At 56.6% G+C, this 70581-nt stretch overlaps 1 protein-coding gene across 1 annotated transcript; it reads right to left on the reverse strand.

The window, feature by feature from the left end:
- Positions 1 to 1968: 1968 nt before the first annotated feature.
- Positions 1969 to 53128, reverse strand: EFNB1 (ephrin B1). The gene is made up of 5 exons (XM_071569201.1): positions 52901 to 53128; positions 22261 to 22538; positions 8495 to 8587; positions 7434 to 7562; positions 1969 to 6433 (listed from the first exon to the last, which is right to left on the reverse strand). The coding sequence occupies exons 1-5, from the start codon at positions 53014 to 53016 to the stop codon at positions 6045 to 6047; spliced, it is 1005 nt and encodes a 334-aa protein (XP_071425302.1). The 5' UTR covers positions 53017 to 53128; the 3' UTR covers positions 1969 to 6044.
- Positions 53129 to 70581: the final 17453 nt, after the last annotated feature.

Here is a 70581-nt window from a genome sequence, read left to right on the forward strand (position 1 = left end):
AAGCTCCAGGGATGGCAACATCCCAGCAGTGCTGGGAATAGGAGAGCGAGGATGGGTGGAACTGGGAGAGCACCCTGCCAGCATCAGTGCCACTGGCACAGCCCTGGCACACGGAGCTGATGATCTGTGAATCCTGGGGGTGCCCCTGCCCTGTGCTCCCCATGCCAGGGCTCATTCCGAGCCCCACAGCAGCCCTGGAAGGCCCCATGTCCCAGCTGAGCCTCATCTCAAACTGGAGCTGGAAATACTGAGGATCATCATTCCCTGCCACATCCAAGTGCTTTCAGTTTCCTGTCACTTACCCAGCCCATACAGCTGCTTCCCATACGAGCTCCCCTTCCATGTGGGTGCCACCCTGGCCATGGCATGTGGCAGTAGCACCACTCCCAACATCCCACCCCCCAAAACACTCTGGCTCTGCTGACCTGGCAGCCGCCCCACTCCCAAGTGGGATCCAGCCAAGAGCAAGTTAATAAACTTGACAGAAAGTTCCTTTATGTGAAGTAATTAAAATAACTCCTCCATTCCTGATGGACATCCAAAACCATCAGCAGCTCTGCAGCTTTAATGAACTTTCCAGATCTGGAGGTTCCTGGGTAAGATCCTGCCAATGCCCTCCCTTGGGAGCAGAGTGGGGCCACCACTCCTCGGCTCCTGCGTCCCCAGGGCCACTGGCACCACAGGGGATGTCCCCCCCCACCACAGCCAGAGGTGAGGGTGCTCCCAAACAAACCCCTTCCACTCCAAGGGCTTCCAAAGGACTTGGCACCAGGGTGGGATTAGGGGGAGCGTGGAAGATCCCAAAACTGTGTAATAGGGATGGTGCAGTTCTGGTGCACCCTCGTCCTATGGAACCCTCCCTGCAGCAGCCTCGGGACACACATGGAATACCAGGAGTGATCCTGTGGGTTTGGCAGAGCCTACACCCCTGAGGCCATGCTGATCCCATGCTGATCCCACCTGGGGCAGGGCCCAAACCCCGAGGCCATGCTGATCCCACCTGGGGCAGGGCCCACAGCCCCAATGCCATGCTGATCCCACCTGGGGCAGGGCCCACACCCCAAGGCCATGCTGATCCCACCTGGGGCAGGGCCCACTCCCCAAGGCCATGCTGATCCCACCTGGGGCAGGGCCCACAGCCCCAATGCCATGCTGATCCCACCTGGGGCAGGGCCCACACCCCAAGGCCATGCTGATCCCACCTGGGGCAGGGCCCACACCCCAAGGCCATGCTGATCCCACCCGGAGCAGCCCTGGATCTGGGGGACCTGCTGCATTACTCTTCAGCCAGGTGTGGGCTCCAGGAACCTGCTAAAGCACTTTTACCTCCCCTGGCAGGTCCCAACACGTTTGGCACTTACAGTTCTCCCTTCGGGCATCAGGGACCAGCAAAGCCGTTTAAAATTAAAAGTGTTAGTTCATTCCCACTGGGATCAAAGCACTCAGAGAGGAGGATTTTCAAACCAGCAAACCACATTTGAGCATGGCTGGTGCACCCCAGGGCCCCCCCGACCCCCATCCCAGCACCCCCCACTTGCTCCAGCAGACTCCTGGCATGGTCCTGGTGGCTCTGGCTGTGTTCAAGCACCAGCCCCTGGAGCCTGGGAGCTGTGTCCAAGGGAGGCTGGTGGCCTCAGCCAAGAGGAGCCTCCAGCTGCAGGGACAGAGCCATGAAATCACAGTCATTTGGGCTGGAAAAGACCTTTATGATCACCGAGTCCAACCATATCCACTGAGTACCCAAATATATCCATCCGTATCCAGTCCATCCAACCCCAAGTCCATACTGCAAATATTTGGACAAGAAACTCCAAACTTTGCTGCTGACCCAACCAAACCCAACAGATCCCTCCAGGACAAGCCAGTGAGGATCTGTGCCAGTCAGCTCTTCCCAGATCTCTTCAGCCCAGGCTGAGGTTTCAAAGCACAACCTGAGGCAGGAAAAAAGCACACAGAAGGCAGCCGGGATTCCATAGGAAAAAAACCCTTTTATTTAACAATATATCAGGTTCCATCACGGCTCCATGGAGTTCAGCTGCCACAGAGCTGGTTACCGATGCCGATGATATGCTACTGGGCGGGAGAGCTGGGAGAAGGCGAAAGGAATCAAAACGAGGAACATGACACGAAGAAAGAAAATCTGCGGTGCCCGGAGCACGGCCGAGGGGATCCTGGTGCCCAGCCCCACCGGAGCCCCTCCGGGATCAACCAGTGCGGGGATGCTGAGGCCTGATCCGGGACGTGCCCCTGCCTGGGAGCAGCCGCTCCCTGAGGAGGTGCTGGCACAGAGGGGCCTCGTTCCCTCCATGCCCGGCATCCCCAACCGTTCCCGCGTGACCAAAGCCCCATCCTGCAGGCTCCACACTGGGACATCCAGGCTCCCAGACCACCTCCACCTCTCGGCTCATGGCAGTGGAGGATGAACAGTGAAATGTGGCAGCCTGGATGCTCCAGCAGGGCTGGGGCACAGCAGCCCCACGGCTGGTTGATCACAGGGACAGCCCCCCCTCGGGACACGGGACGGATGTGACGCTGTGGGATGTGGACGTGGTCACAGCTCTGAAATGTGGGAGTGTGGTGTGAACGTGCTGGTGTCAGGCACTGCCGGGAGGGAGGGAGGGAGGGACGTCCATTCCTGCTCCACCACCTCCAGATCCTCCATAGATCCCTGTGTCGATATAATGCAGATTCACGGTTCGGCTCCCATGAGCAACTGGGAGGACTGGGAGCTGCCATGAGCAACTGGGAGAACTGGGAGCTCCCAGCCGCCTTCTGGCTGCCCACAGGGAAGTGCCAGGCATGCCAGTGACATTGGAGATGGCTCTGGTGGGCACGGCCCCCTCCCTGTGGGCAGGGCCCAGGGTGGGCATGGCTGAGGAGGAACAACGTGGCCCAGGCCACAGCAGAAATGGGGCCATGGCGTGCTGGCAGTTGGCAGCTGGAAAATTGGAACAGCTGGAAAAGGGATCTGCACCAGGAGCAGCTCCACAGGCCTGGAAAAGCAGAGCAGGACCTCAGGATGTTGCATTGAGCTCTGCATCCCCCAGGTTGGGATTTTTGGTTAGAGATAAATAAGGAGATAAAATTGATGCTCCTTTAGGTCACTGCATGGCACTGAATCACTGTCTGTGCCCAGGCCAGGAGTCAAAGCTCTGCCTGGACTCAGGACAGCCAGAAAGTCACTGGGAATGAGGCAGATCTGACCTGGAATCAATGGGATACAGCATCCCAGACTCCCAGACTCGCTCTCTGCCTGGGGCCCATGTGGCTCTGCATTACACCGAGGGCAGGGCCCACCCCGGCAGCCCCACACCAGCACAGCCCGCGGGCCCCGGCGCTGAGCACTATGACAATGTTTTACACCCGTTCTTGTGGTTAAAGTTTCTTTTTTTTTCTCTTTTTTTATGTTCTCATTTGTTTTTCTAAGAAAAAGCAACCAGAAAATAATTCGGAGTTTATACAAAACATCTTTACATTATTTCTTCAAAAAAGACTAGTATTTACACAAACAAAATGGGGGGGGGTTAAAAGAAAATCAACCAAACTTCAATGCTTTCCACAAAAAGAACCCGAGGGACACACTCTGATCCAGGACCCAGCAGCCTGAGGTGCTCAGCAAAAACCAGGAGTTCTGATTTCACCCTTTCTTCACGTATTTACAAGGTTTTCCAGCTGTTCCCAGCAGGAGCTGGGCTGATGGGGATGTCAGCTGGGGATGGCCACTTTGGGAAGCCACCAGCACTGTCAGATCACTTTTGGTACAACCAGTGGTCAGATTCCATCCCTTTGTCTCCAAACCCAAACCAAAACTACATTGTCCCTCTCCTGCCCCTCCACTCTGGCTGCTGCTCCCGAGGGATTCCACTGTCACCACTGTCACCATTGCCACCACTGCCACCACCGCCCCACCAGGGCTCTGCCACTTTGGGAACCACAGCCCAAGGTTTGGCAGATGGAAGAATGAAAGGGGGATTTTTTAAGACACAATTTTCTGGGATTTCTGAGAGCAGATCCCATCCCCCTGAGGGAATGGGGCGTCCCAGTGGGGGTGGCTCCCAGGCCAGGGTGTGCAGCACTGGCATGGATGCCATAGAGGGGAGAGGGATGGAAAGTGCTACACCAGGGAAAGCAGTGGTGGGATGGGGAGAGCAGGGAGAGGGGCAGGGCAGGGCAGGGAGGAGCACTCACTGCAGCTCATCCCTCCCTAGGGAAGCAGCTGGTTTGGGCCCTAGAAGCCAAACCACCTCAGGATGCTGAGGGCAAGAGGAGAGCTGGGACATCCTGCTCCACTCCAGCCCAAATTCCTGCCTGAAAACACCACAAACCCAACAACGCGACACCACGGGATGCTCCCATCCCACTCAGGGCCAAACCCCAGAACCCTCGAGCCACCAGAGCCTCCATCCCTGCTCTGCCCCCGCCCCTGCCCACTCCTCATCAAGGCACTTTAGCAGAGCAGCTCCCTCGCTCTTTGGGCACTTCCTAACGCGGGACTCGGGGCCCTGGGGACAGGCGGGAACAGCCCGGGCAGAGCAGCCCTGCCGGCCCCACTCCTGCTCCCTGAGCAAAAGCAGCTACTGCTGGAAGGAAAAGGAAGTGAGGAAGATGGGACAGCCCGGGGACAGGTGGGTAACAGGGCACTGCAAGCCCCACAGTGCCCACTGCCATCAGCCAGGATGCTGGCAGGTCCTCCTGGGAAGAGGAAGCTGGGAATGATCCCACCAGAAAAGCCCAAGGCTCAACCCTGTCCAGTTTTGAGACCGAGATGGGCAAGGCAAGGGCAAGGGACCCCAGGCTGTGGGACCCCCAGGAGACGGCAGGACAAGGATGCTCCTGTGCCCGGAGCAGGGTCAGGGGACAGGCATGGCAGGGACTGGTCCCCAAAGCAGGTCCCACCAAGGGATAGGGAAAAGCCTCTGGCTCAGCTCCCAGCCAAGCCCAGCCTGGTGCTCCAACCCCAGTGCTGGCCTCCTCCTGATATCCCCAGCACGAACTGCTGGTTGGGAACATTTCTTTTCCAGTTTTCCTTTCCAAGGACAATCTCCCACAGCACTCCCAGATTAGGAGGGCTGCAGCTACCCCCTGCCACCCCCTGCTTTGCTTCCAGCAGGCTCAGCTCCAGCCTGATGGAAACCCAAAGGCTTTTCTCCAGTGGGATGCTCCGGAGGGGTCAGGAAGAGCTGCCAGGCCACGGCTGCTCCGTGCGGGGCAGGAGGAGCCGCCGGCCCCTCACGTACTGAATGCTTGAGACAGGGTGTAGATAGAAACATTTTTTCTTTCTTTCTTTTTATAAAGAGACTAAAACAAGAGTCAACAGCTACGAACACAAAGGTTTCCAGGGGCAGTGGAGGGAGTGGGCTGTGCCCCATGGCTGGGGGGACGGCGTGCTGGAAGGAGGTGATGGCATTTGCCCGAAGGCGGCGGGCCGGAGTCCCGCCTGGAATTCACAAAAATAAAAATGTTACAAAAAATTAAAATAATTATAATAATAATAATAGTAGTAGTAGTAAATCGGGTTTGCCAGCTTCCTCCCTGCACAGTTGTCTGCATCTTGGCACCTTGGCAAAGCTTCCTCCTCCTCCTCCTCCTCATCCCCCCGGGCTGCTCGCTGCTCCTTGGACGCGGCCGCGGTGTCGCTCCAGGCTGCGGGACGCCCGCGGCGCCGGCACACGGGCACTTCAGCAGGGGCGGAGGGAGAATCCCAACACGGAGAGGGGAGGTGGAGTCTCCCGGTTTGCCAGCGGTGTCCCGAGCACAAAAAGGCACGGCGCCCGCCCCCACGGCCGGCCACAGTCTGGAGGAGAAGAGGAGGAGGCTGAAGGCTCACCCTCGAGTCTCGGGATTACAAAAGCTGAGAACTACAAAACTAAATACAAAGGGGAGAATCAGCACGTGAGCGTGAGCCATCCGCTGCCCGGCGCAGCCCCGGCGCTGCCCGCGCCGTGCCGGGGGTCGCTTCGCTTCCTCCCTGCGGCGCCAGCCCGGGGCGGGCGGCCCCCGCCCGGCGCTCCCGCGCTCCTGCATCGGCCGTTCCAGGCTGCTCCTCACACCTTGTAGTAAATGTTGGCTGGGCTCTGCGGGGGCATCTCCTGCACGATGTAGACGGGGTGCCCGTAGTCCCCGCTCACCTTCTCGTAGTGCGGGCAGTAGTTGTTCTCTGTAGTCCGTAAGGGGATGATGATGTCGCTGGGCTCCGAGCCCGCGTTCCCGCTGCATTTGGGGCTGGCCAAGGTGCTGAGGGACAAGGCTGCGGCTCGCTGCTGCGTGTGCTTCCGGTGCCGCTTGCGGATCTTGATCAGGAGCACGACGAGGAAGATGATGATGAGGATGAAGATGACGCAGCCGGCGCCGATGGCCGCAAACACGGCCACCTTGGAGCTCAGGAAGCCGTCGCTGGGGCCTTGGGTCTCCTGGCCGTCCTGGTTCACAGAGCCTGCAAGGCAAAGGGAGAGGGGGTGTCAGATCCTGGCAGGCAGTCAGTTCCATGCTCCATCTGTGCATGGATCATGTATGTGGAGCAGGTGGATGAGCTGCCCACCAGAGCCCCTCTCTGCCCCCAAAACTCAGCACAACATCCATGCTCCAAAGGAGGGGAGCAGCTCCCTCACCTTCCATGGGACTGCAGCCTCTCCCCACCTTCCCACCCCAGTCAGACCCACACATCCCTGGGAAGGACCAGGCAGGGCAGGCAGGAGTTCTGAGCATCCACAGAGAGGGGAACCATGTGTCCTCACACTGCATCACTGCTCCCCCTTTCCATCTTCTAGCCTATGGAGCAAAGCCTTGCTCATGTCCAGGTGCACACCAGCCTGGAACCTGTGAGCCCCACAACTGACCTGGATGTCCTGGTGAAAGTGGGCTCTGACACCCAGAGACTCCTGATATCCAATTACTGACCCCCATGCTGAGACAGCCACAGCCCCCGAAGTGGGAGTGCTTGGCCGATCAGGGTGGGGAGAAAAGAGCGACTCTGCTCTGCTCTGTCTGATCTCATTTTGCTCTCAGAGGGGTCAGGAGCTCAGAAAACCACCTTCATAGGAATCTCACAGGCTTGGCTCACAAACCCAAGGACCTCACCTCCTCCAAGCCCTCCCAGATGTACTGTGAGGAACAGATGGGCAGAGAGGAGGAGGAGGAGGAAGAGTGCTGAAACAGCACTTCCCTGCAAAGCTCCTGCCAGGAGCTGGGAAAGCAAACCCAAGCTGCTCCACACCACAGGCAGACTGTGCCTGGCCCAAGTGTCCCTGGGCTGGGGCAGGAGCTTCTGTGAGCAGCAGGGGTGGCAGAGATGGGCACAACACTCAGGGGAAACCCATCCAGACCCTTGATCCAGAGAGTCCGGTACCCCTGGGATCCATGCAGCAAGGCTGGCAGCCTCCAGCCCTGTGGCAGACAGAGCCCTATCCCTCTCCAGAGGTTCCTGGGAAGCCCACCTGGCTTGCCAGGCTCCTCCACCGCCGGGATCTTGCTGCGTGGGCTCTGCGTGACGATCTTCACGGTGTCGTCAGACTCCTTGCTTGGACGACTCGTCGTCAGCTGCTCTGGGATCACTGCGTTCGGATCTGGGACAGGGGAAGGGAAGGATGGATGAGAAACCTCAATTCAACCTGAATGGCAGCAAGCTATTCTCCCTCTACAGAGCTACGGCCCCTAAATCCAGCCACTCCTGTGGGGGATAGGAGTGATGGAAGACACTGAGAGCCACCAAGCAAGGCTGAGCTGCTCCACAGCTTGTGGGAAGCAGGTCCCCACCCTAATTCCCTGGTTTTCTGTTTTCAGAACTCCTGTGCGTGGGCTGGGACAGGTTTCTTCCTTGGACAGGGGGAGGAAGGGAAGGGCAGGCAGGAGGCCAAGGCTGCAGCACAGCTTTGCCTGTTTATTATAAATATTGGCCCCAACCTGCAAACACAATAATAAGAAGCAGAATTGGGAGCTGCGCATCTGAGTGGGGCTGAAACGAGCCCGGGGCACGGCTGGAGCTGGGAGGCAGCTCGGGATGGGAGGTGGTGGGCAGTGGGAGCTCCAGGAGCAGAGCCCATTGGTGATATCCCTGTGTCCCATTGGAGATATCCCTGGTGTCCCAACACCACAGTGACAGCTGAGAGCTGCCGAGCCCAATCCCTGACCCCTGCCCAGCTCCAACCCTGCCTCGGATGCCCAGGAAGTCACGGGGTACTGCCCGTGCCAGTCCCCCCTGAGGCACTTGCACAGCTCATGGGTCCCATGCTGAGCTCCCTTCCCAACAGGACATGGACCACGAGGTAACTGGGAACAATCACTCCCTTTTAATCCCAGTGCTCTGCACATGCACAATGTTGGCAAGAGAAAAAAGGGAGGAGAAAAGATCCTAAAATAAAATTCTGCTGAACTACTCCAGGCTCCTGAAAGCAGCTGGTGTGGCCTCAGCTTCCCTGGAATACTGAACCACCCCTGAGTGGAGCAGGGACCCCAGCTCGGGGAGCAGCAGGAGGCCCCAGGGCACGGGAGGACTCACCCTGCCCCACTTTCATGACAATCTTCATGGAGCGTGTTTGGCAGACCCCTCCTTCCCGGTTCTCCAGGCCATCCAGTGTCCCATTGGAAGTGGCTACAAGAAAAGAGAGGGATCGTCACACAGGGTTCCTGGGAGAACAGGCAGACAGGTACTCACTGTCCCCTGAAACTACTGGGCAGGTCCCAGCATTCCATGGCAACACTTGGCAGGTCCCTGCTGTCCCCAGCAATGCCAGACAGGGCTCCACTGTCCCCAGGCAGGTCCCTGCTGTCCCTGGGCACCAGCAGGCAAGTCCCTGCTGTTTCCTGGCACTGCCAGGCAGGTCCCAGCTCTCCCTCAGCAGCTCCCACCATGGGGGTTCACTCCTGACCCCCCATTACAGCCACATTTTCACAGCCCAGTCTGGAGCCGACTGAGTTCCCAGCTCCTGCCCCTTCCAAAGCTGCCTGCAGCGGTGAGGACGTGATCCCTCCAGCTTCCCTCACTGCTACATCCACACAAGTGAGCCATTCTCCCTGTCTGCACCCTCCTCCCCCTTTAATTCCTGGATAATTTCCTTTGCTCCTGGTGCAGAATGGGAACACTTGCATATGCACAGTTTAAATTATACATCTCTAATTACACCCTGTGCCTCGGTGAAGAATGTAAACTCAGAGCCCCAGTGGGCTCCAGGGGCTCTAATTGCAGGGCAGAAGTCACTTAAATTCACATTAACTTTTCACTGTAGCCGGCACAGATTTTGAAGCCTTTGGATCCTGCAGGAGCACAGGGAACCACACAGCTCCCACTGCCATCCTGCAGGGAATAACCCCACCCTCCAGCCCTCTGCCATGACAGGGACAGCTCAGGGCACGGGGGACACGAGAGATCAAAAACCCAAACCAGGGAATTGCAGGATTAAGCACCTAAATGGCAGATTCTGTTGAACATATTCAAAAATCTGGGGTTTGACCCCAAAAGGGCACTGAAAGTAGATGCTGTGCCAGGTGTGGAGTGGCACTGGAACACAGCCAGGCCTGCCCAGGGATCATGATGGTTCCCAAACTGGCGTCTCCATCCATTATGGCATTCCAGCGCTCCACCAAATCCAACCACAGGGTTTTTATTCACCCAGAGAAGTAATGAAACCCAGAAGGAGCTCGGCAGCAGTGCTGGGAATGCGATGGGATGGAGAATCACGGAGCTACAGGGATAGTTTTCCAGACACAAGGCAGGACTTGGCCAGCACAGTGCAGCCAACACCTCCTCGAGCCTCAGCGCCAAAGCTCAGCCCGGGGGTTTCAGGTTCCCCACACAGCCCAACTCCTGCCTCCATCCTGCAAAAACGGGGGGTGTGGGAGGGCGGGTGTCTAGTGGAAATTTGGGATGAATCCATTGGACTCTGCTGGGTGTCAGTGAGTGGACAGGAAGAGGCTGGAGTAGGGAGCAAGGTCTCCTTCCACACTCCCCTTCCCACAATGGGACACTCGGGTGCCTTCCTGAGCCTCCACACCGGGTCACTCTGGAAAGCACACCCAGATCCCGCTGGGAAGCAGCTCCAAGTCCACCAGCTCTTTCCAAACACCTCTGTGCAATCACAGCTCCGCCTGAAACACCAGAAAATGTTTTACTAATCTCACAGTCCTTGGGCTGTTTGCTGAGTTATCACCTCTCCCCCAGCTCACGGATGGAGCTGTGCATCCAGGCAGAGGGATCCAGCTCCCGGACAGAGCTGTGCATCCAGGCAGAGGGATCCAGCTCCCGGATGGAGCTGTGCATCCAGACAGAGGGATCCAGCTCCCGGACGGAGCTGTGCATCCAGGCAGAGGGATCCAGCTCCCGGATGGAGCTCTGCATCCAGACAGAGGGATCCAGCTCCCGGATGGAGCTGTGCATCCAGACAGAGGGATCCAGCTCTCGGATGGAGCTGTGCATCCAGGCAGAGGGATCCAGCTCCCGGATGGAGCTGTGCATCCAGGCAGAGGGATCCAGCTCCCGGATGGAGCTGTGCATCCAGGCAGAGGGATCCAGCTCCTGGGATGGAGCTCTGCATCCAGACAGAGGGATCCAGCTCCCGGATGGAGCTGTGCATCCAGGCAGAGGGATCCAGCTCCCGGATGGAGCTCTGCATCCAGACAGAGGGATCCAGCTCCCGGATGGAGCTGTGCATCCAGGCAGAGGGATCCAGCTCCCGGATGGAGCTCTGCATCCAGACAGAGGGATCCAGCTCCCGGATGGAGCTGTGCATCCAGACAGAGGGATCCAGCTCTCGGATGGAGCTGTGCATCCAGGCAGAGGGATCCAGCTCCCGGATGGAGCTCTGCATCCAGGCAGAGGGATCCTTTGGCAGCCGATCGGACGGGAGCACTGTCAGCACCAATCCCCAGCAAACACCTGGGAATGCAGAGCAATGTCCCCACAGCCTGCACAGGCTCTTCAGAATCCAGTCAGGAGCTCAGACTTCCCATACAGACATCTCAAGGAGGTAACTCCAGCAAAGAGCACAGCAGCCCAGTTCTCCCAGGCCAGAGGCACTGGATTGGGGATGAAATTAGGAGATACATCCCAGCTCAAGGCCTTAAAGCAGGTCCATGAACAGTTTCCCAGCTTCCCAGCTCCATGCCATGTGTTGCTCCATGTCAGAGATTCATCCATTCAGGAAGAACGGGGCAGTCTGTAAAAACCAGCCACTGCCAGGGCCTCATGAGTCTTATTTATAAATAATTACCTAATTACATCAAAACGAGGTACATGGGTCCAGTGGGGAACCAGGAGATCCCACAAAGGCAGCAGTGATGGGAGACAGCAGTTCCTTCAAATAACTATGGAGACATTGTGTCCAGATACAACAAACACATTAAAGGTCCAAAGAGGACAGGGGGAGCAGCTGGAGTCACAGGGAGGGACACAGATGAGCATCCTCCTTTCCGCCCCACACACAGGACTTGGGCATGAAGGTTCTTGTTCTGCTCGTGGTAATGATGAGGGAGAAAGTAGCTTTGAGAGGGAACCATGTGGAAGAATGAAGCAGTTGCTGGTGGGAAAATAAAAAAGGGCAGCTAAAAGGGTAAACCACTTGTAAAACCCACGGTGATGGTCTTGGAACGGCCACTGTAACCAAGGACACAGGCTGCCACAATCTGTACAGATCCACAATGGGCCAGGGCAAAGCTGGATGCTCCACACAGCTGGTTGGGCTTCCAAAAGTCAAAATCCCAAATCCCAGAATCCATCCAAATGCTGAAGAGTCCAATGGCTGGTTTGACATAAACATGTAGGACAGAGGGATGTGCTGAGCGGCAGGTCCAGAGGTGGGTGGAGGCTGTGGCTCCTCCAGTGTGGTTCGCTGGGAAGCTCAGCCATGCAGAGCTGTTCCTCCCATTCTGTGTCCTCCTTTCCCAGAGGAAGAAGACCAAGCAGAAGCTCCAGGATCAGGTCAGCCCAGCTCCAGCAGAGACACAGGATCCAGGAGGCACCTGCCGGACTCCCGAAGCGCCTGTGCCACTCACTCGCTCAGGGTGAGCCGCCGTCACACCACCAGTCCCACTGCCGATGGAATCCAGGAAACCCACGGGAACACAGGAGGAAAAGGTTAAATCCACAGGCACAGCAGCGGCTGCAGGAGAGCCAGGAAAGCCCTGAGCTGGAGAGAGGTGGCTGCAGGGCAGCAGCAGGAGGTAGAGTTGTGACACCATGAAGGAATCAGGCAGGGAGCTGGGAATACCCAGGGAAGAGGAAATGGCAGGCCTCAAACAACACCGTCACCTCCACCCACCACGAGTGAGGCTCAGACCAGCCCCAGCAACACCGAGTGCACAGGAGCGTTTTCCTGCCCTATTCCACTCTGCAAGGACTCACAGGTTGGCTGTAGGACTGAGAGAGCAAAAATAACCTCGGGCCAGGTGACTTCCAGTGAGAGCAAGGGGCTCTCCCGGCCCCAGAGCCATCAGATGCCTTTCCCTAATGGAGCATTAAGCCCCAGCTGGTGAGTGATGAGGATTTACCAGTGATACCATTAACCATGTAATTGCTTGTCAATTTAGAGATGCTCAGCCACCATAGAAGCACAGGCAGGACCTCCACTCCTGGCATCCCTCACACGAAGTCCAGCCTGGTGACACACACCAGGAGCCAGGATAGATGTATGTGAGAGCCCCCACAACCCCTTGGTCCCATCTCCAAGCAGGCGATGCCATGTGCTGTCCCCAGAGCATCCCACTGCCTGCCCACACCAGCACTCAGTGCCACTAGAGCTTTTCTTCCTCCCCTAAAAATATTAAAAAGGAGGACTCGGGTTTTGGCAGATGGGAGATGCTGGAAGTAATACCTGGCAGGAGATGAAGGCAAGGGTCTCTTAAATGGTCAGCCTTGGACAGAGTGAGATGTTTGGTTTCTCTCCTGGATTCCCTCTAGCAGGGCTGTGTTATGATTTGGGCCCCAAAGCACAATTAATGTGCTGAGACTGTAGCGAATCCAAGTCTCTTTCCTTTTATTGCTCTTAATCACTCTTCCATCTGTGCATCACAGCCCTGCTCCAGACCCAGCCAGGCACAGCGTGGCCACAGCCCAGACGCCTTCCCCAAACCCCCTCGCCCCCAGACCTGCTCAAGGTTCGTGTTTCCATCACTTTAGATGAGGTGGCCTCATCCCACCAGCACCCACCGGTGCCCTGCAGCCCGACCCTGATCCTGCTGGAGCTGAGGGACCAATCCTGGCAAGGGGCAGCTGGTGCAGAGCAGCCTCAGCTCAGCCACGACTTCCACGCAAGGCTGAAAGCCCTCCTGGCACAGGTCACCTCCTGTGGGTGCCCCTCCTATGGGTGACCCTGAAGATGTGCCTCACACATCCCCAGTGTGCTCAGACACTGCCACAGATCCTGGCAAGAATCCACAAACAGGCTCTACTTAAAATAAAAATCCCGCTCATGCCACCTGCCCTCTCCTCCAGGCCCTTCAGGCTGTTCTGTGTCCCCTGGGTGCTGACACAGAGGTGCTGCACTGGTGCCCAATCCATCACAGGCACTGAGCTCCTTCCTCCCCCATCCCAGCCGGGGCTGGCACCCCAGGGGACACAGAGACACTTCCAGGTCACCGAGCAGAGGCCCCCGCCTGCTCCACTGCACACAAACTCCCCAGGGCCTCTGCAGAGCTCGGCTTGGTTACAGCCCCTTCTCCTCCTCCTCCCTGGCAGCAGGACACGCAGCCCCTGCTCACAGCATCATGGTATTATTAATATTAATATCACTATCACTGTAACTTCCTCGCTGTCCCGCTGTGGGGACACGAGCCCCCCGTGTCACACACCTCCCACACCCCACACCCCCCTCCCAGCCCTCTCCACGAGCTCCAGCGCTGGCCGTGGTGGCTGCCAGGGCCGGGGCCGTGCGGGGGGAGCCCACCCCACGCTGTCACACTGCCAGCAGGGCCGGCAGCAGCTTTCCAGCCTTCCAGCCTTGCCGAGGCAGCTGCGCCGGGAAGGGGCCCTGCGGCCCCCGAAACGTGTGCTCCAGCCAGCCCGGCCTGTCCCGGCCCCGCTCGGCACAGGAGGGGCACGGCTTGGGTTTCACACACCCTCCTGCCCTGCCAGCTTCAGAGCCGCTCCAGCCGCCTGGGCCGGCACGGACAGAGGAGGAAGAGGAGGCTGCTCCTCCCGCCCCACCGCCCCCTGGAGTGCCCCCCATTGCTCCCCACCCTGCCATGGGGGCACTGCCAGCACCAGGGCCATGGAGCCAGCTGGGATCACTGTCCCTCCCCACACCTGTCCTGGGCAGGTGAGAGAGGGAGCTCATCCCTGCAGTCACTCTGCCCCGGGAATCCAGACATGCCACGCACCTGCTCCAGCAAACACAGCATGAAAATCCCCAGTTCCAATGCACTGCTGGAAACAGGAATGAAAACCATTGCTCAGGGGCTGGCTGGGATGGGGGTCACCTGCCCCAGCCAGGGTCAGCACTCCCAAAATCAAATTAAAGAGCTAAAGCGGGAAACAAGGGAAGAGAACACCCCACAGCACACTCACCCTCACCTGCTACAGCTCCATTCCCTCATGTGCTTTCCTGGGCAAAGAGAGAACAGCAGGCAAACACTGACATATCCCACGGAAAAAGACACTTTAGCACAAGTAACATCGAAGTGAAAACCTATGTTCTCATTAAATCAGCTTTCTCTGGAATAAAGTAACCACTCCCAATTAGTATCATAGTTAAGAGTCACTGCTGGGTTGCAGGGAACCTCACCCAGACTGGAAAGCACATCTTGGCTGTAAGACCACGGACTGGTGACTCACTCGCAATCCCTTTGGCACCAACCCTGCAAGATGTCCAGGGGGATGAGCCATGGAAGCTCCCAGTGCTCCAATCCTGCTCCCTGCCCAGATCAGGGGGCACCACAGCACTAAATAAGCCCTTCAGGTCTATCCACCTTTTCCAAAAAACAGCATGCTGCTGGAAGAGGAAGGTGATCTGTGCAGCCTCTGCAGTCGCCACAAGCAACAGGTTGCAGGTCGGGAAAAAAGTGCCACGTAATTCCCAACCTGATGCTCTGCCAGAGTCATCTGTGGGCCCCGCTGGGAGCAGGAGGGGAGGAAAGCGCTTATTGCCTTTTAACAGGGTGTAAATCTCTCCTGTTAGGTAGGTAAACTCAGAAATCCCTTGGGAAGGGGATGGAGAGGGACAGTGCCATCCTCAATGCCAGCTCCTCCTCACAACCCTTCTCCAACGCTGTGCCCCCCAGTCCCGAGGGCTCCATCCTTGCTCTGGAAGCGCCAGGTGCATGGAGAGAGGAGGTGCCCTGCACCGGGGAGGGACAGGAGCTCCCAGTGCTCCAGCAGGAAACCCCACGGTAATTAAAGGCAAACTTTGCATAAGCACCAGGAACCTGCTGGAAGCAGGGAGGTGACACTGGTGCAACTCCTGGCCCAGAGTTGCAAATAATTCCATGGCTGGAAGGGAGAGGAGTCTCCTAATCAAAGTTTAATCCAAAAGGAACCAAGTTTTATCTCTTCCAGTGTCATGGAGGAAGACCTCACATGTGAGCACGGCTGAGGAGCCAGATCCACCATGGTCTGTGCAGCTGCAGCTCCAGGAGATGCCCTGGGATCTCCATGTCCTCCTGCTGCAGACGTGCCGGGGCAGCAAGGGGAGGATGAGGAGGAAGAGGGGGTGCACCACAAAATCTGAGGGGCTGCCTCTGTGTGCCTCTGTGAGCACTTCTGAGGGGACGGGCAGATTCCCAATGTCCCAGGAGTGGGGGCACAGCAGGATCAGGAAGGTGATGCAGGGGAAGATGTCACCCTTCCCTTGCCATCATCCCTGCATATCCCCTGTGCTCATCACCTCTGTTCTAAGGAGCACTGAGGAGTTAAACACATTTTATCTTCTACTAATGGGTCACGACAGTGCCAAAGAGATGCCCCTGGGAATTGTCTCTCCTGTGGCACAGCATCCCAGGATGCAGCAGCCCCGTCCCTTGGGCAAACACAACTGGAGCCCACCTGGCTGTGCCAGGGCTGCAGGCAGGGCCGGGCCGCAGCAGCCAGAGAGCTCAGTGGGCACCGGGACCCCGGGCAGTGTTTGTGGCAGGCAGGGCCCCCAGGCCCTGGAGCAGATCAAAGCACAGGGAATTTACCTCCCGGCTGGGTGCGGGACACCGGCCCTTTCGGAGGGGGCTTTTCATCCCTATTAGGGCCATGAAAAGCTGAGCCATGAGATCAGCTGCCAGGGGCTGTCCGGGGACAGCGCTGAGCCGAAAAGGTCAGGAGGGAGGAGGAGAAGAGAAAAGAGGCAGAGGCTTAAGGGACAGGGCTCAACAAAATCGCATTTACTGTGGTCACGGTCCTCAGACAAGGCTCCAAGAAAAGGAACCGCGTGTTGTCTAAGGGCCATTATTTGGGTTTGACATGTCCAGTGCCCGGGCTTTGAAGTCGGGAGCAGGACACGTTAGAGACCCGCTGGCTCCCACGCGGCATCTCCCGCGGCACAGGGTCCCACCCACCCTCTGCCACCAGCTCCCAGCAGGACAGAGGTGGAGAGCAAAGCCCCAAAGCCACAGCGATGCCACCAGGCTTTGCTTGGCCCAGGTTATGTCGCAGGTACGGCCGAGGACTTGGCACGGGTTTGGGTGAAGAATGAGGAAACCGGTTGATTGGGTTTTTATCAGCAGAAGTTCACAGCTCCCATCACGGCATCAAATGGCACTCTGGCTTCAACTCATCTCCACCAAACAAGTTGTGGGATGGCAGATGAGGAGCACATGAAAGTGGCCACATTCAAATGCAATCACAAAGAGCTGGCGGGCTGACAACCTCCCCGGCACGGCCCCCACCCCAAGGAACCAGGGGGGAGTTAACAAATCCAAGGAAGGAGCTCCAGCAGCTCCACAGACACACGCTGGCACCAGCTGAGGGCTTCCCAAACCAACGGAAGCTGCAGGAGCACAGCCAGAAAAGCAAGCATGGCAACGTGTCCCAAAAAAAGGCAAGGGAGGATGGATGACCCTGGCAGCTGGAATGCATAGGTGACCCCTTTCTCCACACTGGAAGCGCTGACGTAGCGCGGCCCGGGGACAATGCCGCGCTGCAGAGGCTGGTTCACAACACGTAACTCGTGCCAGGTTAAGACTAATTGCATCTAAAAACAGAAATGCAAGACAAGGGGTTTAACGCAACCCTCGGCAATACATCCGCTCCCGCCGGATCCCGCTGCCAAAACGCGTTAGATTGGATTACGGACGTTATTACATCAAAAATGGATTGAAGGGCTTAAAGACTCACAATAAACAGCAAAAGCATTGGATTTATGAGGAAACATCTACCAGGGCCTCGCATTTACTTCAGCATTGTCATCAAACAAGGGCTCTGTGCTTTAGAGAGGCTCAGGGGAGAGGAGGGACACTGCGGCCATGCCCAGGGACTTGGCAGAGGGACAGCTGAGAGATCCCACTGGAAGAACACCTTGGCACTGCCTGCCACCTCTGCAAACAGCTGCCTGCAGAGCACTGAAAGGCTGAACGAGGTGTGCCCAGGGGTTCCCACCATCCCACATCCCACTGAACAGAAAAGGGGCCTCCAGGACCAGCAACAGCCCCAAAACTAAACAGAGAATGAACTGGGGAAACGTGTCCAAGGATAGAGCTGAAGAACATGTGGGGCTGAAGAACCCACCCAGGCAGGTCCCTGACAGAGTACAGAGTCTCCAGCACAGCAGGGCACCACCAACACACATCTCAGAGACCCATCAAGCTGAGGATCATGGAATCATGGAAGGGTTTGGGTTGGGAAGGACCTTAAAGATCATCTGTTACCCTGCCATGGGCAGAGACACCTTTCACTAGACCAGGCTGCTCCAAGCCCTGCCCAGCCTCACCCTGAACACTTCCAGGGATGGGGCATTCCAGGGATGGGCTAGGTGACCATTAAAAGTCCCTTCTAACCCAAAGTATTCTTTGATTCTCCTACCCAGAGCTCTAACATGGCAGGAGCTGGGCTGGGAACTCCTCCTCACATTGCCCGGCTGCCAGGACATGGGGATTAATGGATCTCTATCCAGGCACCTCATCACCAGAGATAGTGAGACTGGAGCAAGTTCAAAGAGGAGCAGCAAATGCAATTAAGGAGCTGCAGTGAATTAGGAGGGGAGGTGGAGAGAGCTGAACCTACAGGGCTGGCCAAGCCCTGGTGTGGCTGGAACTGCCCATGAGCATCCCAGGAGCACAGACACCAGGGAGAGGGGAGGCCACTCCAATGGGACGTGAACTGCCAAGGAAACAATCACCAGAAATCTGTGAAACCAAGAAAGGTTGGTATGGCTGTGCTCTCACATCTGGGGCAGGGGACCCACAGGCCCAAAGCAGGACCCCACCCCACCTCTGGGCAACACCTTCCCAGAACAGTTCTCAGTTTTCACCTTCCTGTGTCCTTTTGGTCCTGCCAGCCCAAAATGCAATCGAATGGATAATTCTGAAGCACTGGGACACATTCTTCCCTCCCATTTCAGCCATTCACAAGCCACCAGCTGCTCCACCAGCTCTGCAGACATGGAGGGAGGAGGAACCACATGCCTGCTGGTGAGCCAGAAGCAGCTTATTCCTTGATGAGGATGCTGTGAATGATCCAAATCCCACTGGTGTCCAGGGAAAGGCAAGAGAACCTGCATCCACACATCGGTCTGCAAGGACAAACCAGGCCAGAGTCCCCATGGATGCTCCCAGCAGCCTGCCCATGGCTTTGTGCTTGGCCCAGGAACCCTCAAAAGGACTTTCCTTTGGGGGAAAAAGCAAGAATGCTTTCCTGTTGGACCTCACCTTCCTCCCACCCACACAGCACAGGGGGGGAACCTCAGAGAGCAGCACCAGCACAGACTTCCCTACGTCTGCCCACAGTGCAGGATGATTTTGTAGGGAGAGGACAGGATGTCAGGGACAGGGAATCCTACACAGGCACCACAGGCAGTCAGGGAAGCACCCAAGAGACCAGGGATGGAAGAAACCACAGCCTGTCATGGAGGAAAACACCCAAATCCCAAATTCCCAGCTCCGGTGCCCTCTCAGTGCCCAATCCTGAGGATGGTGCCTGCATCCTGCTGGAGCCGCACGCTCCCCCCAAGCCTGTGCCTCCAGCACAGACCTGCAGGCAGGAGCTGCCACATCGTGTTGCTTATGGGAAGGCTTAGGAAGAAGCACCACCTGCCCCTGCCCAGCCTCTGGAGCAAAGATGCCTTCAAGGAGCGCCTGGAGCTGGTGTGGAGGGGGCCAGTGGAGGCTCTGGGAGAGGATGGGGAATGTTGGCTTTCAAAAGCCTTTTCATTGCTAAGCCGAGGGCTGGGGCCACGTCCCTGTGTGATAAAAGTGTCCCTAAACAAGGTTTGGCGTATCCAAAGTGAGGGCGAGGAGCAGCCCTGAATGGGAGGGACCCCGGGAAGGCTCCCGGCTCCAGTGGGGAGGTTTTCCAGTGGCACACGCCCTGCTCCCCTGGGCTGCAGCGCTGCTTCCCCAGCTTAGAAATGAAAGGGAAGGAAAAAACCCCTTTGTGTGTCCAGGCAAAGCTTGGGGAGAGGGAGGGGAGAAAAAATGGGGGGACAAAAAAAAAAAGACAACACGTGGGTGGTCTGCTCAGGAGACTTCTGACTTTGTTTTTTTGGCTATTTTATTTCTTGGCAGAAAGAACTCCTGGGGCTGCTCGGCAGAGGGTACAGCCAGATCACAGGAGCATCCCCAGCCCACCCAGGGGCCAAAGTTCAGCTGGCAGCTCCCAGCTCCGAGGGGTTTTGCATCAAAGCACGGACGAGTCAAGAGAAATTAAAGTCAGAAACGGTCCAGGGAAGGGGCAGAGGGAAGGGCCAGACCCCTGAGGGCAGGGAGGGCATCCCACAGGGATGCTCCGAGCACTCCACTCACTGTTTCCCTACACAGGGTGGAACTGGGAAATAGAGAATAAATAGGATTCTACATTAAAAAATGATCTTAACAGGCTCAGACAAACATCCAACGGGATGCACGCTGGGATTCTGCAAACTGCGCCACTCTGGCTTTGCAAACTCCAGGCTGTGCATCCCGTCGGATCCACAGCCAGCTGGACCCGGAGCCAGAGCTGGAGCCGGTCACCTGCAGTGCCCCAGGTGTGCCAGCAGCACTGGAGGGGAGCTGGCACCGACCCAAAGCCACAGGGGCCCTTGGGGAGCCCCGCTCAGAGCTGGCAATGCGCTGTCAGATGCTCATGAAAACGCCTCCCAGAGCTCCAGGAGGTTGATTTTCATTTGAGTTTTTGTGTGAAATGCAAAACGGCTCCTTAAAATTTGGCTAATTCAAAGGCTGGTAAATCCTTCTGCCTCCACCCTCCTGGACTTGGATAACATGTAAGAGATCTCACATTTCTTCTTCCCAGTGCTTTGGTCAACTCCTGAGCTTGTTTTGGGGAACACATTTGTCATTGAGGGCTCTTTGCAGCCTGAGGGTCACACACTGGATGTATCTCAGAGGACCCCACTTTCAGCCCTCGTTAGTTTGATGACCAGGTCAGTGCTTGAACTTGACCCCCAAACACAGACGAGCCACTGATCAAGTGCTTCAAGATGTTTGCCTGACTCAAGGCTGTGATTTTGGCCTCTCTTTGCCCACTGCAGTCAAAGCTTATGCTGAGTCAAGCCTTTCATCAGGTGAGGGACAGCAAAGGGCTGAACTTTGGGGTCCCAAGGTCACCAGGCTGGTGCCAACCATGTGAAGGGACATGGGAGCCTGCATGGCTGTTCTGCCAGGGCTTTCAGCATCCCAAACCCATTCCTGGGGCACCTGGGCTGGAATTAGGGTCTCCTGCACTCCTGATGGCTGCAAAGCTGGTGTTCCCCAAGTGACACGGGGCAGATGTCCCCAGCTCTGGCCAGTGAGAGTGACCATCACTGCGGAGAGTCCGGCCCTGCCACGGTGACTCAGCCCAGGTCGCTGCCAGCACCGCGTTGTGTCGAGCCGGCTCAGCAGGTTGCTGTGCCAGGGCCTCCCTGCTGTCACCTCTCCTGTTAGGGAAACCTTCCTGTCTGACCATCCAGGAGCCACTCCAGCATCTCCATGGCCACCCAGGGAACAGAACCTGCCATGAGTTCCCTCATTCCCAGCCCGCTCAGCCACACATCAGGAAGCACTAAGGAGAATTTCCCACAATGGAACTGAGGGGGGCTCAGGGCTGACCTGCCAAAGCCGGGCCCGGCTGCTTCCTCTGCATCAGGTTTACTCCAAATTATTCTGCAGCACAACTCCAGCTCTGGCTGGGCTCGCTGGTGACAGGCACAGCAGCAGCCTCGCCGCGGCACCAGGCTGAGGGAGAGCCCCTCCTGCCCCAGCTCCACCACAGCCTGGTCACCCCCTCCCGAGATTCCAGGCTAAAAATACACTGTTTACAGACGTGAACGCCGCAGCTCCCAGGGCCGGCGCTCGCCTCCCACGCGGGCGGCTGTGACCCCTGAGCCCGCGGCACAGGCTGGCGAGGGGAGCCCAGCCACGGCCACCGTGCCCTTTGCCGGTGCTCGCCGCCGGCACACACGCCGTGCACGGAGCCAGGCAGGGACAGCCAGGCTGAGGAGCAGGCGGGGGGAGGAAGAGCGAGCTGGCAGCGCTGCCCAGAGATGCCGAGCTCCCCAGCACCCTCCTCCACCCACACTGGAGCCAGCACAGGTGGATACATCCCTGTGCAATGGTCCCCTGCATGCACAGATCACGGTTCCAAGAGAATTCCAATCTCCTCCCTCCCCACCATGCACCAAGAAATAAGAGGAACAGGTCAGTGTGCAGAATTCTACAGACATTTGGATCGCAGCACACACTGGACACCACTGGCACTTCCCTCTGCCAGACCTGCTTTTGGAGGCAGCAGCACCCAAGGACAAGGACAAGATCCCTCCTTGGAGACCATTCCTCCTCCTCCTCCCAAGCCACAAAGCCAAGCCCTGCAAATGTCCTGCAACACCTCCAGCAAAGACAGCAGTGAAAAATAAGCTCCAGGCATGACAGTGCTCCAGACAGAGAGCCGACCTCAGCTGGGGACGTGTTCCTGCTCCCAGCCACGAGTAGGGCAGGGACAGCACAGCAGCCACACACGGACTGGTGACCCTGCTCAGCCAGTGACACATTCCTGCCCCTTCTCCCATCCAGCAGGACATATTTTCCATACGTGTCAGCTCTTTGCAGGGGCCAAATCCCACACAAGCGCCTGGCGACACTGTGCAGGCGCCCGCGGCCCTCCCGAGCAGGCCCAGCGCCGAGGAGGAGAGGAGGAGGAGGAGGAGGAGGAGGAGGGCGACTCACATGTGATGAAGTAATCCTGCTTCCGCTTGAACTCCAGGCCCATGTAGTTGGGGCTGAACTCCTGGAACTTGATGGTGAAGCGGATCTCCTGCTCGGGCCGGTTGCAGGTCACCAGCACGTTGGGGTCCATGACGGTGCTGCAGGCATCCGCCTGCTCCTTCCGCACCAGGTACAGCTTGTAGTACTCGTAAGGCTTGGACGGCTCCGCCTTGGGGCAGATAATGTCCAGTTTATCCCCAATCTCCGGGTAGATCACCAGCCCCTTCCCAGTCATGAACCTGGAAGAGAGGAGGGCGAGAGGTTACCATGTGCTGGAGGGGGCCCATGACAGCCCATCCCACCCCACTCACAACATTCATTTTGTGCTTCAACTCTGCTGCTTCCCCTCTGCGAGATGGTTTTTAACACTAGAATGAAGTTCTCCACCCTCACCATCCCAGCACACGCACAGAGCCAGGGTGGGCTCTCTCCAACAAAACCAGGGCTGTCCTGGGTCAATCCCACTCGCCAGCCACGATGAGTGTGGGCACCCTTCCCAGCCCCAGGCCTGCCATCCAACAGGGAATGGAGCCTTCCCACAAAAAGCCGGGGAGCAGGCGGACTGGAGACGCTGTGGCTCTGCCCGACGGCCAGGCAAGGAGCTTCCTGCAGGGACAGGCAGTAATTAGGCATGGGGAGAAGTCCTGACAATGGGGCACAGGGAGGGATCCCTTCCACGCCCTGGCTCCCCGAGGAATTCCTGTCCTTAAATGGAAGGGAGGGAAGCATCCTGCAGGACAACTTCTGCCTCACCAGGCTCAACTGTGTGCCCAGGAGCGTGGGAGGACCGGATGGAGAGGAGCAAGGAGGGAGGAAAGCTATTTAGGGCTGGAAGGCAGGGCATTGGGAAGGGAAAGAAGGCAAGATGCTAGCAATTAGCATTCGGATCTCGTTATGGTGGGGCAAGGCTCTGATTAGGTTTTTCCAGCGTGAAGGAGAGGATTAGGACAGCAAGGAGGAAAGCAGCAGATCATCTACTTTGATGTAGGCAACAAAACGCGTTTCTGATGGGAGATAAGGTGGGAATGGATGTTCCTGCAGACTTATCTCTGCTGCAACTCCCTCACGTAATCTGGGCATGGCAAAACCCAAAGCAAGTGGTTTGGCTGCACGGCCACGCTTCCCCTTCCGCTCCTGGACACCGCCCGCCCTGCCCCAGCCCACCCTGGAGGCTGGATGGGGGCCGGGACACCTTCTGCCCCCAGCCAGCTGCTCCAGCTGGAGCTGCAGGCTCCACGGAAGGAAGATCAAACACACAAGATCAACCTGCTCCGTGGCTCCGGTACAAGTCTTAGCAAGTAACCACGGAGCTGGAAGCAGCACCAGGCTCTTGGCTTCGGGAGCCCAGCAGATCCACATGCTGGGCTGGGAGCTGGCAGGCAGAGCCAGGGCCCACGCACCCCCTGATGCCCTTGGCACCGGCTCCAGAGCTCAGTGCCAGCTGCAGCAGCAGGACAGACACGCAGACATCATGTGCACCTTGCTGCCAGCTCGGAGAGGCAGCCCCAGCTCCCGCCCTCTCCCAGTCCAGGAGAGTTGGCACAGGGATGGCTGGTATGGTCCCCTTCACAGAGCTGGATTCAGGAGGGTTATGTGCCCAACCTCCCTGCCCAGATGCAGCTCTGCCTCCACCATGTCAGCTCCAGCAGAACGCAAAGCAGCTCCACGATGGGGCACCAGGCACAGGGGATGGCCGGGATCACCCCAATCCCAGCACCGCCAGTACACTGGCACCTTGGCCACACATGGTTTGGGGAGTGATAAAGTTTTATGCAAGTCATGATTCTGGCAGAAAATGAGCATGGGAGAGTAGGGACCTGGACCCCTGAAGGGCCTTTAGGGATGCAGGTGCGATGCTGCACCACGTGCCATGACAGCACAGTCCGGCTCCATCCCTGGCGCTGCCGGCAGGTGAGCCAGGCATTGCTTCACACTACCAAGTAGGTCACCTGGCCAGTGGCCAGTGCGGGCTTCCAACGCCTTGGGAGCGATAGAGGCCTCCCCACCCACGGCCGGAGCCTGACGCAAGGCTGGAGCGGGAGCAGGGAGCGGGGCAGGAGCAGGAGCAGGGCAGGAGCAGGGAGCAGGGCAGGAGCGGGGCAGGAGCAGGGCAGGAGCAGGCAGTGGGGCAGGGGCAGGAGCAGGAGCAGGCAGTGGGGCAGGAGCGGGGCAGGAGCAGGGCAGGAGCAGGGCAGGAGCAGGCAGTGGGGCAGGAGCGGGGCAGGAGCAGGGCAGGAGCAGGAGCAGGAGCAGGAGCAGGGCAGGAGCAGGGCAGGAGCAGGCAGTGGGGCAGGGGCAGGAGCAGGAGCAGGCAGTGGGGCAGGAGCGGGGCAGGAGCAGGGCAGGAGCAGGGCAGGAGCAGGGCAGGAGCAGGCAGTGGGGCAGGGGCAGGAGCAGGAGCAGGCAGTGGGGCAGGAGCGGGGCACGGTCCCGCCCCGCCCTCCGGCCGCAGACACGCAGTGCAAGTGAACACTCGCACCTCGCTGCCCCGCCGTTCCCACCCGACAGGCAGCTGGAGCCCACACTGGTTTCTCCATGGCTGGGCTGAGTCAGGCGCTTCCTGGCACAGGACTCCAGAGTGACTCAAGCTCCCTCCTCCAGCCCCTGCCAGCTCCCTCCTGCCCAGGAGATGCCAAACAGGAAGCCACAAACAAGTCAAGCAGATGTCTTGCACCGCCAGAGCGGGAGGAGAAGGCTCCTATCCACCCTCATCTCCACACCAGGAGGACCCATTATACCTCTGTGGCCAAAACCTTGGCCAACACCTGCAAACCAACCGGTCCCTGTGACACCAGCCCGCTGGGATGGGGCCAAGGAGACTTTTCACCAGGGGAGGGCCCTGCAAGAGACTGAGGCAGCTGAGAACAGCCCAGCACCACATCCTGCTGGCACCTCCTCATCTGAGGAACTCCAGGACCAAGGCCTACACTTGGTTTATTTGTTTTAAGGATAAAACAACAAGGCAAACCCCTTCCACGAATGCTGCCCCAGCTCCAGAAGCACATGGCTTCTGCCTGGAAATCAGCCCAGGAACATCTTCCAGATCTCCCATGCCAAGCAAGACAAAGCCACCTCACTGTGCATGAGGCTTTTGGGGTGCTCCCTCCAACTGCTGCTCCCTGCCAGGTACATTCCCGACACCCATGTGTTTGCCTTTGCTCACCAATTTCCCTGTTTTCTTCTCCTCCATTTCCCCCTTAGTGTCCTCTCCCTTCTCCAAAAGCAGGGCTGTTCCCAAAAAATTTTGCCAGCACCTTGTAATGACCATCCTAGAGAAGACCAACAGCTCCCACCATGCAAGAGGCCAGTTCTCCAGGAAATTCTCCTTTAAAATACACAGTGAAAAGCAACATTTACCACAAGAAAAGGAGAGGAAAAAAGAAGAGTCCAAAAATTGTCGCATGTTGCCTGAACTCGGGATTTCAGCCAGTTCTGGGGAGGAGGAAATTTAGTTCTGAGGGATGGCTGAAGACAAAAAGGAATTACACTCTTGACTTGTTTTCACAAGGACATGTCTTCAGATTTATCTTAACTGGGAGGAATGAACAGAGAACCCTCTAAATTAATAGGGAAATTCATTGTGCCCTCAGAGCACCCACTCTGATGTCAGGGGGGAGGGAGGGGGGAATCTGCTGTTCCTCCACAAAATACAGTTTGATTTCCCTGTTTTAAGGTGAGGAGAGAAAATTTACAAGGAAAACTAAAGTGTAACTCAACCTTAAAGCTGAACAACAGTTTACACCTTGTACCATCCTCCTTTACCTCACCAGCCACTCAGGAGGATGGTCCAGCTTTATTCCTGTCCCATCCCTGGAACTGTCCAAGGCCAGGTTGGATAGGGCTTGGAGCAACCTGGGATAGTGGAATTTGTCCCTGCCCATGGCAGGGGGTGGCACTGGGTAATCTTTAAGGTCCCTTCCAACTCAAACCATTCTGGGACTCTGTGACTGGCACCATCACCAGCTCACAGCACCATCAGCCTCCTTCCTCCTGGAGTCCAAGGAGGTTGGAATGATTAACTACAGCCATCAAAGCTTGAAAACAAGGATTTTGTGACAGCTGAGCAGGTGGGGACACTGCCCTCCACTGCATTTATCGGCACCTTCATCCCTTAAAGGGCCTGGAGGTGATTTTTGGGTGGCACCTGCAGCTGCCCACCCGCAGAGCCGTGCTGGGACCATCCTGGCCACTCCAGCCAGGCATCCTCCTGCCGTTCCCTGGCCCCCAGCTCCCGGCCCCACAGGTTCCTTGGGAGCGATCAGGTGGCGGCATCCAATTTCCTCATTGTTTCAGGAGGTGTTTTCTGATGGGAAAGGTGAAAAGGGTATTTGTGAGTCTTGTAAACCGATTCCTCTGAGTTGGGTAAACAACGGGAGCTCTGTTGGCAGCAGGATGTCGGGATGCTGGAGCAGGGAGATGGGATTAAAGGGCAGCCTCTCCCCTGCCCTGGGTTGGGGGGCCGCTGCTGGGGACCCCCAGCCCTTGCAGAGCCCCCCCAGCAGCACTGAGAGCTACACTCCCCTCAGGGGTTCAGACTGTGGGATCTGAGAGAGGGAGAGGGCGCTACAGGTGGGCCCTGCTGGAAGAGCCATGGACTCAGCCAGTGCCCACACCCTGGAGGCACAGAGGGGTTTGCTGGGACAGCAGGAATGGGGCAGTAAGAGATGAGAAGCCCTTGGAACATGCCCTGGGAATGCTGGGGGTCCAGGAGGGAACGCAGCCCCTGTGTCCTTGGGCAGTGCCTCGGCAGGGGCTCACACACACCCCGGCTCTGGCGCTGTCCTGGCAGGCACAGCCCAGCCCGGCAGTGCCCACTGTTCCTTCAGTTCCATCCCAACACGCCTGGGCACAGACCCACGTGCTGAGCATGACCAGGACCCCAGCAGGGTGATGCCATCCTCCAACAGCAGCTGGAAGCACACAGCTCCTCTCCCAGGAGGAGCAGCCCTGTGAGGAGGTGCTGGGGCTTCCAGCAAACCACCTGATGGAACATAATCCCATGGATTCCAGGATGGCCAGCAGGACATCGGCCACGCTCAGGAGCTCTGGTAATGCCAGAAGGTTCCTGGAACTGGCACAGCACAGGGATGACCGGCTCCTTCCCACCACTGCTAGTGGCTCCACAGGAACACAGGGTGGGCAGGAAAACCTTCAGTCAGAGCAAGCTCCAGACTTATGCTGGGCATGAAACATCTCTCATGCTCACACCCACCCCAAGCAGGCTCCTCTCCACACAGGCACACTTGGATAGACATGGATGAGCCAACACGTTCACAGCAACAGCTGCAGACACAACTGTCCTCCAGACAAGTCATGCAGAACCTTAAAATCCAGCAGTCCTTCAGCTCTTCCTTAGGGAAGACCAATAAATTCCTTAAAAACATATTTTTTTAAAAAATAGGTTGACAGGCTTTCCAGCCTCTCCTCTCCCCCTGATCCAGCATTCCTTGCATCATGTCAACCACCAAATCCCTGAAGCAGCATCACCTTTCCCCACATCCCTAACACACGATGCCCCTCACCTCATTTCAGGCTTTGCAGCAACAGAACAACATTTACGGAGAACCTGCTCCGCAGAGAAGACGCTCTGAAGTCGATGCTGACACACACACGAGATGACATATGCTAAATGCTGTTTGCTTCAAAGAACCCCAAAATAACTGTATCTCACATGGAGGACGTGTGTGTCTGGCAGGAGAGGCTGACAGAGCCCGCAGAGCGGCGCCTGCAGGAGCTTGGGGGTCTCCCTGCTCTGGGCAGCTGAGACCCCACGGGCCCAGCTCCCCACAACGGGTCCTTCCAGACAGATCCCAGCTCCCATGGCTCACACCCACTGGGAGTCACCTCACAGAGGGATGGCAAAAGGCCAGACCCAGCAAAAAAACCAAAACTCCTTGAACAAACTGGGTGTCTGCTCCTGAAAAACACTCCTGAACCCTGAGAGTGCTCAGCTGGTGCCTCTGCCTCACTCTCCCTCACTTCCCTGGGACACAGTCCAGGCACTGGGGACTCTCTGGAACTGGACTCTCTGCCTGGAACCCTCGGCTACCAGCCAGAACAATCAGTGCTGTCCCAGAGCAGTACTCCAGACCCCAAAATCACAAAGCTCCAGCCACTGGAGGGCCCCTACACAGCTTGTGCTCCCACCATCACTCCCAATCTCCCCCAGTGACACCCAGATATCTCTGCCCCTGTCAAAATCTGTATTTTCACCAAGAAGGAGACATCGAGGGGTTGGGAACACACACTGGGAGATCAGTTTTGTGGTACCATCACAGCTGAAGTCAAACAGCATTACCAGACAGGGACAAGCACACGGCTCCAGACTGACCCAAGAGCATTGGACAACCTGTGTCCCAGGGACAGCAGATATCAGTGGGACACCACGGCCCCCCATCCAACTCACATCACCTCTAGAGAGCAGAGGACAAGCAAACCGGAGGAGTTACACTCTAAACCCAAGAGCCCACCTTACCCCAACACACCAGCAGCAGCCACAGCCCTTTCCCAGAGCAGTGCCAGCACCCGGAGGCACAGGACCTATTCTTCTTTTTGACTCCCATTCAACTCTTGGGAACAAAGAAATCCCATGGAAGGAAGTTAATTACAAGTGGAATGAAAAGGTTCCACACCCTCCTCTGCCTCCCTCTCTATCTGTCGCCTTCTCTCTCGTCCATCGCGCTCTTCGTCACCGCGAGGGTAAATCGGAGGACGCAACCCCCACCCCCTCAGATCCCACTTCTTTCATGTGCTCCTCTATTATTAGTCTCCTTTAGAAGAGCCTTCCATCTTTTTCCCCCTGCTAATCTATGTATAATTATTTTCCTTGCCCTTGGCAGACCTCTTCTATTTCTGCTCTGTCCTTTGGAGCCAAGGTGGCCACACAGACCCAGGAATTCCAGGTAATTCTCAAAGCAGCCTCGTATCTCCCCCACTCTTTGGTCTCTGATGCTCAGAGAGATACTTTTCACCTTCCAGCCCCCCCGGCTCCTCACCATCCCCAGGAGGGGGAGCAGCCTGTGCTGAGCCCCCACAGGGCTGTCCTGTCCCCCCTCCCAGACACACTCTAAGGCCCTTTTTTTTCCTCATCTCGGGTTTAATGAGGCCCATTCAACCCTCCCAAAGACAAAAGGCCCTTCTCGTTTCCAAACGGATTTACACGACGCATCAGTGAGGCATAAACGGGTTGCCATGGCAACGCGCACCGGCCCCCCCAGCACCGGGATGCCATTTTCCAACTCCACTGCTCCCCAAAACCCCTTTGTTGCTTCAATGCCAGCTGGAAGCCTCCTCACCCGCTGGGAAAATCCCCCACCCACCCCAAAGTGACCCCCAAGGGCCAGGGAGGACATTTTTGAGGTGAAGTTAAAAGATGTCCCCAGTGCAGACACCCTGGAAAGCTCCGAGCCGTGACTGGCTCCGGGTCATGGTCAAGCAGGGTCTGGACTGAGCGGGAGGGACAGAAACACCAAGTGCAGGGGAACCCAAACCAAACTGCCTCTCTGCCCAGAAACGGGGGTGATGCCCAAGGCAGAGCAATCTGTCCCCACTCCAACACCAGCCCCAGCCACGGCCCTGCTCCCAGCACCTTCCACAGCAAAGCCGGTGGCTCTGGGGATTCCCAGGGCTTTGGCCATGGCCAAGAGGCCACTCCAATGCTTCAGGTTTAGCAACCACCAGCCCCACGTTTGTACCACAACTCTTCCCAACCAGCCTCAATCACTGAAGCTCAACAGAGCACCTCACTCACTCCACACAGGGATGGTGGGACCCAGGGAAGGTGGGAATCAGGAAAGGTCCCACCATGGCTCCTTGAGCTTTGTTCAGACCTTGCACAGTCGCTGCCACAGTTCTGAAGACCAATGGTGGTGGGACAGCTCAGTTGTACCCGATCAAACAACAGAGACAGACCAGAGAGAGCCCATTTTCCATGAAAACACCCACAGGGTTTCTGCACAAGGAAGCTGGGAGCAGGAACCTGGTTACAGCTGCAAACCTGCAGCCTGAGGATGGGTCAGGTCTCCCTTCCTCCTGTCCACCCCTTCTCCTGGGGAAGAGAGATCCAGAGCAACACCAGGCAAGGTGACTGAAGAGCAACACCAGGCGAGGTGCCAGTCTCAGTGCCCAGCATGTTCCCACTTGTGGGGCTGCTCTTCAGCCAGAACAGCCACCCCTGAGCGGTGCTGCTGCCCCTCTGTGTGGGTTTGGCTTTTCCTGTCCCTACACCAGATGCCAAGGCAGGGGAGGTCCAGAGGAGGGACAACTAGTGGAGGTCACCAAGGACAAGGGACAATCCCCACAGATCCCCTCTGGCCCTGTGTCAGTTTTTCTGCCACTGGGCTCAGGAGCCCAAAGGCTTTTGGAGCAGGTGGCTCAGCAGTGGTCACACCAAGGTTATCACCAACCAAGAGCAGAGCAGGGTCCAGCCATCAGGATACTGCCGAGAACAGCAAGCCCAGGAAAGCCAGCACAGGTGCTGGACACAGCCCAGCATTCATGGCCAGCAGGTGCCACCATGGCCAGTGACAGCCCCAGCCCCACGGCCAGTGGCAGCCAGGGCTGGGCCCAGTGACTCAGAGCCCTCCTGTACCATGGCAGGGCTGTGGGAAGGGCTTTCTCCACGAGCTGTCACGATAATTAGAGCATGTCCAGGGAAAGCATCTGAGCCCCAGATTCTCCACCAACTCCTAGAAGGGTAAGAGGGGAATCCCATCCTGTCACCATGCTGAGCACAGTCAAAGGCAGCACCCACCAAGGGGGAATGTTCTCCTTTGTTCCTTCATGAGCTCGGCCAGGATGCTTCCCAATGCCAGTCCATCACGTTCAGGGATGGCTGCTGCCCACCCCAGTGCCCCGAGGAGGAGGAACAGCAGGAGGAAGAGGAGGAGGAGGAGGAAGGCTCACAGCCCTCACAGGAGCCAGGCCTGATGTGAGCAGCCACGTGCTGCTCCATCGTCCCCCCCGTGCACTCAGACGTTTCACCCCAACGATCCCAATCCAAACCCTGCGAGGGGGGGAAACAAAACCTGCTGGTAATTGCGGGAGTTTGGAGGAGATTTAATTGGGGCCGGAGCACTGGCACAGGCTGCTGCTGCCACCTGCAGCTGGTGGCGTGGGCCTGGGGGACCCCGGGCTGCTGCCCTCACTGGCCTGGGGCGCAGACCCAGCATGAGGAGCACCAGGGGTCCCCCGGGCCCGTCCCCACCCCACACACCCCCCTGCAAACTCCTTCTTTTCAGCACAATAAGCAGCTCCAGCAGCGACGGAACCAAAGGCCTGGCCAAAAAATCAAGAGAAAGAAAGCCGTATTTCTCCCTCGAGTCGTATCGTCCTGCTCTCCCCGCGGAGGAATCCGGAGGAGCCGAGTTATCTAATTAATGCTGGCAGGAGTGGGAGGCCGAGGGCCGGGGGCGGCGGGGCCCACAAAGCCGGCGTGGGGAGCGGTCTCCCCGCACCGCCACCGGCATCCCCGGCAAAGGGGCCCCACGCCGGGAGTGAGGTAAGAGGGGATTCAAAGGGGGGTTTGTCAGGGGTTTTGTTTTTGAAAACGGGGGAGGGGAAGGGGACAGGGCTTGACAAGAGCTGACAGACAACTGAACAAAACCATAAGGGCCATGAATGGCAACACGGCGCTTTAATTGGCGTAGGAATGGAGAGAGAAGTGAGACAATGAGGCCGGGCGGCGGCGGCGGCGCTGAGGTGTGGGCAGCGGGCACTCACCTTCCCCTGCCCGCACTGCCAACCCCATCCCGACACAGGCTGCCAGCTGGATGGCCCCCATCCCAAAATACACCACCCAAAACCCCCAGGGGAAACATGGAAGCCGAAACAGCAGAGCCCAGCACCCATCGGGCATCACAGAACCCCGACAGCTCCAGGAGCGGCACAACCCCAGCGCGGGGATGCCGCAGATATTAAATGATCCACGGGAAGCAGCTCGGGTTCCCGCTCGGCTCCCTTGTCTTCCGGCCTCGGTCTGGCCGCTCGTGCCCTGGCTGCAGCCCCGCTCATCCGGAGGACGGGGGGCCGGGAGGGGGAGAGAGGCAGAGGCAGGTTAAAAGGGAACACGGTTGGATCAGCGGGGTTCCCACTCCTTCCCTGACCCCTCCAAAATAAAACGGAGGAGAATTCGCCTCCCGGTTCCAAAGCAAAGAATTACTTTGGCAGGGCCCGCGGTGGCGGCCGGGCGCCCACTTGGAAGGGAAAGCAGCAGAAATGTGCCCGAGGAGCCCAAGAGCAGGCCCTCCCGCCAGGCCCCGCTCATTCTCATGCAGATCCATCCCCAGCTGGGACAGAACAGATCAAACTGCAGCCCCCCTCCCCGAGCGGGGTTGGGGTGCAGGGGAAGGCGGGCGGGAGGCTTGGCCTGCCAGACCTGACACGAACCCCAGTGCTTTCCAAAATCCTCCCTCTTCCCACCTCTCACTTTTCCAGCTGGGTTGGAAAAATGAAGAGCTAAAATCCAAGAGCTGAAGTTACACTTGGTAGTTGAGTCTTTGGAGAAAGGGAGCCCCTTCCTCTCTGCACCCAACACCCCAGAACCTGACACCCCACCGACCCTGCACCCCACAACCCCAGCCTGCAGCCAGGAGCCCAAACCAGCCCAAAACTCCCCACGGGAGCGTGGCTGGTGCTTCTCTACACTGACCCAGCCAACACCAAGGGCTGCAGTCACTGCTGCTGCATTCCTGGGGTGCAGGAAGGTCCCCAAATCCCTCAGCTTCCCACTTCTCACTCTGCTGGCTGTCTCCAAAGCAAGGGAGAGGAGCCACCAGCCTCCCCCAGTTTTCTGAGGACATCCACAAAAATAAAGCCCACACACGCCCTGGGGTGCACCAGCAGCTGTGGGGTACTCCTGGACTTCCCCCAGCTCCCACGGTGTTCCAGGGTATGTCTTCATTCCCCGAGATCCCACAGAGGGCTGGGTGGCAGCCCTGGAGCACCCACCAGGTCCCTGGGAGGGCTGGGGCTCTGGCTCACCCCAGGGATGCAATGCTGCGGTTTGAAGGATGAATCCCAACCTCAGGGACTGGGCAGGGAGGAGCAGTCCCTGCGGAGGGTTCCCCACAGCTGCAGGATGCCCTGCCCTGCCCCGACAGGTCCCCCGGGTTTCGCCAGCCCTGCCAGCCCCTGTCCCAGCCAGCAGCGTCACCCCCTGACTCACCACCAGCCCCTTTGATCCGAGGCTCCCAGAGGTGGCCAAACCAGTTCTGTCATTCCAGCTCTGTCTGGAAGCGCCATCTTCCCAGGCAGCTGCAACCACCAGCCCTCAGCCCTTGTGCCATCACCAGAACTCACGTGGCTGCCACTGGCCTTGGAACTTACTGAGAGCTCCTCAACCCCCTGTCCCACTGCAGGGCGTGCCCACATCTGCCCACATCTGCCCACCCCAGCTGTGGGTTGGAAGGGACCCTACAGCCCATCCCATTCCCCCTCCTGCCATGGGCAGGGACACCTTCCACTAGACCAGGTGGAAGCTCCAAGCCCTGTCCAACCTTGCACACTTCCAGAGATGGGGCAGCCACAGGTTTCCTGGGCAATCTGAGCCAGGGCCCCACCACCTTCACAGGGAAGGATTCCTTGCCAATATCCCATCTAACCGTGCCCTGTGGCAGTGGGAAGCCATTCCCACTTGTCCTGTCCCTCTTCAGTTCTCTTGGAGCCCCTTTAGGTCGTGGAAGTGGCTCTAAGGTCTCTCCAGAACCTTTTCTTCTCCAGGCTGAACCAGGACACAGGTCAGAGAGTTCCTCACTCCCATGTCAGTCCCACCACTGGCACATCGTGCTTGGCTGCCCAGGCCCTTCGGCCCCGCTCCACGGAGGTGGATGGGGCTGGGTTAGGTCTGGGAGAAAAAACTAAAGATGAGTCACAGGACCTCAAAAGATTACTTGTTTTCAATTACTTGTTTTCTCCCCTCTCCCCCCCTGTACACAAACTGAGCCACCACCGAAGCCTGGAGAGGCAGGTCTGCAGAGAAGCCTGAATCCAGGCTCCAGCTTTGGCCCTGCTCCTGGATGTCACTCACCTGGGAACAAACTGCCCCTTGCTCCCCACAACCTCTTCCCAGTGCTGCCCATGTTCCCTCTTTACTGTGAGGTCCTGTTCATATGCAAAAGCCCCAGTTTTGTCCACATCTACAGCAAAAAGGCAAACCCTTCTAAAGGTTTCACCACAGGGAGGGGGGTGAGACACCCTGTGCTCTCCCTCTCTACTCCCAGTTTACCCAGTTCAGGGCTGACTGGAACAGCAGCAGCTGAGAGAGGGGCTGGGAGAGAGGCCAGTACAGCACAGGAGTGTCAGGTTTAAACCCCTCCTCCAGCCCTAAGAGATCTGGCTTCAACTTGCTTTTATTTTTAGGCCAGATACACGTACAGCTGAACTTTAATACAAAGAACAACCTCCAGCTGGGAACGGGAGAGGGAGAGGAACGAGAACCCAGCACTGGCTCGGGTGTCCTGAGAGCTGCCAGAGCCAGAGACCTCGGGAGCTGTGCTGCTTTCTGTCCCCAAGGACGTCACTACACATCATCAGCACACAAAGCTCCCACTCTCAGCAGGACCTTTCACAAGGCACTACGGAAAGCTTGAGTTTAAACCTAAAAATACCCCAGCCCTTAGGCCTGGGTGGGAGGAGGAGGGCAGAGCACCCAGCCTGCCATGCCGCTCCAGCACCAGCAGTTTCCAATTGCCTGTGGACGTGGAGCATTCCCAGTTCTCCCCCCAAGATGAAAACCTCCATCTTGCCACCCACACTCATGGAATAAAGCTGGCAAGAGTCGCAGGAGAGACCAAAGTCTGCCCCAACCACATCCTGCCCTCCCTGCTTTGCTGCCAGATGCAATTCCCCAGAGCCTGTCCCAAAATCCCGCTAGCTCAGGCATTCCTGGTGGCAGTCCTTGCCCCACAGCATGTGTGCCACCAGGCTGGGGACACATCCCGGCAATGCCACCACTCTGGGAGCCCAACCGGGCTGATGCCACCAACCAAACGGGGAGTTTATTCCAAGGCTGGTGCCTTTGTCCCGCTGACTCCCCTTCCCTGAGTCCCACAGGCAGAGCTGGTCCCCAGCGTGGACCACAAGCACCAAAGCCCCTGGAGCTGGGAGAGCAAACAGGGACCAACCCTCACCTTGCAGCGATGTGGGGGGCCCCCCAGGAAAGGGCATTATTTACCAAGGCTCAGGAAAACCCCCAGAGAGCACCAGTGCTGCTGCAGGAACTCCCCATGCTGCCCTTTGGCTCCTGGCACCCGGCAAAGACTCACCCCCCAAACCCCTCACTGGGTCCCAAATCACCTCCCCAGCCCCCAGGACCCTCAGCTCCCCTCTCCCTGCCTCACTATCCCAGAAAACCCTTCATGGGGCTCCAGTCTCAGACCATCCCACTTCATTCCACCTCCTTAAATCCACTTCAGTCTTTCCTTGCGTTTAAGGTGCTTTTTTCCTTTCCCTTCTCTTTTTTTAACTTATTAAGGAGAAAGTTCAAACCACTGGCAGTGACTGCTCCGCACTAATTTGGAACTTAGTGCAGAGTCGACATTGCATTAAGTATTTCTGTCAACCGTGAGGACACACCATGTCTGTGTAAGAAATTACACCAGCAATTATAGCTAAAGAGGCATGTAAAATTTAAAAAAAAAAAATTTAATGTATTCAGAAATGATAACTGACATTCTTATTAGGATTAATCTAATTTTAGTAGACTCATTTATATCCTGCCTCTGGATAAAAAATGAGTTTCAATTTTAAAACCTGGATAAAAACTGGCATTCTTTTAAAAAGTACTTTTAGAAGTCACCCTGCATGATTAAGCGGGATGATAATGTGAGGAAGCTTAACAAAAAGCTGTGCCATTAAAGGAGATATTTGTTAAACAAAACGGAAGCAGAGATATTTATCAAGCCCAGCAGCCTATTCCAGGGTAACCCCGGACCCAGCACTGCTTGTGGCTGCAGGTAATGGAGAGAAAACTGGGAATGGCAGGTGATGGGGAGGAGGCAGGATGATGGCAGGGCTGGGTCGGAGTTTTGCCGGGATGTGGAGAGCGTGGGATGCATCCTGCACCCAGGAGCAGGGAATGGCAGGCACTGGGCAGAGCCACACGGTGCATCCAACACTGCCCACTGTAGCCTGGACAGGCCCATCGAGCACGACGGGGACAAGGGAAAGCACAGGAGTCACTCACAGACTGGGGAAAATACCCCAAAGGTTGAGCTGGTTTAACTTACCCAAACCCAAGAGGTTTAACATGGAGGTCCTTCCCAAGGAGAAGCCTCAGGGCCCCGAGGTTTGCCCGAACACCAAGCAGGGCTCGGCACAGCTCAGCCTGGCCCACCCTCTGCAGCACTGCCACAGCTTGGCTGTCTGGTACAAACCTGTGCCATTGGCCTTGCTGCTCTCTGCACATTGTAACTCCACGGAAATGGGTCATTTGAGTGGCACAGACCCTGGCAGGAGCAGGTACAGGAGCATCTCTTCTCCCCAGCGTGACCCACCACAGAGGTGCCTTTCAGCACCACACTCTTCCTGCTGTGGAACAACTAAAAAACCCCCAAAATCACACCCCTCATCAAACCCAGCCACCCCAGGCAAGGAACCAGCTGAGATGTCTCCTCCAGGCATGCTTGTTGCTCTGTGCCCACATCCCCCCCAGCAGCCGGGCTGCCACACACGTGTCCGTGACCACCACACACCACGGGACACCAGTGGGATGTTCAGCCATGCCCACCACACACCACAGGACACCAGTGGGATGTTCAGCCATGCCCACCACACACCACGGGACACCAGTGGGATGTTCAGCCATGCCCACCACACACCACGGGACACCAGTGGGATGTTCAGCCATGCCCACCACACACAATGGGACACCAGTGGGATGTTCAGCCATGCCCACCACACACCACGGGACACCAGTGGGATGTTCAGCCATGCCCACCACACACCACAGGACACCAGTGGGATGTTCGGCCATGCCCACCACACACCACAGGACACCAGTGGGATGTTCGGCCATGCCCACCACACACCACAGGACACCAGTGGGATGTTCGGCCATGCCCACCACACACAATGGGACACCAGTGGGATGTTCAGCCAGCCCAGGAGGGAAGGTGGTAAGGCAGGAGGGCACAGAGGGTCTGCACCCACGGGATGGGAGCTGAGGCACCAACCAGGGCAGGGCCACCTCCCCTCACCTACATCTCCCTGTTTGAAGGGAATCAAGCACGGAAGCAAAGCATCAAATGATTTAAGAATACGTGGAAGGAGTCAAAAGCCAATGAGGAAAAAAAAGTCCCAGGCTGATTATTTTATTTTCTCCTGACAGTTTGAGCCACAATGGCCAATAAATCCCAATTACGCATTTTAAAAATGCTTCCTGCAGACACTTGGACCATCAAGGCAATTCTGGGTTCCCATAACTCCTGCTTTATGATGGTCATACATGTCAGCTCTCCACAGAGCCCAGCATTTCAATAAAATGACCATAAACCTAGATTAGAGATTAAAGGACTGACTCAGAAGTTGTCAGAGGAAGAAACAAGTTTCCCTGCAATTGCTTTGCCATTTTTACCGACTAACAGTTTGGCTTTTGGACGGTTTTATGCCAGCAGTAAATTCTGGGCTGCTGACAGCTCGGTGTGGAGACAGCTGAAGGCAGCACGGGGAGGACGTGAGCCCAGCCCCGGGCTCAGCGACAGCTCCGCGATCAGAAGTGACAGGTCTCCTCCTGGGCTCCCCGGTGCCTGCGCCGGCACAGGGACGTGGATCCGGCTCTGACCGTCCTTCCCGGCCCCCCTGCCAGCCCCCCAACCTGTCAGACTTCTCTCCAGGGAGCAGCTCTGTCCTCGCTTCTCCTCCTCCTGTTTTGGCAGGGTCAGGAGCCGCCAGGCACGCCGGGAACATGGGAAGGTGACAGCGGAGTGGTGACCCGCACTGAGGGCTCCCCGTGGCCGGGCAGGACCACGGGCCCCCGGGATGGCGTGCAAGGGGAGCAGCCCCGGCCCCCCACCAGCAGCTGCTTCTGTCCCCCAGCCTGTCACAGCAGCAGCCACAACTCAGGGGAGACGCCTTTGAAAGGATAAACGCTGAGCGTTTGTTGTGCTCGTGTTTCCTGGATGAACGCGCTGCTTCCTTTTACTAAGTGCTCTCTTAGGAGAAGGGAAAAGGAAAAATAAAACAGCGGCAGAAAGGAAGGAGGATGACTCACGGTGAGGCCACATCTCCACCGACACGCGAAAGCTGCGAGACGGTGCCAAGGACAAGGGCTGGGATCAAAAGCACGAGAGCGGATCAAACGCACACCCTCCCCGGGAAGGGGAAGGTTTGCAGGCGCTGCCAGGAGGAGGAGGAAGGTGGGATGGAGCCAGGCCCAGCTCCCTTTCCTGAGGTTCAGCCACTGCTCTCACGTTCGGAACAGGATCTCCGCTTGTTTGAGTTCACCGGGCGCACAGTGCTCCACAGCAAACACGGGAGGGATGGGGACAGGGAGGACCAGGAGAAACCAACAGGAGGTGAAAAAATACCCTTTTCCCGAGGAAATGAAAGAGCCGAGCCTGGAGCTCAGCGCGCCGAGGGGGGCCGGTGCCCTTTCTGCCGGTGTCTCTCAAAGTCTATCAAAAAGTCCCATTTGCATCAAAATGCCCTTCCAGACATGCTTCGATTTTACTTTTCCCCTTTCATCTCGCCCCCCTCCCGCCCCACCTCGCAGCCCCATTGTCCCCGCAGCACCGGGGAGAGGGCCGAGCGCGCTGCCAGCGGGAAGGGAACAGGAGAGAAAGAAAAGAGCTTTAAACTAAGAGGGAAGCCGGAATCGCTGCTGGTCCCGCTCCAGCGGGAGCTGTGACCCCATCTCCTCCCGCCCGCTGCTTGGCGGCCGCCCCAGGGGACGGCGCTGGCCGTGTCCCCACGCGGGGACAGGGACTGGGGCTGCCCCGGCCTCCCGCCACCCGGGGCTCTGCTCAGGCGATGGCCACGGATGGTTCCAGGAGCTTTAACCAAAGCCCTGGGCACGGCCCGCAGGATCCGCGACCCCGCAACACTCGGCTCGGCTGCGCCGGGGCCGGCCGGGCAGCGCCGCACACCCCGCGCCCAGCAGGGCGGTGTGGGTGGCACTGGGAGAGCCCCACAAAGCGCTGCGGGTACCAACGAGCTGGCACTGAGGTGCATCGAGTATGATGAATCCTAAAAAATGCCAGGGGAGCTGGAACACTTCCACTGGTGCCAGTGCCAGGCTCTGCTCCACCCCAGCCCTGTCCCACCTGTCCTCCTCCAGCAATTTGGATTTACTGAGCTGTTCTCTCCCCCAGCCCTGGCTCCAGCAGAGCCACATCCTCCCTAACAAACTTTTCCAAGACCCTTACAAACATAGAGGTGCTTTTCCCAGGATGCTGGATGGACACCCAAGCCAAAGACTGAAATCCACTCCATGTTCCATGAGCAAATGCTGTTTAATTCCACTCTAACTCAGTAAAGCCCCAGTTCCAGCAGCTTGCAATCCTGATGGTATTCACCAGGCTCTGTCCATCTCCCCTGACACGGATCTTTTCCAGTCCTCCCTTCCTATTGTCAGCATCTATTTTTAACCCCCAGCATTATTTCTCCCTGCGTGACTTCAGACACTCTTTGGGGACGAGGTGGAATTGCTGAGCTGGTTCCAGGCAAAGTGACTCAACCCTCACCTTCACAAGCCACACAGGAATCACAGAAGGGGTAAATTTTTCTCCATTCACATGTTCCTTTCTCCTGTCCACCCAGCTCTAAGAGCAGGGAAAACTGTGGGGAGCTAAATCCCGTGTCCATCACCAAGAACACACAGCAAAAGCATTCTCCTCTCATTCCTTCCCTGGCACCTTTATGGATTTACCTCTATGGCAGTTACCTCGGGGAAAATCCTGCACCAACACCCACCGCCAGTGTAAATGAAGGTCAGAACCACAACCTTCAAACAGGTGTTTTGAGTGGAGGCTCCGACCTGCTGGGCACAGGGAAGCTTGGAAGAGGCACATCCTGGCGAAGGGAGGGAGCTCTGGGCTGAGCGCCGGTGCCGACGCTTCATTACTCCCTTTGAGCTGGTCCTCCCGGCGCCGCGGAGCAGTAATTAAGGACAAGGTCAGCAGTGAAGCCCTTCAGGAATTCGTCCCTTCAGGGGAGTATCCAAACAACCCACCATTTGCCACCTTCTAATTCCTAAAGCGCACAAACCCAACGCCAGCCCAAGGCCGGCCCAACGCCGGGCAGTGCAGCCTCAGTGCGCAGGAACGCCCGTGCTGGGTAAGCCGACGCTGGCGTTATTGGCAATCAGGAACCAATAAATAACCATTAACGCCGCCCCGGGAACGAGGCGCTCCGTGAGACAGCCTGGGTGCCCAAACACGGTGTTTATGGCACCAGGGGGGCAGGCTCCCCCAGCCAGACCCGGGACAGCCCCAGAGCAGGGCCTGGCAGAACCAGCAGAGCCGCTCCCATGGCCACACAGGACCGTGCTGGCCAAGAGGAGCTGCAGTGACACGGAGAGCTGTGGCACTCCGAGCTGTCTGACACCGCTCTGACCAGCCCTCTTTTCTGGGATGGCTCCCTGGTTTGGCCTGCTGGAGCTGGCGGGATGCTGGAACACACACAGCCCTGGAGACAAGGGGAGGCAGCATCTGGAAGCAATTATCCCAACGCTCTTGTATCTGTCACCCGCTGCCCGGCCTCCTGTAAGGAACCACTTGCACCCTCAGCAATCTCTCCCTCACAAACCAGGAAAGGGATTCTTCCCTCTGGCCCTGACAGGGCAGCAGAGACTTTCCCAACTGACAGCACAGGGTGGGTGAAGCCCCTCCTGCCAGGTCACACAGGTGAACTGGGCACACCAGGAATGGGCTCCTGTAGGTACCCGAAGGAGGAAGAGCTCCCAGATAAGGAAAGCAGCAATTTCTATGCTCCACCCGTGTCCCACACACTTCCAACTGCTTTACAGGCATAGATGAGCTCCTGGGAGTTCTGCGGGATGGTCCACACGCCTCCAACCCAAGTCATGCATCTCCATCCTCAGACCATGTGCTTCTGTCCTCAACCCACACGCCTCCAACATCAAGCCATGTGTTTTCATCCTCAACCCACGTGCCTCCATCCTCAAAGAGGAAAAACAAGGAGGAAAGGGCCTTGTCTGGGAGAGCAGGAGCTGGGAGGACCTCACAGCCCTTCCACATCCTGGCTGCCCCTTCCCCAGGCTGGGGACAGCAGTGAGAATCCCTGCATTCTCCCTGCCATTGCCCAGGCACAACATGCAGCCTCCATCCCAAAAGGAAAACCCGTCCAAGAAGAGATGGTAGATGGGCCCCAGGGCTTTTCCAGCAAATCCCCAGAACCCTCAAAGGGTGGCACTCCCACCCACAGGCTCCACACGTAGCGGAGGGAGGTGGCTCAGGAAGACTTTCGTGCCTCTCCTGGATCTTATGAAACCAGGCAGGGAGCACGAAACTGCCTGCCGTGGGTGGGAGCACCCAGGGCTATGTGAAGAGCACCGTAGGATTCCTCAGTGGTCTGGGAAAGCACGCGGGCTCCCCCGCCCCGCACACGCCCTCGCAGGGTGGGTTTCCTTCTGGAGAGACCGGGTGAGCACAAACACCAGCACAGCCCCACATGAAGGGGGTAATTAGGGAACAGCACCCAGCACTCACCACGTCAGGGCAGAGATCAAAAGCAGCATCAGGCATTAAACCTCCCTGGAATTGGGAACTGCTTCTGGGAATGGCCTCATATGGGACCCTCCTCACCCCTCTCCTGCCCTGTGCCTCAGGGAGGGGACACCGAGCCAAGCCAAGCCAGTGCTGTCATCCCCAACACCCCACACACAGACTTTCCTCCAGCCCCTACTCCCAACAAGTCTCCCTACAGCTCAGGCAAGAGAAAAAAAGGAAGGAAAATAGGAAAAACTTCTCCTACTGCCATAAAACTGGCCAAAGGCACAAAGCTGCAAAAGATGAAGTGGTGGAGAGGGCTGGGGGATAGAGGAGACACTGAGGGACTCTCTTCTCCTCTTCCCTCCCTTCACTGCTTTGCTGGGACCTTGCTGCCCAATTAGTTTAGCAATTAGCAGAGCTGAGATGCTGCTAAAGGGGGGCAGGGGAAGGGGGGCAGAGGGAAAGGGGAGGACAGCGAAAGGGGGGTGCCCACCAGCAGGGATGCACAACCAGCCTGCAGCCTCACAAAATTTCCATGAAAGAAGAATAATATAAATCTTAAACCCAAACACAGCTGAAGGGGAAATTCCAGCTGCCTCCAGCCCTTCGCACCTCTGAGCACCTTCCTGAAATCCCAATCCAGCCGAGCCCCCCTCTCCCCAGTGAGAGCGAAGGGGGTGTGCATCCCCTCAACTGCACCAGGACAGCCCTTCCCACCCCCACCCCCTGAGGAAGCATCCTCCTCCTCCTCCTCCTCCTCCTGCTGCGAAGGAAGCCAGGAACAATGGGATGCACCAGTGCCAGCTCCGGCAGGGATGGACACTCATGGACCACCCGCCCAGCTGCCATGGGATGAGGGACAGGCTGGGGGGGACAGCCGAGGGCAGGGGGCACAGGCAGCTGCCAAGACCCCCTCCCTTCCTGGGGTGAGGGGCAGCTCTCTGTCCTGCTGACAGGGGGCCATGGGAGGGACACAGGGGGGCACGGGCGGGTTCAGTGACTGCAGGCAGTGCCCACTGTGGCTGGGGACATGCAGAACCCCTCCAGCTCAGCCCCACCCCAGCTCTTTCCACCGCAGAGGGGCTGCCAGCTGAGCCATCGGACCTTCCCTCACAAAAATAACATTTCATCTTCTTTTCTTTTTTAATTTCTTCTTTTAAAATAATTGACTAATTGGCCGAGTCCCAGGTCCATGCTGGGAGTGGATCCCAGGTCTGTTCTTGCATGAAGGGCTTATTAAACACATCACAGGAGGACAGGGCAGCAGAGGGGGGCCAGGCACAGCCAGGGCGGTGCCCACAGCACTCTGAAAATCTCCCATCGCACCCAGAGGGTGGAAGCCCAAAAATTAATCCTGGCCATCCCCCACAGCTCGGCTCTGCCCCAAGCAGGGCCTGAGTCACCAGGGATGGGCATCACCCAGGGCGGCATCATCCCAGGTGGCATCCTGGCCCTGGCACCCTCGGAGCGGGAGCGGGGCTGGGAGCACGGGAAGGGAAGGGGTCCCCCTCCTCTCCTCCTTTAATCCCCAGCCCCAAAGCAGAGCCCTTTTAGGGGAAAGTGTAACGCAATACCTGGAAAATTTCTCCCACCCGCTCTCCGCTGTCGGCTGCCAAATTTAAAACATATTTGCTGCCTGGCCTTGAAGAAACGTAACCTGCTGCCTAATTCCAACACGTTTATTCTTTGGGGGGCAACGAAAAATTCACAGAGCCGCTGGTGGCTCCTCTCCTTACACCCCACAGCCCCGGGGTGGGAGCTGCCAAAGAGCTGCCTGGAGCCATCCACCGGCACACACCGAACGCCGGGAGGGAACGGGAGGCAGGGAGGGAGCCCTGCCTGTCCCGCAGCACAGAGCAAGAGGTTTTGAGCCCCGAGCATCAGTGGGGGTACCACCAGGAGAAAGGCCTTGGAATACACAAACCCAGGGTAGTGCAAAGCTCTGGAGCATGGGAATGGGCAGGGATCACCACCTGCCTACAGGGAGACACCCCCACCTGGAAGCAGAACCACCACATCTCCACTCACCACACACAGACCAGGTGCCCACGCAGCCTCCACCTCTCATCCCACCATCCCAGCTCCTCCCCAGGTGGAATTTTCCAGCAGGGCTGGGGTTGCAAGGGGAGGCTGGAGCAATGGGAAGGGGCTGGGGGAGGGCACAATGTGTTTAGCAGACTGAGTGATCCGACAGGGGCCATTAAAGGAAACAATTTGTAATACAATAATTATTATGTCGTTTCTCTGGCCTCTTTCCTAAGCCTCTCTTTAAACAGTTCGAGGCTTGAGGGGCCTCTAGACAGCAGATGGGCTCTGTGGGGCTGGGGGTGCCGGAACAGGGCAGACAGAACGGACACACGGGGTGGATGCACACCTGGAGCTCTCCACTGCAAGGAGCTTATCCCGCTTTGCTCAGAGTTCCTGAGGGATGGCAGGGGGATCACCGGGACACCCCAGGCAAGGGGAACTGCTGCCCCCAACTGCAGGGGCATCACCAGATGTGGGTCCTCCCCCTGTGCCCCGCTGGCTCTGGGTCCCCACTCGCCCCAGGACACAGGGCCTGGCAGCTCCAGCTCCTCGGCTTTCTGCTCTGAAGTTCTCGGCCACACATCTGAGGAAAGCGGCAGCAGCGAACAACAGAGGGAGAGCAACACAAATCCCCAGGATAATGAGCCGGAGGAGGGAGACGGTGGGCTCTGTCTGAGGAGGGAGCTGTGCTTTTATTGGAGAGGCCTAAAAGGGCTATAAATCCTCAGATTCAAAGGCGAACTCCAGCTCTTTCAAGTCGGAGGAAGGCCTGGGATGTGTCAGCCGGGAGGACTAACCACGCCGCGTCCCCTGCTGAAGTGGCCTCTTCAGCAAAGCCGCGGAGCCGCGCGGGAGATCACACCAGATCCTTTCCATATGCTGCCCGCCCGGCGCAGGCAGGGCACGCCGGCACCCCCTGGCACAGGGAGAACCGGCCCCCCTGCCCCAGCGGGGCAGCGCCTCTGTGCCCATTCCCCTTCCAACGCCCACCGGTGACCTGCCCCCCGAAACCCCAGTGGGAGCAGGGGGCTGTGTCCCTCCCTCTTGCGTTTGGCTGAGACACTACAGCGACCCCAGACAAAGACACCAGAGTCCAGCACCAGCATATTCCCAAGCATCCCATCCCTGCGTTCCTGCCCATCCTTGGGTCCCTCTCCATCCCTGTTGGATCCAAGGCTGCCAGCCCTGCCTACCAACCCACACACCAGGCCATCCTCTCATGCTCCAGAAATCCCATTAATAGGGTCAAATCGGTGGCAAAGAGGGGACGGTGCCGAGGCTCAGCCCTGCACGGGCAAGGGCAGACATCTCCCAGCCCTGATGCCACGTGCTCCAGGACCAACGGGAACAGTGTGAGGGGATTTATAGGTCTGAAACCATAAAAATGCACTTGGCTTTTCTCAAGTACCTATTCAGAAGAGGTCGGATGGCAAACACCTGGCAGAGCAGGCAGTCCCCAGTGCTGGGCTCACCCTGCACACCATGACCAAGGGGCAAAGAAGGAGATTCCTGGGAAGCAGGATGCTCCTGTCCAGTCACCAGCGTAAGGCAGGTGCCACCAAAACCAGCCAGGAGCCCCATCCAGAGAGGGCACCCAGCCCAGGCCTTTGTGCTTCCCAAACTCTGGCCTGAAGGTGCAGGGACAAAGAGCTGGTGTGGTGTCTCCCAGGCATCCCATCCTGGCACCTCCATGTTGGCACCAGCAAGAGCCAACCCACGCTAAAACAGATAACTCCAAGCCTCTCACCACAGCCCAGCCCTGGCAGACACAGCACACGTGGATCCCTGTGCAGGCACAGCACCATGACAGGATGGAGCCCTTGGCAAACAGCTCACAGCTGGACACCAACCACCCCCCTGCTCTGGTTCCAAGGCAGCCCCCCCGGGCAATGCCCAGTCCCACGGCCTCGGAAAGGGCGAGCAGCCCACCTGGGAAGGGCCTGCTGTGGGTAGGAAAAGGTTATTGCCGAGCAGCCGAGCCAGGGTTATAAATAGCTGGCATTTTTGAAGCGCAGCTGCTCGGCTGAGCCCGGCCGGGGCGGCACTGCCACGCCGGCACCTGGGCCGGCTCACATCCCGCCCAGGGGCTCTGGCAGGGAGAGCTCACACAGCAGCAGACCCTGCTCACAGCAACACCAGGAGTGACCCCCCAAACCTGTTCCCCCCACCCTCCAGCCCTCCCGAGGGACGGGAGGCCCCTGAGCTCCGCTCCAGGCATCACCCCCAGTGTCTGCGGGCTTTGGCTCCAGCCCCAGAGGAACCTGCTCCACGAAAACACAGGGCCAGGAAAATCCCACCATGTGCACAAATCCAGCCTCACTGAGCAGGACGTTTAGCCCTGGCATGTCTAAGTCATCCCGGACAAAGCCTGGACAGGCTGACAGAGCGGGGAGTGCCAGGATCCCAAGGATCTGGCACAGCCACGGGCAGAGCACTGGGACACTAACTGGGGATGAGATCCTGAGGCTCTGGTACAGCCATGAGTTCAAGCACCAGTGCTCCAGTCTGACACGGGATCCTGAGCCTACAACAAAGCCAGGAGCAGAGCACCAGTGCTCCAGCCAGAGACAGGGGCCCAGGCCTGATACAGCCGCGAGCGGAGCACCAGCGCTCCAGCTGCAGATGGGATCACACGGCTCCGGCACAGCCGGGAGCAGAGCACGGGTGCTCCAGCTGCAGACAGGACCCAGAGGCTCCAGCACAGGCATGAGCACACCACGAGGGCTCCAACCACAGACAGGTTGCCAAGACCCCAGCACAGCCATGAGTTGGTGTTCCAAAAGGAGACGACACACCAGGAGCAAGAAAACCCCTCCTGAAGGATGGCGGGTGCGCACCCAACCTCTCCATGAGCAGCAGGACCAACCCCAGCACCACCAGAGGATCCTCTGCCTACCACCCGCCCCAAAACAAGGGATGGGAAGGAGAAAAGCTCCAGAAAGCAGCAGCAAAGAGCGGGGCTCTCTCTCCGCCCAGCACAACAAAAGCCCGGCTGCGCATTCCTGCCCAGATGTGACGCCGAGATAGCACCGAGCGAGTCCTTCTCCTGCTCCCGATCCCAGCAATCATTAATTAGAGACAGAATGGAATCAGCTTTGTTTCTCCCCACCCTGTTCCAGCTGCCAGACTCCAAGTAGCATGTGCTACTGATCGCTCCAAGATGTTTTCCCACCGGAGCCCAGCGCTCCTCAGGCAGACGGGCTGCCGGGCAGCACGGCCACCACTGGGGCAGGGACAGGGGCAGAGGGGCAGGGACGTGGAGCCACGGCAAGCCAGGGGCAGGTGGGATCCAAGAGTCCTGCATGGAAAAAGGGATCATGCCCCAGTTCACAGGGGACGACCCAAACAGCTCCTGACGTGCACCACGGGAAGGGCTGCACAAGCACCTGGCCCTTGGGACCCCCGTGATCCCACAAACATGGCAGGGCTCAGGGGGACCCCGAGCACCCAGAAGATCCCAGAGCACCCAGTGAAGCTGCTCAGAGGGACCCCCAGCCCGCCCGCACACACCGTGCAAGGGCACAGGCACATCCCACCCTGCCACACAGCCCATTCATTTGGGATGAGGATCCCAGGAGCACCTCAGCCCCCAGATCAATGCCGGGGCTCAAGAGTGGCAGTGGCAGAGGACACAGCCCACCAGGCCGCTGCCAGGACCCTGCCAGCCCCCTGCCGCCCCCCAAGCCCCCTGCCAGCCCCCCAGGACCCCTGCCAGGCCCCTGCCAGGCCCCTGCCAGGCCCCCAGGACCCTTCCAGCCCCCCATGCCCTTGCCAGCCCCCCAGCCCCCTGCCAGCCCCCCCAGGCCCCTGCCAGGCCCCTGCCAGCCCCCCAGCCCGACATGGCACAGGGATCCAGCCCATCCCGCCCCACTGCCAGGCGGCTCCGAGGAGCTGCAGCAGCTGTTTTGCTCCGAGAAAGCTCCGGCTCCTTTTACAATCAATCAGCCACCCCATCACGGCTCTTTTTTTCTTTTAAAGGAAGCAGTTAAATCCATTTTATGGAATCCAGTGGTATTTACCCGGCTACTGCAAGAGCCGCAGCCCTGCCTTGCCTTTTTTTTAATTTCAGTTAATGAAGTCATTCCCTGGGCAGTGCTCCTTCCCTCCCCGGGGCACAGGGACAGGGGATCTCATGGGCATGAGAACACGGGCTGGGCACGGGGTTTCTCCTTGGCAGTGGGAGCACAAGCCCTGCATGCCGGGAGGGCTCCCAACAGCCCGGCAAAGGGTCCCCCAGCATCCCCGGGAAGGGCTCCACCATCCCACAGGGAAACTCCAAGCAGGACACAGGCCAGACAGGCTTGCCTGGCCCAAACCAGCCTTGGGAGACGCAGCAAAGCCCCAGGAAGGCCCAGGTTTGTACAGAGGCCATCAGGTTCCTGATGGGACCATGGAATCATAAATCCTGGAGTGGCTTGAGTTGGAAAGGGACCTTAAAGCTCACTTTGTTCCAACACCCTGCCATGGACAGGGACACCTCCCACTGTCCCAGGCTGCTCCAAGCCCTGTCCAACGTGGCCTGGGACATTCCCAGGGATGGGGCAGCCACAGCCTCTCTGGGCACCTGTGCCAGGGCCTGCCCACCCTCACAGTCAGGAATTCCTTCCCAATATCCAGTGTAAATGTCTCATCCTTTTAGTTTAAAGCCACTCCCCTGGGGAGCCCCCACCTCGCAGCCCCACCAAGGGGGAGTCTCTGAACGACCCAGAAATGACTTTTAATTAAAAATAAGCAGCACATTCTCCACATTTCCCAACTCTGGACAGCACAGAGCGCCTCGTGTGCCCTCCACTCCGGTAACTGCCCCACATCTGCTCTGACAGTGTGAGCCCCAGAGCTCCGGGCCAGCCTTCCCTCGGAAACAGCCTTCCCACAGCACTTTGTCCCTCGTAAAACGGCATTTGGAAAGGCCACGATCCGGCACCTCCAAACCCGGCGCTGACACCCTCGTGGCATTGAAAGTGGAATAAAAACACCACCAAGGATTACACTTTTGTCTGGGGTTTTTTTTCCCCTCTTCCCTTCACCTTTTTTTTTAAATAAATACATTTATTTTGTTTTCAGCAAGCTGCTGCACTGCTCTGTGGAGTGAACAGAGTCGAGTAAAACTCTCTGCGAGGGGAAGAGGGAAACTCAGAGGCGAAACGAGCCGTTCTCCAGAGCTGCACGGATGATGTGTCCCATTTCCCCCACCTCCTTATTAAAATACTTTCTGGAGAGGCAAATTCCAGCCTGAAATGAATTTTCCAAACCATATTTTATTAGGAATGCTTCCTTTTAACGGTCGGTACAGGAGCCCACCAGGGTCAATATTTCTCCGAAATTACAGCCATGGGAGTTGGGAAGGGATTTAGCCAGAATTTCTCGGGCAATTCCCGGCTGTCCAAGGCGAGCACGCTCCCACCACCCCCAGCTGGGCAGCAGAGGGGCCAAGGAAGCCCCAGAAGCACTTTCTGTCCCCCTCAAAGCCCCAGTCAGGCACAATGGAAAAAATGAAAGCCATATTGGCTCCCCAAGACCCTTTCCAAGGGGCTCCCCAGGCACCCCGGGGAAAGCTCGCTCGGAGAGGTGAGCTCATCCCAAGCACAGGTCTGAGACAATTAGCACCTTTTTTTCCAACTAAACCATTCCTAGGCCTAATTTTTCCCCTTTCAAACCCCAGAAATATTCACAATGGGAAGACTGTGATGATTTCACCACTGGCCTTGGGACGCACACCCAGGAGCCGAAGGGAAACGTTTCCCAGCGCAGCTTAAGCCTGTCTTAACTCGATTAGGAAATGGTCCCGTCTATCGGATGTGTTATCGGCGCCCCTGCGATAGCAGCAGGACCCCGGCCCTCCCCAGCTCGCAGCCACAGCTGCCCACAAAGGGCAGCACAATATTTTCCTTATTTACAGCCATCGCTCCGAGGCCGGCCGGGCCCAGCGGGCCACGCTCGCTCCTTCGATCCGTTGGAAAATTCCACTTAGCCGTGTTATTTTTAAAGGCTTTAGCTCTCTTTACTCTAAAAACAAGAGTTAAAGCTCAGCAGAGTGGATGGGGGGCTGGCACAGCCCCAGCACTGCCTGTGGAAGGGACTGGGAAGCCCAAAGTACGGTGGGGAGAGGTTTCAATGGATCTATCCAGAAGAGCAACTCCAGTCCAACCAGGAACATGATCTGTAATCCAACTGGAGCCGCACTTTGCCCAGCATGTGGATCCCAAGACTCCAGCTGGGTTTGCTGGGAGAGGCCGTGGAGAGGCTCTGCCTGACACCTCACACAGATCAGAGGTGGGAGCACCGAGGTGCAAGGGCAGCTGTGACAGATCCTGCAGAGGGATCCCGGGATGAGGGGCTGGGATGGGCACAGCCCTGGGGTGTGAGTGGGGAGATCAGCCAGGCCCTGACAGCCCAGCCAGCCAAACTCTGCCACGGGCTCTGCCCACGCATGTCCCGGCATGTTCCGGGGTGCCAACGCCAACGTTTGGCACTTCCCACCCTCTCCCATCCCCGTGGGGGCACGGGAATGCCCCACAGCAGGCACCCACAGGAGCCCCACGCGGGAGGGCACGGGCCCAAACCCCTCCCCAGGGTGGGCAAGCTCCGACCCCAAACTCAGGGAGAGCCGAGGGCGGGCAACCCTTGAGTTCCACAGCACGGGAGAACCAAGGGCGGCCTGAGATCCACAGCCAGGGAGAACCGAGAGGGGCCAACCCCTGAGCTCCAAACGGGGGAGAACCGACGGGGCACAACCTCCAGGCTCTGAATCCAGGGAGAACTCTGAATCCAGACCAACCCCTGAGCTCCAAACGGGGGAGAACCGACGGGGCACAACCTCCAGGCTCTGAATCCAGACCAACCCCTGAGCTCCAAACGGGGGAGAACCAACAGGGCGCAACCTCCAGGCTCTGAATCCAGGGAGAACTCTGAATCCAGACCAACCCCTGAGCTCCAAACGGGGGAGAACCGACGGGGCACAACCTCCAGGCTCTGAATCCAGGGAGAACGGAGAGCGCTCGGCCACTGAGCTCCACACTGGGGTAGAAACGAGGCCAGGCAAACACTGAGATCCAGATTCCTTTAGAACCAAGACAGGGCAACCACTGAGCTCCAGACTGGGAAAGAACTGGGAGCAGACAATCTCTGAGTCCTAAACTGGGGGAGAACCACCAAGCTCTGAATTCAGGGAGAACAGAGAGTGGGCAGCCACCAAGTTCACACTGGGGAGAACTGGAGGATAACAACCACCAAGCTCCAGGCTGGGCAGAACCAGCAGAGAGAACCACCAAGCTCCAAACGTGGGGAGAAACGTGCATGGACAATCTCCCAGCCAGAACTGAAGATGGACAACCTCCGAGCTCTGAATTTGGGGAAAACCAGGAGTGGGCAACCCCCAAGCTCCAAACTGGGGGAGAACTGGGACCGTACAACCCCTGAGCTCCAAACTGGGGGAGAACTGGGAGCGTACAACCCCCGAGCTCCAAACTGGGGGAGAACTGGGAGAGTACAACCACCGAGCTCCAAACTGGGGGAGAACTGGGAGAGTACAACCACCGAGCTCCCAGTGAGGGGAGCCCAGGAAGCGCTGGAGCTCTCCCAGTCACCGCACTGGAGGCACATCTCCAAACTGGGGCTCAGTGGGCAGCCCCCAGCAGAGCAGGAGGATGGTGGGAACCCCTCAGGGTGCCGTCCCCGTGCCATCCCATCGTCACCACCTCCTCCAGCTCCCAGGCCTCGGCAGCTCACGGAAAGCCCAGATCAGGAAGGGGACCAGGGAGACGTGGTGTCCCCACCACCGAGCCGGAGCCGCCTCTGCCTCCAGCTGCCTTTCCCAAATAAAAACTGTCTCTTCTGGAACTTATTTGCCTGCCCGTCACCAACACCACGGGCTCAGGGACACAGCAGGACATTCCCAAGGGAAATGGCTCTCTCAGCTCCCATCCAGCTGACACAACTCCAAAGGAAGGAAAGGAAAACCACAGTGAGGAGGCGAATGGAGTGCCGGGGCTGCCGTCCCGGCGCTGCCAGCGCTGGGCACACGCGGGTGCCTGTGGAGCTCCTTCTTCCCCACGGAATAAACCAAATAAACCCTGGGCTGGAATACGTGTCCGAGCACGAAGCTTCTCCAAATTGCTTCCTTTCTTTCCAGCCCTTAAAAACTCCTTTTTTTTTTTTTTTTTCTTGAGGATTATGGTAGGGAAAAAAAGTCAGGCTAAAAGCCGGGATTCTTTTTAAGCGAGAAGGGGGTCAGATAAATAAACATTCCGTGATCTACAAGATAAAGCTCAGCAAGGGCCACCGAACCATCCCGACCACCAGACAGGGGGCAGGGGCGACCAGACACCCTCCAGCCCTTCATCCCGGCCCTCCGCATTGTTCCTGCACGGCAGCCGCGGCCACGGACACACAGAAATAAATATAAAAATATATATAATTGGGGGTCTGCCCCGGCGCCCGCTTTGTTCGGACCAGCCCGGTGGGATCCCCACCGTCCTCCACGGCCGATTTCGGGTGAGAAAACGCAGGGAAAAAAATCAAACAGGTAATAAATCCAAGTGGTGGAGGGGAGCGGCGATCCGAGGGGGAAAATAAAGCGAGCGTGAAAAAAAAAATTTAATTAAAAAAAAACAGAATTAAAAAAAACAAAAGGTGCTCTTAAAAAACAAAAAGATATTCAAAGAGACCAAAAGCTGCGGGAAGCAAAAGCATCGTTAAAAACCGAGGGGAAAAGGGAAAGGAGGGTTTTTTGGTGCAAAAACCAGCGCGACGTCGCGGGTCCGTCCTCAGCCGGGGGTCGCTCCGGGTGCGATTTTTTCTTTTTGCCTTAAACCCCTCGTTGCTTGTATTAAACTCTCATCCACCCCGCGGGGGGTTCCGAGGCGCGTCCCCCCCGTCCCCACCCCCGGGCTCGCCGCCTCACGTACTTGGGGTTCGCGGAGCTCCACGACACCGGCTCCAGGCTCTTGGCGAGCGGCGCGGCGAGACGGCACAAGGCCAGCAGGACACCCAGCAGCCACCGCCCGCCGCGGGGCCGCGCCATCGTCCCTCGGCGGCGGGACGGGCCGGGCGTCAGGCGCCCATCGCCGCCGGCTCCACCCGCTCCGCTCCCGACCCGCCGCCTCCGCCCGCCCGCCACCGACTGAGGCGGCGCCGGCCGCGCCAGGCGCTCTACCCCTCCGCGCAGGCACAATCGCGGACAGCCCGGCGCGGCGGCCAATGGGCGAGCCGAGCGGGGGGGGCCTTGAGTGCTGGCACGCCCATTGTGGGTTCTTGGGGGGAGCGGTTTTTTGGGGGGGTGGTAGCGGGCAAATCTCCCGGTTGGGGGGGGGTTGCTGTCGGTTTACCGGGTGGGAAAGAGGCGGCGGCGATGGGGACGGGCCGGCGGGGCGCCGGTAGCGGCGCCCCGCCGGCCCGTCCCCATCGTCGTCGCCTCCCCGCCACCCCCCTGCAGGACGCCGAACTTGGACTCGCCCGCACGCTCAGCCGCGGTCCTACAGCGCCCCCTTGCGGCCAAAAGCGGGACCCGAAATAATAAAATCAAATGTTTGTTTCTATAAAAATCGGGATTTGATTTCGGATTTTACCCGGGGGTTTAGGATGTTCCCGGGCGAGGCTTTTATTTGTTTTATTTATTTTTTATTTCGGAATTTTTAAAATTTTTTTCAGGGATTTTATAATTATTTTTTAGGCTTTTTAAATGTTTTTCCTTTTTTTTTTAAATTTTTTTTCCGGTTTTTTGGACTTCTTTCATTTTTTTAACTTTTCCCCCATTTCTTTAACCTTTTTCCCTTTTTAAAAACTTTTTTCCATTTTTTAAAAACATTTTTAAAAAAACTTTTTTCCATTTTTTAAAAACATTTTTAAAACTTTTTTCCATTTTTTAAACTTTTTCCATTTTTAAACAGTTTTTAAACTATTTTCATTTTTTAAAATATTTTTCCCATTTGATAAACTTTTTCCCATTCTATAATTTTTCCATTTTTTAAACATTTTTTACACTTTTTTCCATTTTTTAAAATATTTTTCCCATTTCTTAAACTTTTTCCCACTTTGTAAAGTTTTTTTTCCATTTTTAAACATTTTTTAAAACTTTTTTCCATTTTTTAACCTTTTTCCATTTTTTGCATTTTTTTCACATTTTTTAAACTTTTTCCCTTTTTAAAAACTTTTTTCCATTTTTTAAACATTTTTTAAAACTTTTTTCCATTTTTTGCATTTTTTCCCCATTTTTTAAACTTTTCCCCCATTTCCTTGAACTTTTTTCCTATTTTAAATCTTTTTCCCATTTTTAACCTTTTTTTTATTTTTCAAACTATTTTTACATTCTTGAAATTTTCTCCCATTTTTAAACTTTTTTCGAATTTTTTAAAACTTTCTTTAATTTTCTATTTTTTTTTTGACATTCTCAAGAGTTTCCATAAAGATTTTCAATATTTTTTCCAGGGGTTTGTGAAAGACTTTTCAGTATTTTTGGACTTTTCCTTCAATTGTTTTTAAAAGGCTTTTTACATTTTTGGGACTTTTTTGAGGATTTCTTAAGAATTTTTAAAATTTGCTTTACCTTTTTTAAAAAGAATTTTTAAATTGCTTTTATTTCCTTCAAGGGTTTCTTAAAGTTTTTGGGGTTTTTTTTCAGTTTTCTGAGAGTTTGGGGGGATTTGGGGGAGGGTTTTTAATTATTTTTTCGAATGTTTTCAAGTATTTTCCCCCAGGTTTAAATTTTTTTAATTCATCTGATTTTTATTTTTTTTATTCCATTTTTTTAATTTTTAGGCTTTTATTTTTACTTTTATTTCTTTATATTTTTTCTTTTATTTCTTTATATTTTTTCTTTTATTTCTTTATATTTTTACTTTTATTTCTTTATATTTTTACTTTTATTCTTTATATTTTTACTTTTATTTCTTTATATTTTTTCTTTTATTTCTTTATATTTTTACTTTTATTCTTTATATTTTTACTTTTATTTCTTTATATTTTTTCTTTTATTTCTTTATATTTTTTCTTTTATTTCTTTGTATTTTTACTTTTATTTCTTTATATTTTTTCTTTTATTTCTTTATATTTTTACTTCTATTTTTTTATATTTTTATTTTTAAGTGTTTTTGGGAGTTTTTGAGCTTCTTTAAAGTCTTAATTAAAGTTTCCTGAAGGTTTTTTTTCCTTTTATTTTGTAGGTTTTTTGAACATTTTGGGATATTTGGGGAGTTTTTTGTAATTTTTTGAATGTTCTTTTTGTTCCACTTGGGCCACGGGGAGGGAAAACCCAAAGCCCAGAATTCATTTTCTTCCTATTAAGAAAATTATTGGAGTCAATTCACCTCCTGCTACAGACCCAACAACAAACCCCTTTGGAGGGGGTTTCATTTCTAGTAATAAAATTTCAAAATAAAATAAAAACCCTCCCGAGTCTGTTCACTTTTTTATTAAGAAAATTAAAAAAAAAAATAAAAAAAAAACAAACAAAAAAACCACAAAAAAAACAAACAAAAAAAAAACAAAAAACACAAAAAAACCCCAAAAAAACAAAAAAAAACCACAAAAAAACCCAAAAAAAAAACCAAAAAAAACCAACAAAAAAAAAACCAAAAAAACCCAAAAAAAACCAAAAAAACCACAAAAAAACAAAAAAACCCACAAAAAACCCAAAAAAAAAACAACAAAAAAAAAAACCAAAAAAAAACAACAACAAAAAAAAAACCACCAAGTCGGTTCCTTTCAGTCTCAAAAACAAACCAACAAACTCTGGGGTGGGTTTTGTTTTCACTGAGAAAATTGGAAAACAAACAAAGAGTCACTTTTGAGAACAAAACAAACCAAACCCTCCCAGGCAGTTCCGGTTCTGCTGAAAACCTGAACTCGGAGCTCGGATCCCTCCACTGTCCACGGCAAACCCCCCCAGACCCGCGGGAGGTTCAGCTGCTCTGGAGAAAATAAAGATAAAATAATAAAAACGTCAGGAGTCGATTGGGGTGTGATCAATGGAAATGTTTAGAAATGTAATATTTAAATGTGATTAAAAAATTATTGTGAAATTGTTGCTTTTGTATCCCCGAGTGCCCACCTGGGTCCTGGAGCTGCTGCCCCTGCCCATTCCCTGCCCATTCCCTGCCCATTCCCTCCCCATTCCCTGCCCATTCCCTGCCCATTCCCTGCCCTCTCACTGCCCATTCCCTGCCCATTCCCTGCCCTCTCCCTGCCCATTCCCTGCCCATTCCCTGCCCATCCCCTGCCCATTCCCTGCCCTCTCCCTGCCCATTCCCTGCCCATTCCCTGCCCATCCCCTGCCCATTCCCTGCCCATTCCCTGCCCTCTCCCTGCCCATCCCCTGCCCATTCCCTGCCCATTCACTGCCCATTCCCTGCCCATTCCCTGCCCTCTCCCTGCCCATTCCCTGCCCATTCCCTGCCCATTCCCTGCCCATTCCCTGCCCTCTCCCTGCCGATTCCCTGCCCTCTCCCTGCCCATTCCCTGCCCTCTCCCTGCCCATTCCCTGCCCATTCCCTGCCAATTCCCTGCCCATTCACTGCCCATTCCCTGCCCATTCCCTGCCCTCTCCCTGCCCATTCCCTGCCCATTCCCTGCCCATTCCCTGCCCATTCCCTGCCCTCCCCCTGCCCATTCCCTGCCCATTCCCTGCCCATTCCCTGCCCTCCCACTGCCCATTCCCTGCCCATTCCCTGCCCTCCCACTGCCCATTCCCTCCCCATTCCCTGCCCTCTCCCTGCCCTCTCCCTGCCCATTCCCTGCCCTCTCCCTGCCCATTCCCTGCCCATTCCCTGCCCATCCCCTCTCCTGCCCCCCATCCCTCTCTGCCATCCTGCCCGTTGCCATGGCGATGCCGCTCTCCCGGCACAGGCTCAGGTGGGATCCAGAGCCCGGGAATCCTTTGGCAGGAGGATCCTTTGCCCGAGTCCCCTGTGCCAATCCACCCCCCTGAGGTGCCAGGATCCCTGTGGGATCCCTGTGGGATCCCTGTGGGATCAGAGCCCGTCACCCCAACCAGTGGGGACCAGTTTGGTGGCACTGGGGGCTCCCCGGGCTGGGGGGAGGAGCAGCTGAGCCAGGCAAGGTGGGCAGAGCCTGGTGAGGATCCAAAGGTCACCGGGAGCCACTTTATGGGGGGCTCAGTGGCACAGCCACACCTGGCACGCCGGGAAAACCCGGATGGGGGCTCTGCCCACCCTGGAATGCCTCGGGAACACCAAACCAAACACTGGTGAGGTGGGAGAGGCCACGTGGAACAGGGTCAGGGCGCCCTGGAGAGGTGGGACTCGGTCTGGGAGAGGTGGGAGTCCGTCTGGGAGAACGGGATCCCCTTTGCCAGCCCTTCCCCAGCCCTTCCCAGAGCTGTCCCACAGCAGGAAACACTTGCCTGGTAAAGTCACCCAAGGACAAAATCCTGCTCTTGCCACCCAGCCATGGGAAGGAAATCCGGGATACCAAATCAGCACAATTCCAAGGATGGTTCTTGGGAAAACCCCAGTAAATTAACTGGAAAATGTTTCCCGACTTTCCCTGCCCCAGGGACAGCGGGAACAGGGCTGAGCTCCGGCAGGAGCAGCGCTGGCAGCGGCTGGAAGGGACCCACATCCCAGCGGGGGGCACCGACCCCCCATCCTTGTCCAAAATCCCGGGCACGGCTGGTGATCCTCGTGCTTCCCCCAGGGGTGACTGAGATTCCCACCTGCCCTCCCTTTTCCTGCCCTGCTCCTTCCCCGGCACCTCCAGGGGTGGCCCCATGTGAGGGTGTCACCAGCTTTGGGGACTCGGCTCCACGTGGCTCCATCCCTGCTGTCCCCAGGGGTGACACTGCTCCAGGCTCCCATTCCATGAGGGATCCAGGATTCTCCAGCCTCCCACAGACCTGGTGCTCCCCGGAGTCCTTCCCTACAACCAGCGAGGGACAAGAAAGGGCATCACTTAATTCCCAAATCTCCATCTTTTTGGGGCCCAGGAGCTGCCCCGTGTCAATCCCTGTGCCCTTCCCACACATCCCACTGTCCCATTCCCACTGTCCCATTCCCACTGTCCCATTCCCACACCGCGTGTTCTCCACTCTCTTGGCTTCCCTCTCCTCCCTCTCCACCTCCCTGAAACCTCCTTTGAAACAACAATGGCATTTTGGGGGTGATCCCGGGAACTCACCCCACCCGCTGCATTCCAAAGGGACCAGGTGGGACAGAAAGGACCGGACATTCTTTGGCATCGCTCCCAGATTTCTCTGCTCTCCATCCCCCCAGCTGGGACTGTCTCTCTGGGCTCAATCACACCCTCATCAAATAATGAGCTGCACCCTGAGCGTGTTCCACAGTCCCTTCACATTTAAATTACCTGAGACATTTCCTAGCGGGAAGAGAAATGGGCTAAAACAGAGCAAAGAAAGGAAAATTCAGGCTGAACACCAGGAAAAAGTGCTTAGTGCAGAAATCCGGGGATGGTTCCCCCAGGAAAGCTCTGCAGTTATTTAAAACTCACCTAAATAAAACATCGGTGGGGAATAAACTTCTCTCATCCCAAAGGCTCGGTGGGGCTGGGGAGATGTTTTCTGGGATGAAAGGGATGAGATCCCACCGGGCTGGCACGTGGATCCCGAATGGCTCGGCATTGAAAAGTGCTTTGACAAGGAGCCCTGCACAGATGGGGCCAAAATTCGTGATCAGCCCAAATCTCCACTAGAAAGAAAAGAAAAAAAAAACACAAAAAAAAAAAAAAAAACCCAAAAACAAAACCTCACAAAAACAAACAAACAAACAAAACCAGGGATTTTTTTAAGGACATGGGATACACAGAGGAGTCCAACGGTCCTGGTGCCCACGGAACGGCAGCCAGGCAGGCAGGGTGGGTGCCAGGGAAGCAGCGAAATCGGAGCCTCCAATCCGGCAATGAAGGTGATGTCAAGGATTCGCCTTTCCCGGGATTTATTCATTCCATCATTCCTGCTCTCAGGCTCCGGGAAACTTGCACCTTCTGCAGATGTGCTGCCTGATTAAAATGATGCAACATATTTGCTGGCTGTGTCATAGGATTTAAATTAAAAAGCCCATATTCCACCTGAAAATCTGGCGCTTCCCACCTGCCCGGGGGGCCGGGGGAGCGGAAAAGGGGGAGCCGGGGGCGTTCGATCCATCTGGGAAGGACAGAGCAGGGAAAGGCACAGCGCGAGGCCAGCGGGCTCCAGAGGCACATTTTATGGGGCTGAGAAGTCGCTGCATAATGGGCCAGGGAAGGAAGTATTAAAATCTTTAACCAGTTTTCAGAGACGCGATAATTAAGGTGTTGCAAGCTACAATTGCCTGGAAAAAAATCCAAAGGCAGGGAATAAGATTTTTATCACTTTCAGAAGTGGCCACTCATGGATTTGGGGTTTAAAAAAAATTAAATAGGGAGAATAAAACCCTGCAAGAAAGAGAAAATTTAAAAGGTGGTTGAAAAGGGGCTGGGCTGTGGGGAAGGGGAGAGAAAGAGGGAGCTGGGAGAGCAGCTGCAGGCACTGGGAAGTCAGGGAACCTCATTCAGGAAAGCACTTAGCATTGTCCAGAGTCCAGCACTTTAATCAGGAGCTTTAATGGAACTGGAGGAGAGGCTTAATGCTTAAACATCTTCAGGGGAGCTGCTCCCTTTCATCCGGAGCTCTGGGGAGGAAGGAATATTGGCTTCAATTAATGAGGCTGCAGAAAGGGGTGAGAGGCTCCGCTCCCGCCCGGCCCGGCCCTCCCAGGGCAGGACACGATTCCCCAGCTCGGAGCGAAGCCACGTCCTTGGCTGTGCCCGGGATAAGAGCAGAAGGTCTGACAAAGACAGAGGGCAGCGACAGGGAAAACGGCAGGAAAAATCCCTGGCGGGCTGTTGGTGTCACCCCCAACACGGAGCGAGCTCAGCCGGGGACAGGCAAGTGTGAACAGCCCCAAATTCCCCAAAATCCCAGCTCGAACGCAGAGATCCACCGGGAGTGGGTCCCCTGCTCCTGTAGGAGTGATGGTGGGAGCTGAGATGCACCGGGGAGCTGCTTTTAACTCGCTGAGCAACATTGTTGAAAAGACATTGAAAATGCCCCAGACTGGCCGGAATGGGAGAGGCCCTGAAGTGCTCAGTGCTGGATTGCAACAGAAACATGGAGGGGGGAATATTTACGTGTATATAGGTGGATATATGTAATTTTATAGGCACATATATGGATATGTATGTATTTATCCCAGAGTCACAGAATATGCTGAGTTGGAAGCGACCCACAAACACCATCGAGTGTATGGATGGATGTGTATTTATCTATATTTATACACTGATAAATATGTATTTATATACATTTATACATCGAGAATGATGTGTTTTATATATTTATATATGGATATGTATGTAATTATACATGAAAACATATAAATATATAAGGCAGCGATGTCCCCACTTGTGCAGAGCTTGCTGGAAGAGTCAGAAGGAACCAGCAGGAGAATCCAAGGGGACACTGCCGAGCTCTTTCCTTAACATCCCCCCTAATGACCCGGCAAAAGGCGCGACCACACGTTAATGACCTGGCGGAGCAGACAAGCCGCTTGTAGCTGGAATTCCCAGAGCATTCCCGGTGCACGGGGCCGGAGCCCTTCCACGGGCTGGGAAACATGAAAGGGGCCCGAGCGGCTGGAAGGAGCACAGGAAACTCCATGGGTTTGTTAGCGGAGGGGGGAAATAAATCTGATGGGATCTATGTGGGGAGGGTGATTAAACCCTTGCTGGAGGCGCAGAGCGGCGGCACCTCGGGAATATCCTCGGGAGCATCCTCGGGAGCATCCTCGGGAGCATCCTCGGGAGCATCCTCGGGAGCATCCTTGGGAACATCCTCGGGAACATCCTCGGGAGCATCCTCGGGAGCATCCTCGGGAGCATCCTTGGGAACATCATCCTCGGGAGCATCCTCGGGAGCATCCTCGGGAACATCCTCGGGAACATCCTCGGGAACATCCTCAGGAACATCCTCGGGAACATCCTCGGGAGCATCGCGGGGCCGGCGTGGGGCCGGTCGGGCTCCATGTGCGGCTCGCGGGGCTGCTCAGCCTCCTCTCCCGGGGAAAACAGCGAGGGCAGGTCCGGGTCACCGAGCCAGCCAAAGAAGGAAAAGCCCCGCAAAGGAGCAGGAGCTGAGGAATGGTGTGTAAGGCGAGATCTGCAAACACACCGAGATGTTTTCTTTGGAGCGGGAGCGGCGAGGGGAAGGCACCACTGCAGGCGAATCTCCCGCAAGGTTTGGACAGAAGGGGAAGTGCTGGAGGCTGGCGGGGGACAGAGGGTGACCTCGGGCTGTGTCCTGCCCCGGGGACGCTGCCGGGAGCCCGCAGGCCATGCCGGGACACGCGGCTGCCCTGGGGATGCCCGAGGGATGCGGGTCGTGGCTCCCGGGGCCGCTCCCCCGCTGGCCACAGTCTGGTGGCTCCTCAGATGGGGTGGAAAGCAAACGTGGTTCTGTCCCCAGGGCCAGCCCTACTGTCCCCAGGGTCACACCTGCCATTCCCAGAGCCGGGCCTTCCATTCCCAGGATCAGATCTGACCCCTGCCGCCAGACCTGCCATGCCCAGTGTGACACCTTCCCTTCCCAGTGTCACACCTTCCCTTCCCAGTGTGACACCCTCCATTCCCAGTGTCACACCCTCCATTCCCAGTGTGACACCTTCCCTTCCCAGTGTCACACCCTCCATTCCCAGTGTCACACCCTCCATTCCCAGTGTCACACCTTCCCTTCCCAGTGTCACACCTTCTCTTCCCAGTGTGACACCTTCCCTTCCCAGTGTCACACCCTCCATTCCCAGTGTCACACCCTCCATTCCCAGTGTCACATCCTCCATTCCCAGTGTCAGGCTGCCACCCCCAGGCTGAGAACTCCCATCTCCAATGTCACAGCTTACACCTCCAGGATCAGACCTGATCCCCAGTGCCAGATCTTCCATCCCTGTGTCAGACCTTCCATCCCCAGTGCCAGACCTGATCCTCAGCGTCCCACTTCCCATCCCCAGGGCCAGAGCCTATGGAGGAAGTTGAGGAATGCTGTGCGTGGTCACATGGTCACGATCTGCTGTGAGAGGGACCTGGAGGGAGCGGGACTGGATGGGCTGAGCTCCTCTCCCAGCCCCAGCTGGCGGGCAGCGCCCCGGGGCAGGTCCCGCAGAGATTCCAGCACATCCCGCGGTGCCCCGAACAAGCCGGTGATCTCACGTGAATGAGCTCAGAGCTGGCTGGGTCCTGCCAGGATTTACATGGGAGGCTCCAGAGAGTCTGTGTGTACTCACAACCCTCCCGCCGAGAGCCGCAGCTCTCCCCGAGGGGAGGAGGAGCGGGGCTCCCTTTCCTGCTCCCCACCCTGCCCTGCCAGCTCCGGCTCCTGGCAGCCGGGCCGAGCCGGGCCGGGCGGCCCACGCTGCCTTCCCGGGGCAGCTGACCCAGCACCCGGCACCCTGCACCCCGCACCCCGCTCCTGGCACCCCTGCACCGCTGTATTCCCCACCCTGCACCCTGCAATCCTGTGCCCCTTCAGTCCTACACTCCTGCAGCCCTGTGGCCCTGCACCCCTGCAGTCCCGTATCCATGTGGCCCTGCATCCCTACATTCCAGCATCTCTGCACTCCCGTCCTTCTGCATTCCTCCATTCCTACACCCCTGCATCCCTACATGCCTGCACCCTCCATTCCTACATTCCTGCATCCCTACATTCCTACACCCCTGCATCCTCCATCCCTACATTCCTGCATCCCTCCATTCCTACACCCCTGCATCCCTACATTCCTGCACCCTCCATCCCTCCATTCCTACACCCCTGCATCCCCACATTCCTGCATCCTCCATCCCTACATTCCTGCATCCCTCCATCCCTACATCCCTCCAGTCCTACACCCCTGCATCCCCACATTCCTGCATCCTCCATCCCTACATTCCTGCATCCCTCCATCCCTACATTCCTGCATCCCTCCATCCCTACATTCCTGCATCCCTCCATTCCTACACCCCTGCATCCTCCATCCCCACATTCCTGCATCCTCCATCCCCACATTCCTGCATCCCTACATCTCGGCATGCAGTGCCCCTGCATCCCTGAATCCCCTGCCCCTGCATCCCTGAATCCCTAAATCCCACCATCCCCACACCTCTGCATCCCTGCATCCCCACATCCCGGCCACTCTGCACCCCCAACCCATCCCCACCCACCCTGGGCCTCGGGAGGGGACCCCAATTTCGCCAAGGGCTCAGCCCTCCCAAACCCTCCTGTTTATGTGGGCGGAGGTGCCCCGGCCCCGGCAGGTTTGGGGGATGCACCCCCTGGATGTGGCGACGGTGCCGCTGCTTTTCCAGCCCCGCCGGCTCCCGGCGCGGAGCGGGACGAGCTGCGAGGCAGGAGAGGAAAGTGGAGAAATTCAGTTTTATCTCAGCAATCGGGATAAACTGACATCCTGAGCAGTTGCAACGTTGCCTTTGTGGGGCTGGTAATTTGTGACAGTGAACATCACTGGAAATATCTTAATTAATGTTTATTTTGATGGCGGGGTAGGTTTGGGGTGACGTGTCCCTGAGTCTGGAACGGGGAGGGGGGGAGGGTGGCAGGGGGAAAGAAGAAGAAAGAAAAAAGCAGATTTTTTTTGACTTGTTGCCCAGAACCACAAAAATGCCTTTTAAAGACTCCCTCCCTCGCCCGAACAGGCTCGTCGGGAGCAGAGCAGAGCTCATGGAAAGAGGAGAGATAGAAAGATAGAGATTCAGAGGAAGGAGGTGAGGGGCAAAGACATGGGAAGGAGACAGACAAACACACACGGAGCAATTTGCATGGTTTATGAGTCTTTGATTTCAGCCTATTTACAACCTCAGCGCTCACACCCCGGTGGGAAGTTGGGAGATTACTGTACTTGCCCTCGATTTCGCTTCACATCTTTATCGAGGGATCTCTCTCGCCTCCAGCCAGAGTTTAACGAGCTGCAGCTTCGGCAGGGCCCGGCCCGGCGCGGGCAGCCCCCTCCCGCCAGCATCCAGCGGCAATTCCCAGTGCCAGCAGCAATTCCCAGTGCCAGCAGCCCTGCCAGGCCACAGCACGCCCCGAGAGCCGAGGGACACCCCTGCAAGCCCAGGGACATCCTGGTGATCCAAGGGACATCCTGCCCTCCGTGGCTTTGCCCAACTTCAGACACAGCCAGTGGCATTTCTGGGGCCAGGCTGGGTGGTTTGGGGTTCAGTGAAGGGCAAGGAGTCCTTGAGCCCAGAGCATTTGGTTCCAAAGGTGCAGGAGCTCCTGCCCTTCCACCATCCCATTCTTCTCCCCTTTTTTCCCTATTTTCCTCCTCTTTGAGCCATTTTCTCCCTGCATTTCCACCAAAAGGCCTGAGTTCCCTGCTTCCATCAGGCATTCCACGCAGGGAAAAGGGATGGCTGGTAGGATTGGCAGATACAGGAGGAAGAAACATGTAACCGATGGCTTTGCTTTCACTTGATGTTTGAAATCTCTACATCAGCTCCAGAGCAACTTCTAGAAACCTCGGCCAGGAAAGGTCTGTTCTGCCAAGAAAAGGAGAGGTAAATTTTGGCAAGTTCCAGTCCCTGAGTGATCCCTTATCCCTCTGAGAGCCCCCAGCACCCTGACACGCCAAGAGCACCTGGCTCACACTGGGATTTGCAGCTCCATCTTCCAAACTCATGCTGTGGTGCCGATCAGCACGGAGGAGAAGCACCCGAGTCCTTCTCCTAATGCCCTTTCCAGCCTGTTTTCTTGGGATGAACCTTATTACCTGCCTCCAGCACTCAGGGCACACCCAGAATTCATCTCCCATTCCCCGACCCCCTGAACACGCCAAAGGGGGATCAAGGGAAGTTTTCCAAGGGGTTTTGGCTTCTTTTCTCTCTCAGATTTCCCCCAGGTAATCCTGCTGATTTTTTTCGCTCTGCTTTAGACACCCACACGCAGAGAGGCAGGAGGGCCGTGCCAGGAGCGGGGCAGGGGCAGCTCTCCCTGCCTGGCAGGGGGGGCTGTGCCGCTCCCTCCCCTTGGCTGCGACCCCCCCGGGCCGTTTCCACTCCATAATTGGGCAAATGCTGCTTTTCCTATCAGATCTCAGCACAAGCACTAACTAGTGGCTGCAAGTCTTCCCCGAATAATAAGGAATATTCAAGGAAAACCGGGTGCTTTTTCTCATCCCCTCTCTGCCAGGAAGCTCGTTTTTGGGATACAGGCTGGAGCACAGGCACGGGCAGCTCCCGCATGACTATTCATGGGCAAATCTTCAGGGATTTGCTTAAACTCAAAGCAGATTTGGAGGAAAAATAGGAATCCTGGAAGCTGATGACTCCTCGCAGTAACTCCACTCAGCACCACGGGAAGCTTCTCTGCTCCCTCTTCAGCTCGTTTTTATTGAGGGTTTTTTCCCTCCTCCTGACGTTATTTAAATCTTGTTCTTTAATAAGTCTACAACTAAAAGCAATTAAGGAGCTCAGTGAGCAGCATCCATTTCAGCGCTGCCTCCAAGGCATGTCCAGCTCTGATAAGCTCTGCCTGGAGGCGTTGGCAGCCCGGTGGGTGCGAAGCCCCACGCCAAGGTGGGCACAGAGTCCCTGCCACCCCCATCCGAGCCCTCCCACTCTCCTGGATGCCACCAAGCCTTTGGCTCAGAGGGTGGGAGGCTGGTGGGGCCCTGCCCGCGCATCTCTTCACCTAAACGTGCTGCTGAGCTGATAAGAGATGCTTAAAATAAAATAAAGACAGAGAAAACCCATGTTTTCTTTTCCCATGAGCAACAGATCAAAGCAATTCCGAGGCAGACGATAATTCCTGGCAATAACCCGCCCACAGAGATACGGGGGACGAAGGGGTGCCTGGAGAGACGAGCTCAGAAATGCAGGTGACAGACGAGGACACGGGTTTGGCCATGAAAAGAGACATCGAGCTTGGCCATCGGGGCAGCCCAAATCAAACCCACTCTGTCCCAAAGTGTCCTGCCCTGCTCCGTCCTCCCCCTGTCCCAGAGCCTGGGCACCTCCGTGGGCAGCGCCACGGCCACGGCCGGGTCTCCACGAGTCCTCAGCAGCCCACGGAAAGCCCTTCCAGCCAAAACTCCTTCACAACCCTCTGACAATGGGCTCCTGCTTCCATCTGAGCAGCAACAAACACGGAGGCAGGCGAGGTAACCACTTCCCACAGCATTTTAATGAAGAAAACACCCACTGAGATGCAAACGCAGCCGCGGCTCGCGGCCCGCCCGTGCTCCTTCCCCCCGGGCCGATCCTCCTTCCCCCCGGACCAATCCTCCTTGCACCCGGGCCGACCCTCCTTCCATCCGAGCCAATCCTCTTTCCACCCGGGCCAATCCTCCTTCCCCCCGGGCCGATCCTCCTTTCCCCCCGGGCCGACTCTCCTTCCACCCGGGCCGACCCTCCTTGCACCCTGACCAATCCTCCTTCCCCCCGGACCAATCCTCCTTCCACCCGGGCCGATCCTCCTTCCACCCGGACCAATCCTCCTTCCCCCCGGACCAATCCTCCTTCCCCCTGGGCCGACCCTCCTTGCACCCTGACCAATCCTCCTTCCACCCTGACCAATCCTCCTTCCACCCGGGCCAATCCTCCTTCCACCCGGGCCGATCCTCCTTCCACCCGGGCCGACCCTCCTTCCACCCTGACCAATCCTCCCTCCACCCGGTCCGACTCTCCTTCCACCCGGGCCGACCCTCCTTGCACCCGGCCTCATGCAGGGATGCAGATCCAGGAATTCCTCCATCCCCGCATCCCTCCAGCGGGTCCTGGCGATGCCGAAGGGATCCCCCCAAATTTCTCGGCACGGGGCTCTGGATGCCAGGGAGAAGGGCATCCCCAAGGCAGGGCATTGCCAAGGGCGGGCAGAGCGCTGGGGGCCGGCAGCGGGAACAGCCAGGAGGGAACGGGCAGGAAAAGGGAGAAAATCTGCATAAATTAGCGGGAGGAATTTTACACTCATCTTCCAATCACCCACACGCCACTCCACAAGGCGAATAACAAAGCAGGGCGGGTTCAGTCCGGCAGAAGGAATGAACAGAGCAGAGAGCGGGTTCTGGGCGTCAACAACCCCCTAATTACCGGGAGCAGGTCCTTCATCCCAATAAAGCAGTGCCAGCTCTCCAGCAGCAGGGATGTGCACACCCCAGCAGGACCAGCCCCCAGGAGCCCCAGAAACCCCCCGGGCCAGGCTCACCCCAGCGTGGGCAGCAGGAGAGAGGGAGATTCTGCCCCTCTGCCCCCTCAGGTGATGCCCCCTGCAGAGCTGCTCCAGGATTAGACGGGATATTGGGAAGGAATTCCTGGCTGTGAGGGTGGGCAGGCCCTGGCACAGGGTGGGCAGAGCAGCTGTGTCTGCTCCATCTCTGAGAGTGTCCAAGGCCAGGCTGGACAGGGCTTGGAGCAACCTGGGATAGTGGGAGGTGTCCCTGCCCATGGCAGGGGGTGGAATGGGATGGAATTTCAGGTCACTCCAACCCAGACTGTTCTGCAATTCCATGATTACTTTCCCCTTGGCTCCAGTCCCTGGAAACTCCATCCTCTGAGCTGGAGACCTGGTTGGAGGGACTGTAAAGGAGGTGGGAAAGGTGCTGCCATTGATCACTGGGAACCATTGGCATCAGCCCACAGCTCCCTCTGCCTTGGCATTGCCCAGCTCACACCCCATCCCTGTGAATGGGCACATCTGAGCTGTTGCCAAATCCATCCAGCAGCTCTGAGCATTGTCCACCAAAACAATTAAATAAGACTGAGAACGATTTATTGAAATGTTCCCATTTCCATGGAAAACACAAAGGAATTATCCTCACAAAACTGTCGTTTGCAGCTGGGGATTTTTTTAACTAAAAGTATGAAACGTGTCCAAACAAAAGACAATTTGGGGGAGAAAAAAATAAAAACTCAACTTGAAAACCCAAACATCTGTTGGAACACCATTCCCAAAGTTTGGAAAGCCCCATCACCAACAAACATCCCGAAGACAAGGGCTACAAACACTGGGAGCACACAAAGGGCCGTGAGTCAGTCAAGTCCTTCCAGGTGGATGTGGTTTCAGCATCCTCAGGGATGGCATCACCTCCCCTCGGCCTTCCTGCCCATTGTGCCTTTCTTATGGAAAATCCAGGCCATGGGGGGCTTTCCCAGGCTCAGATGGAGAGAGTGGTCCCGGCCTCAGCACGAGGGAGATGCAGCTCCCCGGAGGAGCCCAGAGGGGTGAGGCTGTGCCTGTCAAAACATTTCAGAATAATAGTCATAAAGCACAGCCAGATCCAAACAAGTTAAAACGGAGCCGCCAAGGTCTGGTCACCTCATAAACCACAGATAAAGCCAGAAAGGCCTCGCTAGAGCAGGTTTGATCTTCCTCCCTTCCTGTATCTCTTTCATAAACATTTTGGGGAGCCGCAGGAGAGGAGTCTTATTGATGAAGTCTGAACACTAACATCCTATGGGTGCTGGGAACTATCCCACGCCTCATCCTCCCCGGCCGCGGCAGCGCCAACCTCAGCAGACCCTGCCAGCCCTGCCCAGCCCAGCCCAAGGACTCCTCTGTTTACTTTAAGCCAATTCCTGTCAAGCTCCTCACTCAAGAAGGGAGAAAAATTGGATGGAAAGAGGCCCTTTGGCCGCCCCCTCCCTCCCCACTGTCCGACCTCGGCGGGGTGTTGGCTGAAGGAGTGGGGAGCATCAACAGCACCTCAGAGCCTTTGTCAGGCTCAAGGAGCTTTTCCCAAAGCCCCTTTACCTTCCTTTACCTTCTGCTATTCTTGTGCTGCTGCACTGAGGAGCTGGAGAGCATCCAGAGAAGGGAACAGAGCTGGGGAAGGGGCTGGAGCAGCAGGAGCAGCTGAGGGAGCTGAGGGGGCTCAGCTGGAGAAAAGGAGGCTCAAGGGGCACCTTCTCACTCTCCACAACTCCCTGACAGGAGGAAGAAGCTGGGTGAGGGTTGTTCTCCCAGGTAACAAGTGACAGATGAGAAGAAATGGCCTCAAGTTGTGCCAGAGGAGGTTCAGGTTGGATATCAGAGAAAACATCTCAAGGAAAAGGTTGTCCCGCCCTGGCACAGATGCCCAGGGCAGTGGTGGAGTCCTCACTCCTGGAGGGATTTAAAAGCTGTGTGGATGTGGCACCTGGGGATGGGGGTTCATGGTGGCCTTGGCAGTGCTGGGGAGCAGTTGGACTTCAGGATCTTGGAGGGCTTTTCCAACCTCATCAATTCCATGGTTCTAAGGATCATCCATGCTGGACTACCCAACTCCTCATGGCTGGGCTGAAGCTGTGCATGAATTTCCAGGTCACTCAGCTCATGCACTGGCTGGGACAGAGACCTGCCAAGTCTCCAGCTGCAGATGCTCCAGGAGGGAAGGTGGATGAGTCCCAAGCCCAGGCAGTCCTGGGGCCAGGGCCGAGGCTGGGGCTGGTCTGTCCACACCAGCCCTGCTGCAACACGAGCTCAATTAGAGTAATTGAGCTCAACTCTTGGAATAGGCTTTGAACAGCAGAAGTTGCAACATACGGGGTTTCCAATGTTCTCTACAAGGTCACTCAGGTGAGGCTGGTGGGGCAGGAGAACTACCCAAGTGAAATGGGAAGGTCTTGCATGTTAATTGCTGGTTAAGAACAGCAGCATTTGGGATGAACAGTCTGTTTCTGCAACAGAGAGATCTTTCAATAAGGCCCCACAGGAGTCTGGCCTGGGACCTCCGCTGGTTCCCCACAAACTGTCCCTGGAGAGGGAAGAGCAGTGCCCAGCACTGAGCTCCAGGCTGGCTCCAGGTGACTCAGGCAGCCGAGCTGGCCCTGAGGAAATGCAGGGGAGTGCAATGATCACGTAGAACAGAGCAATAAAATGGCAGATGAACTTCCCTGCTCATAATTGCACAGTAATGAACATGCAAAGCGTTTCCCCCCGTCCGTACGAGGCGGCGGCTCCGTATCGGCAATTATGGTCTTTAAAGAGATCCCAGAGATGCTGCCAAGAGCTCTTTGAAGGCTCCCTTTAAACCATCAGTGAGAGTCAAAAAAGGCAAGTGGAATATTAAGGACTCTTAGAGCCAGAAGAGAGAACAAAGGAGAAAATGTCTCTTTTTTTTTCCCTTCATCCTTCATCTGATGGATTTACACCGTGCAAAGAGGGGATGGTGGGGGGAAGCACCTTAACACTGACCCCAGGTTTGAGGTAGTGCCTGTACAGAGGGAGTTAAACAGACCAGGACCCCACAGCCTGGAAAAGGGGATGGAGAGACAAATAACTTAAAACTATAGAGGTTTACAAAGGATTAAGGGGGAAAATTGACAATATAATCCTTGGAAAACAGCTTTGATGCTTTTCCCACTATGTGGGAAGAGGTTTCATTCAGCTGTGGTGCTTCTCAGCAGCAGAGACTGCCCAGCCCTCCGAGATCAACTCCCTGGGTCAGCTCAGCAAACAGAGCAAAAACCAAGAGCAAAGAGCAGGATCAGCACCAGGTAAATCCTGCTGAGTCTGGCCCAGGGCTGAGCCTGGCCCAGGGCTGAGCCTGGCCCAGAGCTGAGCCTGGCCCAGGGCTGAGCCTGGCCCAGGGCTGAGCCTGGCCAAGGGATGAGCCTGGCCCAGAGCTGACCCTGGCCCAGCAATGAG

Source organism: Pithys albifrons, chromosome 14 (genome assembly GCF_047495875.1).
Source record: "Pithys albifrons albifrons isolate INPA30051 chromosome 14, PitAlb_v1, whole genome shotgun sequence".
NCBI classification, from domain to species: Eukaryota; Metazoa; Chordata; class Aves; order Passeriformes; family Thamnophilidae; genus Pithys; species Pithys albifrons.

Bases quoted from the DNA above. Each gene is read 5' to 3' on its own strand.
- EFNB1 (XM_071569201.1), bottom strand. From the start codon at position 53,016: ATGGCGCGGCCCCGCGGCGGGCGGTGGCTGCTGGGTGTCCTGCTGGCC. The intron at 22,539-52,900 runs GTACGTGAGGCG...CCTCTCTTCCAG, and splicing joins TGGAGCTCCGCGAACCCCAA to GTTCATGACTGGGAAGGGGC. The intron at 7,563-8,494 runs GTGAGTCCTCCC...CCCCTGTCCCAG, and splicing joins TGTCATGAAAGTGGGGCAGG to ATCCGAACGCAGTGATCCCA.